A 72,089-nucleotide genomic window follows, 5' to 3' on the forward strand; every position below is an offset into this window, starting at 1 on the left:
ATCGTGATATTGATACACGGCTTGTGAGGTTGAAGAATCAGCTCCAGTAAAAGGGTGTATCGTGATATTGATACACGCCTTGCGAGGTTGAGAAATCAGCTCCAGTAAAAGGGTGTATCTTTATATTGATATACGCCTTGTGAGGTTGAAGAATCAGCTCCAGTAAAAGGGTGTATCGCGATATTGATACACGCCTTGTGAGGTTGAAGAATCAGCTCCAGTAAAAGGGTGTATCGTGATATTGATACACGCCTTGTGAGGTTGAAGGATCAGCTTCAGCAAGGCCGCAAAACTCCTTTAGAATTTTTAAGACAATGCCAGACACTGGTTAAAAATGCAGTTGCAGACTTTGAACTGAACATTTTGTACGAAATATTTGCTTAATATTTGTGAGGACACTTTAATCGTTTTTATAATAAAATACGTGCTAGTCATATCATTTTGTCATGTTATTTCTTATACATTGGGACCACACATGGAGTGTTCCACTTTTAATGTTATGGTATGGTATAGGGATTAACATGTAGGCCTACATTCAGAGTAAGCTTTTTTAGCGCACACTTGTCATGGGCTCAGGTGCCGGCTTCTTCATCCAGGGCACGAGCATTTTTAATGTGGATGTCACCTTTTTATACCGTAGACAAACCGAGTGTAGGTAAAGTGGGTTGTGAGGCAAACTGTGAGGATACCTAAAAGAGCAGGACCTATACATGTATACTTAATTTGACATTTTCCATTTCAATTTTATATTCACTTTTAACATTAAAATTACAGTCTCTGGTTTCAATATTATAACATCATGTACAAATATGAAATACAAGCTCAAATTCACTTTTAAAAAACTTGTGTGTGTTCGCTATGAACGGAGAGATCGTCAAAAGTATACGCTCGATTCGTCGCCTGTGCGGCCATTGCTCGGCAAAGCACAAACGACAGCCTGTTGTCAATTTGAGTTAACACGTGCGTTTGCGGATTTGAAATTGTAGGGTTCGTCTCAAAAAATTAAATGAGAAATCTTGCGCTGTTCGAAGAACGTTCGGTTGAGGATAGGCTACGGTACTAGTCTTTCGTTAAAACCGGTTTGATCTTGACAACGTATTATCGACAATCGTACCTTCCTATTTCAGAATTAATCTTTTACAAAGTGTTAGTAGAACTTTCAAAGTTTAGTTTGTGTACTAGTAACACATTGATCATGTATATATTTTAAAAATAAAATATACTAAATTAGACAATGAGCGTTTTCACTTCTTAATTTTACGTGTGTTAAAATCGACAAATTCAAATAAATATTCTTTCGTTTGGAAAGGGTAAAGTTAGTTTTTTTTTGTTTAACAATATCAATGTTAGAGCATATTGATTTAATAATCATCTGCTATTGGATGTCAAACATTTGGTAATTTTGACATATAATCTTAGAGAGGAATCGGGTGCATGTGCAGGGGGAGGGTATTGAAGGTCGAAACCCTTACCTGCCCAAGCTTAAAAAAACTGAAATATATTTTCTGGGGGAGCATGACCCCATATAATCTTCGCTCAACACAGTCTATAACCCCCAACCCAGCTGAAATCTCTGCACACGCGCCTTGGAAACCGCTACATTTTTTTTTAGCAAGGGGTCGTTTATATGTGCCATCCCAACAGACAGGATATCACATACCATGGCCTTTTATATACCCGCCGATGTGGATCGATCCTAGACTGACCGCGCATTTAAAAAACACACCTTTTTAGGTGTAAGTAATGAATAAAAATAACATATAGTCTTGAAAAATGTTATGTAAATCGAACACAACACCCTCTTCCTCTACCCCTAAACCCCCCTCCAGGCAACGCCCCTGCTCATCACAAATTCCTGTATCTGCCACCGAAAGCACACACAAACATAATTTTAGCATTGTAACAATATTAAGAAGTCACGATTTTATCCTACTATTCTATGATTGTGATAACGTAACATTATTCTCAATCTCCTATAGCAGACAGCACTAATTACGCGGTTATTTCGTACAGGTGACACTAACCAAACATGAACGAGTATTTCCACACATAATGCGCTCCTGCATCCGTCAGTGTCTGTTCGTCTAATTAGTCATCTCGCGACAATATTGGTTCAAATATTATTTTCCCCTAGAGGGTAAATGCGTGGGATTCGTCGATGACGGAATTTATATTTAGCCTGTTTTTATCTATCTGATGGCAGTAAACAACAGATGTGCGGAATCGTGATCAACACATTCGGATGACATCACACACAGTGTCACGTCTACGGTTTAATAATGGATGAATGTCAATGCTGGTAAAACTGAAAAGAAACACGAATGAAATAAAGTGAATAATTTTATTTATTTTATTGTTTAACGACATCACATTGATTTATTAATATAGTCTAAGAGAGGAAACCAGCTACTTTTTTCCATTAGTAGCGAAGGATCTTAAAGGGACATTCCTGAGTTTGCTGCATTGTAAGATGTTTCCGACTAAAAAAATATTTCTACGATTAAACTTACATATTAAATATATTTTCTTGTTTAGAATATCAGTGTCTGTATATTCAATGTGTTTCTGGTCGTCTTAATATTTGTACGAAGCCCAAACTGGATTTTGTCGTCAAATAATTTCGTACGTACGAAAAAATAATATTTTAGTAAATAAAATGAAATTTAAACTAGTACAAATATTAGAACGATCAGAAACACGTTTAATATACAGCCACTAATATTTTATGCAGAAAAATATGTTTGATATGTAATTACAATCGTTAAAAAGTCTCTTTTAGTTGATAACATCTTAAAAATTGCAGCAAACTCAGGAATGTCCCTTTAAATTATATGCACCATAGAATGGTACATACCATGGCATCTAATATACCAGTCGTGATGCACTGACTGGAACAAGAAATAGCCCAATGGGGCCACCGTAACGTATATGAACCATCACTGCTGCTACTGGATCAAGAAAAGTGTGTGTGTGGGGGGGGGGGGGGGGCATGACCCCTCCCCCGCTATCTACGCCAGTGACAAAGAACAGCTGCAAAAATTATGGATGTCAAAATTATATGTACCTATATTAGAAATTTATGGATTAGAAGAAATGTAGTTGTTATCATTTTACTTATTTATGTATTATTTATAATTATTAATTTTCTATATTTATTATTATCCCTTTTTTAATTTTTAAAATATTATTTTCTATTTTTATTTTGTTAAATTTAAATGACAAACGGCACGTGCCAGTTTGAGGCCGTTAATCATAAGTGTCGGGGTGGAGTTGGGGTGGTTGAAGGGTGCAACTGCTCCCCTAGTGCTGGAGCAAAACCTCAAATTCGGCAAAAATTATAGAGATATTCGGGCCAAATTAGCTAACCTGAGACTTTTCACCATGTATTTCGATCATCCTATTCTCAAAATTAGTTGCAATCCATGTAAAAATGCGTAGTGATTCGTTTGCAACCCTATAAACTATAGGCCTATAGGATTGCAAACTATCGATAGTTGAGCAATTGCAATAGTGATCGATAGTTTTTATTAACTATCGATGCATTGCTATCGAGGAACTGACTATCGCAACATATCGATAGTTCGATCAGGGTTTCTGCCAGAGGATAAAACGGGTATGGCGCCATACCCAAATATTTTTGCTGATTTTTTGTCTTTTAAGTTAACCTTTTAACAAAATTAATTACTCTTATCATTACTGTATGATTTTCTTAACCCTAGCCTAATTTTAACCTATTTTCTTTCTTGGGGAGGCCCACCATACCCCCTATTGACTGTGGTTGCATTCAATTCCATAGCTCCATACCCAACACTGTCGATGTATTGTTACACCACTACTATATAGCTGTTTGGTAGTAATGCTAATATGAATAAATGTTCTTATACAGATTCGGGCATTTTCGTTTAATTCGGGCAAAAGCCAGCCTTCCCCCTCCCCCCGCCAAAAATTAGAGCCCGTACGCATTTGCCGTTAAAGGGACATTCTTGAATTTGCTACACGTTTTAAGATGTTACCAACTAACAGAGACTTTTTAACGATTGTAATTACATATCAAATATATTTTTCTTCATAAAATATTTGTGGCTGTATATTAAACGTGTTTCTAATCATTCTAATATTTGTACTAGGCTAAATTTAATTTTATTTAAAAAAAAAATAACAAATTGGTACGTGCGAAATTATTTGAAGACAAAATCCAGTTTGGGCTTCTTACAAATATTAAGACGACCAGAAACACATTGAATATACAGACACTGATATTCTAAACCAGAAAATATATTTAGGATCTAGGATCGATTTCCGTTGGTGGGCCCATTTGGCTGTTTCTCGTTCCAGCCAGTGCTCCACTACTAGTGTAACTAAGGCCGTGTTATGTACTATTCTGTCTGTGGGATGGCGTAGGAAGGTGCCAAAATGTGTGTGTATGTGAGTGTGTGTGTGTGTGTCGGGGGACACACTTTTATATTTACACACTTTTACACTATTATAAAGCAAAATATCTGAAAAGTGTGTGTGTGTGTGTGTAGGGCACATGCCCCCCTTCCTACGCCAGTACTTGTTGCAAATCGAAAAGAGTAGCCCATGAAGTGGCGACAGCGGGTTTCCTCTCTCAATATCTGTGTAGTCCTTAACCATATTTCCGAAGCCATATAACCGTATATAAAATGTGTTGAGTACGTTGGGAGTTGGAGAAATTACAATGCAACCGTCGAGTTGGTCAACTTTGTGCTGGCAGTTGATAGTCTGAACCTAGCATTAGTCATAAAGGGCAGATCTAGCATGGTTGCAATTACAAAAGTCATTTGTCAGGCTTTAAATTTTCGTGGAGCTTGAAGCAGTGGACTCGCAGTTTTTCGCATCCCAAACAGTGCCATACAACTAGTATAGGCCATGGTATATATGGTCCTTTTCATGGAAAAGTGAATATTAAATAAAAGACCTCTTGCAGGAGTAGCTTATGCCATTTTTGTACCAATTTGCCATTTTCGGTGCAAAACGTGTTCCAATTCTTTTAGACTGGCTGCTGGTGAGTCCAGTTTCTATTAATCCAAGGCGGGCCCAATAATTGCAACTTCGATTCCGACTACGTTTTTGTATATTTCGCTGCAGATGTTTCCCATTGGTCGTGATGGCGTTCTTTTGGAAGAGCACCGTTACCTGAGAATGGCGTGGTCTCGCGTTATGTTCCTTACAGGTGGATTTTGTAGACAGAGGGTGTGTATTAAAATGTAGTATAACGATCGGAGCCAGGATTTGACGCATGTACCTGTCAACATTCAAATTCGCCTGCACAGTGACTATATGTCTAGCTTGCAATCATGGGACAGGGAACCTCAAATCATGACTGTTCCTACTTTCTTTGCCGCCAGACCCAAATACACCCGTCAGTGGTACGCATCAAGAACCCGACCAATTAATCATCCTGCGTGTCTCCAGGTTCCAGTTGGGGCCTCCACGAGTCCGAAATAATGGATTTGGGTACTCGAGGGTTAAACTCGGCCCGGGTCCTGAGTACCTGACACTTACATTAGAAGACAATGAGACTAAGGAATAAAGTAAAATAATATTATGCATCTTAATTCCAGCGCTGAACATGGATTTCAAAGCATGCCATTGTATTGCATTTAGAAACCGGTTGACACGTTCAGTAATAATAATTATTGTGACGGACGGACAGACGGCCAGATTAAAAAGGGAAACTAGCGCATAATCATATAATTATTGTGCAACTTGTATCGCTAATTAGTTACTGCTGGAATAAATATCCCACACAGTAACACTCTCACTTGTACGGGTACGAGTCCTGTGAATGACTAAGAGTCTTGCCCGTGTCAGAGTACTCGTCGAGTAGGCCTTCTCGTGGAGACCCTAGTTCTAGCCACACGGTGCCTGTGATGACAATCTCATAGCAAGGAACAAGTAATCACTGGGCCGAGACGTAGCGCGGTGGTAAAGCGCTCGCATGATGCGCGGTCGGTTTGGGATCGATCCCCGTCGATGGGCACATTGGACCATTTCTCGCTCCAGCCAGTGCACCACGACTGGTACATCAAAGGCCGTGGTATGTGCTATCCTGTCGATGGGATGGTACATATAAAAGATCCCTTGCTGCTGATCGAAAACGGCCATTTACCTTTCGACCGACCGTTCAAAATTGCGCCAAATTCCCTCAATCAAAATTGCGCACCCTTTTCTCTTTGGCATTTAACTGCTCCATTCAAATTCCATAGCACCACCACCACCCCCACCCGCCTGCTACCGATTTGATCGGGCTGCTGGTGCTCCCTTGCACCTGCCAGTGCAGGCGGTCCCCCCTCTCCTCTCCCCTCCCCCCACCTTTCCTGTCATGGACGGAGGAGCCGGCCAAGGCCGGCTCTTGTGCCCACGACAGGCGTGCGCTACAACAGCTTGTTCTGAATGTGCACGTAAAACCCTAAGACATGACATGACATAATCGAAAAGAGTAGCCCATGAAGTGACGACAGCAGGTTTCCTCCCTCAATATCTGTGGTCCTTAACCATATATCCGACACCATATAACCGTAAATGAAATGTGTTGAGTGCGTCGTTAAATAAAACATTTCCTTCCTTCCTTCCAATTAATCACCTTTCCTTAACCGCAAACCTGCTGAATCGAGTCGATTTCTCAGTTGTCTGTAGGGGCATCCTGTTCTTTAAAAAAAAAAAAAAAAAAAAAAAAAAAAAAAAATTATGGCAAAGGTTTGTCTCCTAATCGCGCGGAGTAGGTTGTGATCTTCTCGTGCTCATGTTGTTTATTCGTTCATTTCAACGCGCGGGATTTAGCTCAGTCGGTTGAGTGCTCGCTTGGGGTGTTTGCGTCGCAGAATCGAACCACCTCAGTGGATCCATTCAGCTAATTGTGGGTATTTTTTTTATCTTGTCCCAACCAGTGCACCACAACTGGTCAAAGGCTGTGGTATGTGTTTTTCTGTCTGTAGGAAAGTGCATATAAAAGATCCCTTGCTGCATTAGGAAAATGTAGCGGATTTCCTCTGATGACTACGAGTCAGAATTACAAAATGTTTAATATTCAATAGCCGATGATTAATTAATCAATGTGTTCTAATGGTGTCACTAAACAAAACAAACTTCTTCTTCATTCATTTCAACTTATATCCAATTAAGGTTCAAGTCAACCACGCTGTCCTGGGCACACACCTCAGCTATTTGTCCAGGACTTGGGGTTAGTGGTTATTTGTTAGTGATAGAGAAGAGGGTGTAGTGGTCGTTAAAACTCGCTCTGGGTTGGAGCCGGTACAAGGCTGCGAACCCTGTACCTACCAGCCTAATGTCTGAGGGGTTAACTACCGAGGCCAATCTCACGTGGTGGCGGCCATTCACCATGTAAGTTTGCCGACGTTTCTGTGCTAATCTGCTTATATGTAATTGGATGGTGATAACCGGGCAGACGACCATCAGCTTTGTAGGGCATTAATCATGCCTATTATTATTCAGTCAGATAATCGTTTACGAGCTAAATTAAACAATAATTAAATAATCTTCAGAGTAATTTCAAACTCTGATTACAAGTATTTTTGTGGTTTTAAGAAGTCGCGGCTGGCTCGTTGCACGTGCAAAGTAGGCTACACGTGTTTTGCATGTCAGAACTACATGTGATTGGATTAGAATACTGTTTTAACACCGATTATGAACATTTAGTACCCTCCTCCCACTCCCCAGCTGCTGGCATCTTCCAAAGCATATGCTATTAAAGAAGTAACGATGTATGTCCTCCATGTGCAAAAGATATAAAATCATGAAAAGCAAAATCATGTAAAAACTACAATTATATGATGTCCAAACAATGTGAAAAGGGAAATTACAATGACGTTTAAACATACTCGTTTGGGCTTAAAGGGACAAACCCGTGAAAATTAACACTAAGTTTATTTAATCTACAAATCTGTAACACATTTGGATAAAGTTTCAATTAAGTGAAACACGAGTCTGTGACTTTGAAATGGTGAAATACCCTCTAAAAATAGACTAAAACTCGACTCCATAACTTTTACTTCTCGGGCGCACGTGCGTTTTTAAAAATATGATAAATACATTTTGTGATATTAAAAACACCAGGAAGACCAAAAACACTTCGAATGTACGGAAATTAATAATCTAAACCATAAAATCTAAGTAAAGTATGATTTCAGTTATCAAAAACGGCTTAAGTCAAAAATATGCTTTAGTGTTTAAAAACTAGGGTATGTCCCTTTAAATTGTGAAGGTACTATATTGCCATTACCCTTCTGCCTTTTAATATAGCAGTCTGTATATTTGGGTTTATTAGAAACTAATACAGAATGCTTTTTCTCTCGTAATTAGAAATAAATTAACTTTTATAGTACATGTATTTAAATTACCCAGTTCTTTGAAGGTTCATTTGTGGGGAATTGTGCCTGTAGTACACACACCATCACCAATATAAGAGTAAAACTATATACTGGGCTCGGGTATAAAGGTTAAATACTCCAAATAAAATAACATAGATAATAGTAACAGTCGAAGTTAAAACGGCTACATTCGACATTTCAGTCAACATAGATATAAATAATACAATCCCTCATCAGTAAATGGCTATTTTGCTAGGTTCGGATAAAACAGGAAGTGTATGACTACCCTAGTTTTGCAGAAAAACTGCCATCCTAATTGTAGAACTATCTTGGACATGATTGTCTAAAGCACAAAATGCCTAGTTCACCGATATATTACGTGAAATCAAATTACACTATTAACAGGAATGTACCGGCCAGACGAAACATTTTATTACTTCAAGGGTAGGCTATTTATTTTATAAATTCCATAATTTTTTAATTATTTTTGTAGGAGAGCAGGCAGATTTTTACCCGAATTAAACTAAATAAGAATACCATTTAGCTTTCATTCCATATTATATCACTGAATATTATCAATAAATAAAATTCACTGCGAGACGCAAACTATTGTTTGTTAATTTTAATTCATTTTAACACACTTGAGAACATTTTAAAAATAGCAAAATATACACTAAACTCTATAAACATGTAGGCTCCAAGACTTGGCACTAATGGCTAATGCCATCGTTTTTAAAAGCATGCCTGCCATGCCAAATATGATCCTGCCATGTTCGCCATATCTGTTATTTCTCTTAAAATCTAGGTAATATAAAACGTATAAATAGAAAGTGCAAAATATGCCATCATTTGAGTCGATTTCTTATAAAACTAAAATGACACCATTTCTCCAACATTCACGGAATCAATGTTGAATATGGTCCAAGAAAGATAACTCTGTAAATTTTTATGTATTACAAAATAACCTCCCTTACTTAATATAATATAGAAATGATCAAGATGCTCAAAATTTTAAACACGTTTTACATGAAGCTTATAAAATATTATTTTTATCTACCATAACTGCTATTTCAACCATAATTTGTATATAATTATGTTTTCTTTCAAAGTTATTTATCCTAACAAGGTTGGATCCAAGGGTGGGACACACCCATCCCCAGAGCCGGTTTATTGTAGTAGCACACGCAGCACTTGCTACTAACCCAGTGCTTCAGGGGCCCCGCGGTGATGTGTACATTTATTTTTCACAGATAATTTTTCCCCTCTCCCCGGGGGGTTTGCAAAATATAAATCCTGGGAAGGGGGACCCGCAGTTATTTGTGCTACAGGTCCCACGGATCCTTAAATCGGCTCTGCCAATCCCCAGCTAAATAATTAAAATTTCCCTCTGCCTCGTTTAGTTTTCAGTTGGTCCACATGCAGAGCTAGCTCTGGGTGAGCAAAACATTTTGCCAAATTATATTTAAAAATTTAAAAACCCAGAATTATTTTCTAACAAAACACCAGTTATTACATGGAATTTTTTCGCCAAATGAAAATAAAATTCGCCAGTTGATCCTAAAATTTGCAAATGGCGAATGGCATAGCCAACCCTGACATGCCTTTCTGCCATTGATATTTCCTGGTTTTACTGTTATCCTAGTTCCCGAGATGAATACCTTTTCTGGTCGATAACATATATATTTTGAGCTATTATAAACACTGGTATGCACAACCAGAATTGAAATGATTTTGCCGAACTATATATTTTAAACAACCAGTTGTAAAAGTTAGTTAGTTTTAACAACACCGTTAGAGAACAATGATTAATTAAGCATTGGCTGTTGAAAGGAAGGAAGGAAATGTTTTATTTAACAACATACTCAACACATTTCATTGACGGTTATATGGCGTCGGACATATGGTTAAGGACCACACAGATATTGAGAGAGGAAATACACTATCGCCACTTCATGGACTATTTTTGTGATTAGCAGCAAGGGATCTTTTATATGCACCATCCCATAGACAGGATATCAATACCACAGCCTTTGATGTACCAGTCGTGATGCACTAGCTGGAGCGAAAAATAGCCCAATGGGCCCACTGACAGGGATCGATCCCCAACCGTCCACACATCAAGTGAGCGCTTTACCACTGGGCTATGTCTCGCCCCTACTGGCTGTTGGATGTCAAAGATATAGTCTTCAGAGGAAACCTGCTACATTTTTCCATTAGCAGCAAGAGATCTTTTTACATGCACTTCCCACAGATGTGGGGAACTGACTGTGATGGGGGGAAAACACAATCAGAAAATGTGTCCACTAGCAAGCTGTTGTATGTAATGTGTAAACAACTATAATGTACATGAAGCCAGAATTTTCATCACTTTTCCACAATCCCAAATTTCCAAAACCAAACTAACTCAATCACTAACAAAGACTTTTTGTGATTTTTCACACAATATATTTTAACACTTTTGAAATGACAATCCCAAGATTTTTCCAAACCCAAAGGTGAAACCCGTTTTTGATCCTGGAAATGGTGTGTTCAAATTTTCATACTTTCCAAAAACTATCTGAATCCTGTTTAAACGATAACCCAATAAAAAATTAACTTGCAAGTCATGAAGGTCATACAACACCATTAACTTTCTTTCACAGTAATTTTATTGTACAATTTCTGTTGTATCTTGTGCAGATGTGACAATAGCACCAGCAAAACTCTCCCGTTCTTTCAGGTTTAGGTCAGTGAAATCTGGTACACAAAATCACTCCACCATTGTTTTTGCAACAAGTTAGGAACCTTTAACTGAAAAGAGACGAAAAAAAAACAAAAAAATAAAATTTATTCTTAAAGGGACAGTCCTGAGTTTACAACCATTGTAAAATGTTTCGGGACCAATAGAGCCGTAAAGGGACAGTCCTGAGTTTACAACCACTGTAAAATGTTTCGGGACCAATAGAGCCTTAAAGGGACAGTCCTGAGTTTACAACCACTGTAAAATGTTTCGGGACCAATAGAGCCTTAAAGGGACAGTCCTGAGTTTACAACCACTGTAAAATGTTTCGGGACCAATAGAGCCTTAAAGAGACAGTCCTGAGTTTACAACCACTGTAAAATGTTTCGGGACCAATAGAGCCTTAAAGGGACAGTCCTGAGTTTACAACCACTGTAAAATGTTTCGGGACCAATAGAGCCTTAAAGGGACAGTCCTGAGTTTACAACCACTGTAAAATGTTTCGGGACCAATTGAGCCTTAAAGAGACAGTCCGGAGTTTACAACCACTGTAAAATGTTTCGGGACCAATAGAGCCTTAAAGGGACAGTCCTGAGTTTACAACCACTGTAAAATGTTTCGGGACCAATAGGGCCTTAAAGGGACAGTCCTGAGTTTACAACCACTGTAAAATGTTTCGGGACCAATAGAGCCTTAAAGAGACAGTCCTGAGTTTACAACCACTGTAAAATGTTTCCGGACCAATAGAGCCTTAAAGGGACAGTCCTGAGTTTACAACCACTGTAAAATGTTTCGGGACCAATAGAGCCTTAAAGGGACAGTCCTGAGTTTACAACCACTGTAAAATGTTTCGGGACCAATAGAGCCTTAAAGAGACAGTCCGGAGTTTACAACCACTGTAAAATGTTTCGGGACCAATAGAGCCTTAAAGGGACAGTCCTGAGTTTACAACCACTGTAAAATGTTTCGGGACCAAAAGAGCCTTAAAGAGACAGTCCTGAGTTTACAACCACTGTAAAATGTTTCGGGACCAAAAGAGCCTTAAAGAGACAGTCCGGAGTTTACAACCACTGTAAAATGTTTCGGGACCAATAGAGCCTTAAAGAGACAGTCCGGAGTTTACAACCACTGTAAAATGTTTCGGGACCAATAGAGCCTTAAAGGGACAGTCCGGAGTTTACAACCGCTGTAAAATGTTTCGGGACCAATAGAGCCTTAAAGGGACAGTCCTGAGTTTACAACCACTGTAAAATGTTTCGGGACCAATACAGCCTTAAAGGGACAGTCCTGAGTTTACAACCACTGTAAAATGTTTCGGGACCAATAGAGCCTTAAAGAGACAGTCCGGAGTTTACAACCACTGTAAAATGTTTCGGGACCAATAGAGCCTTAAAGGGACAGTCCTGAGTTTACAACCACTGTAAAATGTTTCGGGACCAAAAGAGCCTTAAAGAGACAGTCCGGAGTTTACAACCACTGTAAAATGTTTCGGGACCAATAGAGCCTTAAAGAGACAGTCCGGAGTTTACAACCACTGTAAAACGTTTCGGGACCAATAGAGCCTTAAAGAGACAGTCCGGAGTTTACAACCACTGTAAAATGTTTCGGGACCAATAGAGCCTTAAAGGGACAGTCCTGAGTTTACAACCACTGTAAAATGTTTCGGGACCAATAGAGCCTTAAAGAGACAGTCCGGAGTTTACAACCACTGTAAAATGTTTCGGGACCAATAGAGCCTTAAAGGGACAGTCCTGAGTTTACAACCACTGTAAAATGTTTCCGACCAATAGAGCCTTTTCGATGACGTAACATACTAATTAAATACATTTTCTTATTTAGAATATCAGTGTCTGTATTTACAAGGTATTTGTTGTTGTCCTAATGCTTGTAGTAGCCCAAACTGAATTTTACCTCCCAATAATTTTGTATGTATATAAAAAAAATATATATCACGAATTAAAGTAAAAACTGAGTGCTACAAACATTAGTATACGACCGCAAACACATTCGATATAAAGACACTGGTGTTCTAAATAAGAACATGTATTTAGTATGAAATGGTAGTCGCCAAAAAGGCTCTGTTATTATAAACAGAAATCATCTAGTACAAAACTGAATGTAGTAAAGGCAATAACTACCTGTTAATAATCATATCTTGTGACATAATATATAACATCTGTATTATTACAAATCACTTTACCATTTATAAAAACATAGATCTTGTAATTAATAGACATTTCTGTTTGTTTGTTCTACCGGCCTTGGTGGTGTTGTGGTTATGCCATCGGACATAAGGCTGGTAGGTACAGAGTTCGCAGTCCGGTACAGGCTCCCACCCAGAGTGAATTTTAACAACTCACTCACTAACCCATAACCAACTAACAACTAACCCACTTCTCTTACACCAATCATTAATAGATAACCACCAACTCACTCTCTAGGATAGACAGCCCAGATAGCTGAGGTGTGTGCCCAGGACAGTGTGCTTGAATCTTAATTGGACGAAAATAAGTTGAAATGAATGAATGAATGTTTGTACTCAGGTTTTGTTTGGGTTTTTTTTTTTTTTTTTTTTTAAATACATATTTAGGTCACAGAAATATCGGATTGTTTTCAAGGAGCACTTTTCTAATCGGAAACTATTAAGCTGCTACAAGCCAAAACAATGAGGGATGTCTTAAGGTCAGAACAATCTTGAAATTTTTTTTATTTCAAAAAAATTATATTTATGAATTTGTGTTATCTTCTTACATATACGTCCTTGTTAGAATGATGTAACCTTGGTCAATTAAAAGATACTTTATATTACTTTTGTCAGAGAATGTGGGATATTAAAAAAACAAAAACAATGTCCAAATGAGGTTTTACTTAAAAATAACAAATCTCTCAGTCTACCTCAACTGTTTCCTTAAACTGTTCGAGCGACTGTGTTGCCACTCTTGTTTTCTCGTAGGTCTGTATGAATTCCTGCTGTAACACGTTTGTCATGGCAGTCGTCAATACGCAAACAGCATCTTCAGAACTGAGTGCTGAAAAAAAAAGAAGAGGAAAATAAATGAAAACAAAATAGTTTGCAGGATAAAGGTCAAATGTAAAATTGTTTTAACCTTCCGACTACTGCAGCCGAGATATCTGGCCCGACGGCATGCCAGTCGACATATTGTACACTGTACACTGTACACAGTGCATTCCCCAATTCAAATTTCCTGCCGTTTTTCACAAGACACTCGCCGGAAATAAATTATTTTAAAACCGGAAACAATTACTTAACACTATCAACATAACAATCGGCTATGCTGGGTTGAGTTTCACCAGCACTTATAACCATGGGCAAAGAACTGGTTAAAGATAAAACATTTTCTAAATGTAACTTACTCAACAGAAAACTGACAGCCTTTTGAAGAAAAATGTCAAATATTCCTGGACCGGCTACAAGGAATCCACAGCAGCTTGACCACAAGGTAACAGCATCTTCAGCATGCACAGCATCATTCTGGCCTTCTTTTCTTGTCAACTCATTGACCAATGAGAGGCAGAGATTGGTAATAGTGTTCTCCCATTCGTTCGGCTGATCATGTGACAAAAGATGTCTGCCGGTGATCAAAATTCCATACACTGTCAAAATGGACACTATTTTATGCTGTTTCTGAAGAAAAAAAAATAACAAAAATAACAAAACATTTTTAAAGCAGTGCATATGTAATATTATTTTCATCAACTGTAAGCAAACATAAAACATGACGATGTCAATTTACAGGAAATACTGCATCTTTGCCAATTCATGATTTATGTGAGAGGCTGCCATAAAACTCGCAATGACTCTTAATCCATTTTTTCCATTTTGGGGTTATTTCTCAACTACCAGAATACATCCAGTTATACAAAATCTGTTAAATGTGTTATATTGTTTCTCGTCATGTTCTTTTTACCACTACAAAATCAGACTGCTCCTTTTTCAGTGAAGTTCAGTACATGTTTACAGAGCTGGTTTATCCTAGTAGCACATGCTACAGGCCCCGCGCTTCAGGGGACCCAGCAGTGATTTGTACATTTATTTTCCACAGGTAATTTTCCCCCTCTCCACGAGGGGATTACAAAATATATATCCTGGTAAGGGGCCCCATTATTATTTGTGATTTGGGCCCCGTGGATCCTTAAACCGGCTCTGCATGTTTGTGTCAAAGTGTTCTTCGTCAGAATGTAACACACTGTAATAGTTACTGTAATTTGGTCTAAAATACCGAGCGTTCTCGTGTTTCTCTCAGTATAACAGACAACCCACAAAAACTCTTGTGGCAAATGCTTTTCCATGTCACTAAGTTGGCCATAACTGCCAATTTATTTTCCACTTTAACTTATTTTTGTGCTTATATCTAATTCAAGCACTCTGTCCTGGGCACACACCTCAGCTATCTGGGTCGTCTGTCCAAGACAGTGGGTTAGTTGTTAGTGGTTAGTGAGAGAGAAGAGGGTGTAGTGGCCTTACACCTACCCACTGAGTCATTAAAACTTGCTCTGGGTGGGAGCCGGTGCCAGGCTATGAACCCTGTACCTACCACCCTTATGTCCGATGGCTTAACCATGACACCACCGAGGCCAGAACAGCTAATGACTGCAGTCTAACCACAGGCTCTAAAACAAAGTCATACCATTAAGCTTGTCCAGAAATATGACACCACGGCAGCCATCTCTCGCTGGTGAGAAAACTGGTTCAGAAGACTTGTTATGTGCTGTTATTATACAAAGAAAAGAAAATATTACAATAAAAATGTAAAAAACAACAACCCAACAACAACAAATAAAGTGTTTTTTTATTAATACTAAAGTTTGTTTGCTTGTTTGTTTAATGTCACCACTAGAGTACATTGATTAATTTGTTTTGTTCAACGACACCACTAGAGCATATTGATTTATTAATCATTGGCTATTGGATGTCAAACATTTGATAATTCTGACATATAGTCTTAAGAGAGGAAACCTGCCACATTTTTCCATTAGTAGCAAGGGTCTTTTGTATGCACTATCCCACAGACAGGATAGCACATACCACGGCCTTTGATATACCAGTCATGGTGCACTGGCTGGAACAAGAAATAGCCCAATGGACCCACCGACGGGAATCGATCCTAGACTGACCGCGCATCACATGAGTGCTTTACCACTGGGCTATGTTAATGTCCCCTCTAGTAATACCAGTGCTTAGTCTAGTTCTTTAAAATATTAATGAAATTTAAAATAATATTCTGTTTGTTTAAAATATACATTGAAATGGACATTCAAGTAGCTACTATCAACCAAGTTTCATTAAACTAGGATTTATAGTTTGTGAGAATTGGAGATAAATGCTAAAGTTGACGCTATCAACTGAATAATTGCTGTTTCGGATAATTCATGGAACTATCTGAAGACAAAATAATATTTAATTTGAAACACAGGCCTTGGAAACCACAAAATAATTCCAGGTGAGAAATTTCAAATATGGAGAATAGTTCCATTCATCTAAAAAGTAAAAATCCCAACAACACATTAGAAAGCAAAATGATAAATAGTGGGTGTAAAAACACCCAGCACTTTCCATCTATGGGGGAATACGAGGCAAAAGTTTTGTTTTGTTTAACAACACCACTAGAGCACGTTACTAAATCATCGGCTATTGGATGTCAAAACATTTGACAATTCACCCACTGTGTGACAAAACCTGTGACTTTTTTGGCATTAGCAGTGAAGAATCTTTATATGCACTTTCCCACACACAGGACAGCACATACCACATCCTTTGATATACCAGTAATGGGGCACTGGTTGGGATGGGAAAAACAAATATGAGAGGATTAAAAAATTTCTTTCCCAAGCTGAGAAAAATAATTATAAAATACAAATGATGTGTACAATTGTAGTTATACCTCAACCAATGACAAATGCTTGGTCCATCTTTGTCTGGACACAGACCAGCAAATCCTATACAGACTGAGTGATTCTGAGTCACCTTCACCTTCACCTTCATCACACATGGCTGCCAGCTTCTCACTGTCAAGGCCTGAATAATGAAACAAATAATGAGCAAAAAGGAAAGACGTCCGAACCACAGGAGCGAAGGAAAAAGAAGGAAGTTACAGTCATGTGACCGGAACAGGAAGGAGGATGCAGTAGAAGAATTTTAGGCCATCACATTGGCTGTTGGGATGTTTCAAGCCAGACTACTATCCTTAGGCATGCAAAATGTTTGGATTAACTTCAAATCCCTGTTTGTTTGCTACAAATCTTCTCCATAGCATTATATGTCTACAGCATACACGAGTTTTGTAATGAATGAACGAAGAAATGGAATGTTTTATTTAACAACGCACTCAACACATATTATTTACGGTTCTATGGCGTCAGACATACGATTAAGAACAACACAGATATTGAGAGGAAACCTGCTGTCGCTACTTCATGGGCTACTCTTTTCGATTAGCAGCAAGGGATCTTTTATGTGCACCATCCCAGACAGGGTAGTACATATCATGGCCTTTGATATACCAGTTGTGGTGCAGTGGCTGGAACGAGAAATAGCCCAATGGGCTCACCGAAGTGGATCAATCCCACACCAACTGTGCATCAAGCGAATGCTCTACCACTTTACCCTCCAATAGATTTTTTTTTTTTAATTTACTGATACCACTAGAGTATCTTGATTAATTAATTCTCGGCTGCTGAATGTTAAACAATTTAATTGGTAATTCTGGCACATAGTCTTCAGTAAAAGTTAAAGTTTATTATTTGTTTAATAACACTGTGAAAGCACATTGATTTATTAGTCCCCTACCGGTCCAACCGGAGGGGACTATAGGTTTCATCTCTGTCCGTCTGTCTGTCTGTCCATTTGTTTGTCCATCTGTCCAACATATGTGTTCCGGATGTTTTTTGTAGAAGATCTTGATATTAATCTGAAATTCTGTGTATTGCTTTATCATGTAGTTACAGATCAAGTTTGACTTTCATAGCGATTTACCCATTTTTGACAAGAGTTATGGCCCTTGAACTTAGGCAATGTGATTTTTTCCCCCAGACTTCTTTTTTAGAAGGCCTTGAGATATTGAACTGAATTTTTTTATATAGCTTTATCATGTACTGCTACAGATGAAGTTTAACTTTCATGGCAATTTACCCATTTTTGACAGAGTTATGGCCCTTGAACATGGGAGATATGAAAATTAGTTTTTTTGAACTTTTGTTTTGCAATACCTGAAAATATCGAGGTGAAATTTTATATATAGCTTTATCACGTACTGTTACTGATCACGTTGAACTTTCATGGTGATTCACCCACCTTCCACAAATGTTTGGCCCTTGAATTTAGGAGATACAAAAAATTGTTGAGTCAGATAGGGAATGTGTATTGCTTTATCAGTACTCTTAAAATGCTTGCTAATCATCGGGTATTGGATATCAAACATTTGGTATTTCTGACAGTCTTAGAGAAGAAACCCGCAACATTTTGCCATTAGTAGCAAGGTATTTAAAAAAAATTGTTATATAAGTATTAGGTAATAGTGATGGAGAATTATTGACCAAGTATTATTTTATCTAAAATGTATGATTTAGATTTTATATTTTGTTTCCCACTCTTAAAGGCATATAGGGGGGTTATTACATGGCAATAGAAATAACCCACCTTTTCTTCAATCTCGGTAGCAATTAAAGTTACTTTTATTTATAATCATTGGTAGACCTGGGGTTGCGAACAGATTTGTAAACTTGCCCGTAGAAATATGCCTTTAAGATTTGGGATCATGAAATTTACCACTGGTCCGTCTTGTGTAAACCTGCATTACATTTTCAAATTAAAAGGGAGAGGACTTGATATAGACATTTTGCCTGTTGGCCAATCCCCAACCAGCATTATAATTGGGAATAAATATTGTACACTAGGGACAGTCCGTTTAATTGTACACTAGGGAAAGTCTGTTTAATTGTACACTAGGGACAGTCCGTTTAATTGTACACTAGGGAAAGTCTGTTTAATTGTACACTAGGGACAGTCCGTTTAATTGTACACTAGGGAAAGTCTGTTTAATTGTACACTAGGGACAGTCCGTTTAATTGTACACTAGGGACAGTCCGTTTAATTGTACACTAGGGACAGTCCGTTTAATTGTACACTAGGGACAGTCCGTTTAATTGTACACTAGGGAAAGTCTGTTTAATTGTACACTAGGGACAGTCCGTTTAATTGTACACTAGGGAAAGTCTGTTTAATTGTACACTAGGGACAGTCCGTTTAATTGTACACTAGGGACAGTCCGTTTAATTGTACCTGGGGCAGGACGTAGCCCAGTGGTAAAGGGCTCATTAGATGCGCAGTCGGTCTGGGATCGATCCCTGTCGATGGACCCATTAGGCTATTTCTCCTTCCAGCCAGTGCACCACGACTGGTATATCAAAGGCTGTGGTATGTACTACCCTGTCTGTGGGATGGTGCATATAAAAGTTCCCTTGCTGCTAATTGAAAAGAGTAGCCCATGAAGTGGCAACAGCGGGATTCCTCTCTCAATATCTGTGTGGTCCTTAACCATATGACTGACGCCATATAACTGTAAATAAAATGTGTTGAGTGCATCGTTACATAAAACATTTCATTCTTTCTTTCTTTAATTGTACCTGTTAACATTGTCATAATAAATGACAAGTAACCGGAGGTCTCCACAGTGTCAGTCTGATCAGCAAACTTCAGGTACCTGTAACAAGAATAGAAACCATAATGGTTAAAGAAGAGCATGCTATCTTGAAACTTGAATACAGAATACATTTGTTCATTTTTTTTTTAAAGTATGTCTGTTATTAAACAGAACTATACAGAGCAAACTTTTATGCAAAAAAAATGGCTTATAACAAATTTTAGTTCCTTACCAACAACAGTGAAAATATATTTTAAATGGTTAAAATAAGTAATCTGATTTGTGAAAATAAATTAACATATTAGAAACCAACAACTACACTCTGTTTCATGTGTAAAATCGGAAAAAGGCCACAGCTAAACAATTTAATGTTAAAGTAAATCAAATTATTATTTTTCTAAATTGACCTGACAAACACTGTTCATCTTAGCATATAGAAGCTCACCTGTGGTGAATGATATCCACTACAGATAGACTGACACCAGCTTCCACGTTTTCGTCCATCAACAGTCTACACAATGGTTTGAGCAAGTCTGCAGTGAGCAGTGGAAACCAGTACAAGATTTCTAACAGTCTGGTCTGCACCTCCGACTTGCACTTCACTAGAACACCACTGTCAGGATCTGAATACGGAAATAAAAGGAGTATTTGTTTAATGATGTTTCAGTACATTTTACACTATGGCTATTTGATGATTAAAGAAAGAAAGAGAAAAAGAGAGAGAGAGAGAGAGAGAGAGAGAGAGAGAGAGAGAGAGAGAGAGAGAGAGAGAGAGAGAGAGAGAGAGAGAGAGAGAGAGAGAGAGAAATGGACACGGGGGGGGGGGGGTGTGTGTCTGAAATGTGCATATAAAAGATCCCTTGCATGATAAAGCTATATACAAAATTTCAGTACAATATCTCATGGTCTTCTAAAAAAGAAGTCCAGAGTAAAAATATGACATTGCCATGTTCAAGGGCCATAACTCTGTCAAAAATGGGTCAATCGCTATGAAAGTCAAACTTGATCTGTAACAGTACAGCAATACACAAAATTTCAAGTTAATATCAAGGCCTTCTGCAAAAAACATCTGGAAAACATATGTTGGACAGATGGACAGACAGACGGACAGAGATGAAACCTATAGACCCCTCTGGTTGGACTGGTGGTAAGGGACTAATAAATCAATGTGCTTTCACAGTGTTATTAAACACAAAAAAACTTTAACTTTTACTGAAGACTATGTGCCAGAATTACCATTTAACATTCAGCAGTCGAGAATTAATTAATCAAGATCCTCTAGGGGCATCAGTAAATTAAAAAATCCCACTCTAACTTTTGGAGGGCGGAACGTAGCCCAGTGGTAAAGCACTTGCTTGATGCGCGGTCGGTCTCACCGTCTGGGATTGATTCCCCATTGGTGGGCCCATTGGGCTATTTCTAGTTCCAACCAGTGCACCATGACTGACATATCAAAGGTTGTGGTATGTGCTATCCTGTTTGTGGGATGCATCTTCATAAATCAAGGCTAATATTCGTTCCTCGTATTCAGCCTTGATACATGTTGTCTAGATTACTGATATCCACTATTAGCGCCCTCTATTGGAAGAAAATTTGTAACACCAATTATGTCCCTTACACGATGACATCGCTGACCAATCACAGCATCGGTAACATGTGACAATCTTGAAAGCCATAATAAAAATTAACCGCCGGACGCTGACGCTGCCTTCTTTGTTTACAATAACAAGGGAATCTATAAGGAGCGTTGCAATTCGTTGCAATCAGATCTCATCGCATCCAATGAAATTTAAGCATTTTGAGGCAGGATTTCTTGACGACATGTATCAAGGCTGAATACGAGGAACGAATATTAGCCTTGATTTATGAAGATGGTGGGATGGTGCATATAAAATATCCTCTGCTACTAAAGGAAACATGTAGCGGGTTTCCTCTCTGAGACTATATGTCAAATTATCAAATGTTTGACATCCAATAGCCAGTGATTAATAAATCAATGTGCTCTAGTGGTGTCGTTAAACAAAAAAAACCTCTAACTAATAATATGTGCCAATCTTGTCCAGTTTCATGCTAAGCTTATAAAGGAAATGCCCTATTTAACGATGCACTCAACACATTTTATTTACGGTTATATGGCGTCAGCCATATGATTAAGGACCACACAGATATTGAGAGAGGAAACCCTCTGTCGCCACTTCATGAGCTACTCTTTTCGATTAGCTGCAAGGGTTCTTTTATATGCACCATTCCACAGACAGGACTGCACATACCATGACCTTTGATATACCAGTCGTGGTGCACTGGCTGGAATGAGAAATGGCCCAATGGGCCCTCCGACGGCGGAGTTTATAGAGAGCACACTTACCCAATAATGTGACTAATACTTCTTCCAGACTGACAAACAATGGTGAGCACTTCTGACAGGCAGCTCTCTTCATCACAGACGTGATAACAACAGACATTTCCACATTGTCTGCCAACACCAGCAGCAGCAACTCGGGTAAAGACTGCAAAAATCGGTCTGTAATATTCTGTCGACTGAAAAAGAAAGAAAGAAATATAGATAGAGACATACTGAATCCAATGAAACGAGGAAATATGACATTCAAGGTTTGAATTTGAAGTCAATATTGTTGGTATTCATGTCTGCTAGTTTTCAACCAGTATGTCTGAATTTGCTTTAAATGTTTAATTAAACACCTGCTGTTTTTTCAGAATATTTGTAGGGTTCTTGAAAATGTAGAACCTTCATTTTAAAAAAACTAAAATTAAGAACAGAAATTATAAAATAGAACATACTTTTAATTTTTAATTTTTTTTAGACCATTTACTCTTTTTTTTAAACGTGAACTTTGAACATAATTACCTTGCTGTTTTCTCCTGAGAATATGAGTACTGACCTCAAATATTTGTTTAATTTAATCCCTGCATTCTCTTTAACTCACACATTTTAGCAGTTACCATCAGTGGTCATTTACTGTTAAAGAAATACAATAATACAGCATTTCTCAATTTGGTTAAGGACTATAAAAATAATGATCTTACCATCTAACCTGACAGTTGGAACGTTCAAGTATTTGGTCGGCAAACAGATGAAGGAAGAGCTTTCTTTCTGCTGAGAGTGGATGAGAGCTGAGGTAGTATTGTAGAGCTGCTTCTAACAGTTCTGCATCATCACCTACAGGAATAAACAACACACAAATTTAACACATGACAAAACATTGGTAAATTAACATGAAAGTCAAACTTGATTTGTAACAGAACACGATAAAGCTATATTCAAAATTTCAGCTCAGTATATTAATGTATTGTCCAAAAACAATATTCGGAAAACTATATGTAGGACAGACAGATGGACACACAGACAGACGGACGGACAAAGATGAAACCTATTGTCACCTCTGGTTGGTCTGGTAGGGGAATAATAACACACAAATAAAATGTCATATCTGGGCCATAACTCCGTGACAAATGGGTAAATTGTAATACAGGGTTCGTACAGGGGAATAATAACACACAAATAAAATGTCATATCTGGGCCATAACTCTGTGACAAATGGGTAAATCGTAATACAGGGTTCGTACAGGGGAATAATAACACACAAATAAAATGTCATATCTGGCCATAACTCTGTGACAAATGGGTAAATCGTAATACCGGGTTCGTACAGGGGAATAATAACACACAAATAAAATGCCATATCTGGCCATAACTCTGTGACAAATGGGTAAATCGTAATACCGGGTTCGTACAGGGGAATAATAACACACAAATAAAATGTCATATTAGGGCCATAACTCCGTGACAAATGGGTAAATCGTAATACCGGGTTCGTACAGGGGAATAATAACACACAAATAAAATGTCATATCTGGGCCATAACTCCGTGACAAATGGGTAAATCGTAATACAGGGTTCGTACAGGGGAATAATAACACACAAATAAAATGTCATATCTGGGCCATAACTCCGTGACAAATGGGTAAATCGTAATACCGGGTTCGTACAGGGGAATAATAACACACAAATAAAATATCATATCTGGGCCATAACTCCGTGACAAATGGGTAAATTGTAATACAGGGTTCGTACAGGGGAATAATAACACACAAATAAAATGTCATATCTGGGCCATAACTCTGTGACAAATGGGTAAATCGTAATACAGGGTTCGTACAGGGGAATAATAACACACAAATAAAATGTCATATTAGGGCCATAACTCCGTGACAAATGGGTAAATCATAATACCGGGTTCGTACAGGGGAATAATAACACACAAATAAAATGTCATATTAGGGCCATAACTCTGTGACAAATGGGTAAATCGTAATACAGGGTTCGTACAGGGGAATAATAACACACAAATAAAATGTCATATTAGGGCCATAACTCCGTGACAAATGGGTAAATTGTAATACCGGGTTCGTACAGGGGAATAATAACACACAAATAAAATGTCATATCTGGGCCATAACTCCGTGACAAATGGGTAAATTGTAATACAGGGTTCGTACAGGGGAATAATAACACACAAATAAAATGTCATATCTGGGCCATAACTCCGTGACAAATGGGTAAATTGTAATACCGTGTTCGTACAGGGGAATAATAACACACAAATAAAATGTCATATCTGGGCCATAACTCCGTGACAAATGGGTAAATTGTAATACAGGGTTCGTACAGGGGAATAATAACACACAAATAAAATGTCATATCTGGCCATAACTCCGTGACAAATGGGTAAATCGTAATACAGGGTTCGTACAGGGGAATAATAACACACAAATAAAATGTCATATCTGGGCCATAACTCCGTGACAAATGGGTAAATTGTAATACCGGGTTCGTACAGGGGAATAATAACACACAAATAAAATGTCATATCTGGGCCATAACTCCGTGACAAATGGGTAAATCGTAATACAGGGTTCGTACAGGGGAATAATAACACACAAATAAAATGTCATATCTGGGCCATAACTCCGTGACAAATGGGTAAATTGTAATACCGGGTTCGTACAGGGGAATAATAACACACAAATAAAATGTCATATCTGGGCCATAACTCCGTGACAAATGGGTAAATCGTAATACAGGGTTCGTACAGGGGAATAATAACACACAAATAAAATGCCATATTAGGGCCATAACTCCGTGACAAATGGGTAAATTGTAATACCGGGTTCGTACAGGGGAATAATAACACACAAATAAAATGCCATATTAGGGCCATAACTCCGTGACAAATGGGTAAATTGTAATACCGGGTTCGTACAGGGGAATAATAACACACAAATAAAATGCCATATTAGGGCCATAACTCCGTGACAAATGGGTAAATCGTAATACAGGGTTCGTACAGGGGAATAATAACACACAAATAAAATGCCATATTAGGGCCATAACTCCGTGACAAATGGGTAAATTGTAATACCGGGTTCGTACAGGGGAATAATAACACACAAATAAAATGCCATATTAGGGCCATAACTCCGTGACAAATGGGTAAATTGTAATACCGGGTTCGTACAGGGGAATAATAACACACAAATAAAATGCCATATTAGGGCCATAACTCCGTGACAAATGGGTAAATTGTAATACCGGGTTCGTACAGGGGAATAATAACACACAAATAAAATGCCATATTAGGGCCATAACTCCGTGACAAATGGGTAAATTGTAATACCGGGTTCGTACAGGGGAATAATAACACACAAATAAAATGCCATATTAGGGCCATAACTCCGTGACAAATGGGTAAATTGTAATACCGGGTTCGTACAGGGGAATAATAACACACAAATAAAATGCCATATTAGGGCCATAACTCCGTGACAAATGGGTAAATTGTAATACCGGGTTCGTACAGGGGAATAATAACACACAAATAAAATGCCATATTAGGGCCATAACTCCGTGACAAATGGGTAAATTGTAATACCGGGTTCGTACAGGGGAATAATAACACACAAATAAAATGCCATATTAGGGCCATAACTCCGTGACAAATGGGTAAATTGTAATACCGGGTTCGTACAGGGGAATAATAACACACAAATAAAATGCCATATTAGGGCCATAACTCCGTGACAAATGGGTAAATTGTAATACCGGGTTCGTACAGGGGAATAATAACACACAAATAAAATGCCATATTAGGGCCATAACTCCGTGACAAATGGGTAAATTGTAATACCGGGTTCGTACAGGGGAATAATAACACACAAATAAAATGCCATATTAGGGCCATAACTCCGTGACAAATGGGTAAATTGTAATACCGGGTTCGTACACCTTTTTAAAGCTGGTTTTCCATAACTTTCTATGACCCAAATACAAGGCTAGCTCTGGCTCTCGCAAAATCCACCAACTGCGAATTTTGAAAGAAGTTGATATATATATTTTTTTAATTTGGCGAAATAATTTCATGTAATAATTGACATTTTAAAGAAGATATCTGTTTAATAGAAAGTTTAATAGACAATTTGGCGAAATGTTTTGCTCATCCAGAGCTAGCCCCCTGAATATAACACAATTCCATGACCATATGATTATCGCTTAAATTTTAGTGATGAACTTGTACATCATGTATATGCGGATATTTGTATTAAAACAGTAATATCACTGCTAAAATCAGTTTAAGGCCAAGACACCACATATTTTGATGTCTGGATCTCCAACTCTTAGGTGTTTTCAATGTATATTAACTGCACTCATATCTTTAGATATACATGTCATTTCTTCTGTAAACACCAACAATAATTATCAGCACCCTACTTTGATTGATATATATCTTTCCTGTTGTTTATTAAGAAAACTAAATTAAAATATGGCTTGCACATGCTGCAGCTGCCAGTCTGGCAATGTGAAAATATAGCGCATGTTCTATGTCATCTGTTGCCAGATCTGTAGTTCGCACCAGCACAGACGCGTTGTGCTTTGTCATTTTTGATACAGTATGTGTTTCATTTTCGATTGGTACCATACTATAGCCATCCCAGACCCAGGCACAGCTTCAGTGTGTTTTGGGCCTTAGGCATCAAAGAATAGTTAACTGTTTCTCAGTTGTATGCATTACGCATGCAATGTAATGCCGTAAAAACATTACAATACCAGTCGTACGACTAATTAACTGTATGCATTTACGCTTGCAACGTAATGCTGTAATAGTAGGGAGACAAATACTAATCTGCTGTCTAATTCTAACCGGAACCAGTTCACGACTTGTGCTTCTAGACAACGATCAGATTTACCAAATTCTAACCGGAACCAGTTCAAGACTTGTGCTTCTAGACAACAATCAGATTTACCGATTTAAGAATTATACATTTTATTAAAATTTTATCTCCAGGTGTCTTTTTTCCAGGGTGGAGTCAGGGGCGGAAGCAATATTTTGATTTTCAATGACTTTCCATGACTTTTTATTGAAAATCACAGTTTTCCAAGCTTTCCAGACCTGGATTTTTAAATCTCAAATTCCATGACTTTCCAAGTTTTCCATGATGCGTGCAAATCCTGGTCATAACTGTCAAACTTGATTGGTAACTGTACATGAAAAAGCTACACACAAAATTTCAGTTCATCTTGAAACATTGTGAAAAACCTGTCCAGAAAACTATATGTGGGATAGATGGACGGACGAACAGACAGAGACAAAACCTATAGTCCCCTCCAGTTGGATCAGTGAGGGAGTAATAAACCTACAACATAACTTTCTCTTCTTTCTTTTATCCCACTGCCCCTTTTCTTTCGGGGGTGGGAATTTGTGAACTGTAAAAAAAGAGGAAATCTAGATGAGTCCTAGAAATTCTTGAAATCCTAGGTTAACATCTGTCCCATCTGACACATTTTGGAGGAAAGGACGATTAAAATGTGAGGAAACGCAATATTCCATGAGAGGAAAACAGCTGATCCGAGGAGAATTCCCACTCCTGTTTTTTTCTCTCCTTTGACTTCCATATCTTTCAACTTCTTTTGATGTCCACCCACACATCCCAGTCCTTGTCTCAACAACCACAATAGGTGCAACAACACAACTTTCTTACCTTCAGGTCGAGAGAGCACAATCAGCTTCTTGATAACTCTGATGATCACTTTGATCTGACTAGCATCAAGTTGTCTCCCCTTCAAACAGGAAATGACATAACCGTAGACTTGTACAATCCATGGCATCTCCATGGAAACAGCAGGTGTGTCAATGAAATATGTCATAATGTCACACACGGCTAAATTCAGGGATTCCACAGAAACCTGAAACATAGAGAACAAAAACGGTTTGACATTTTAATGATATTCAAGGAAATGCCACAAAATTTCTATATATTTTTCACTTAAAATATCAGACGTCAACTAATTAAGTCCAACAGCTAAACCCCAAATATCAAGGGGATCAATCACTAGAGGGTATGGGGTTATGTTTAGGGTCCTATTTTTATATTAACCTCATTATGCCGTAGAAAACTGGTGCAAAGTTTATGCTTTCCTAAAAAAAATGCACGATTATTCAGCTTTATTACCGTAATTAATAATTGTTTTTTTTAAAAATACTTGATGTATTGTTAGTGATAAAAAAAGAGTTTATTTTTGTTTAACACTATCACTGCATCACACTCATTAATTGATCATCGGCTATTGGATGTCAAACATGTGATAATCCTGATACATAGTCATTAAAGGAAACCTGCTACCTTTTTCCTAATGCAGCAAGGGATCTTTTATATGCACTTTCCCACATGCCACAGCATTTGTCCAGTTGTGGTGCACTGGTTGGAACGAAAAAACCCAATCACTTCAATGGATGTAAGGAAGGAAGGAAATAGTATATTTAATGACGCACTCAACACATTTTATTTATGGTTATATGGCGTCGGACATATGGTTAAAGACCACACAAATATTGAGAATGAAAACCCACTGTCGTCACTTCATGGGCTACTCTTTTTAACTAGCAGCAAGGGATCTTTTACATGCACCATCCCACAGACAGGATAATACATACCACCGCCTTTGATATACCAGTCGTGATTCACTGGCTGGAGAGAGAAATAGCCCAATCGGTCCACCGATGGGGATCGAACCCAAACCAACCACACATCAAGCAAATACTACACCATTTCCACAGCTGCTTACCGGAGGAATGTTTTTGTCTTTCTTGGCTTTCTTTGGAGGATGCAGACTCTCATGAGCAGCATACGGAAAACTCGTCATGAAATGTTTTTCAAAATCTTTCAGGTACGAAGCCAGGAAATCAGTAATCTAGGAAAATACAACCAACAGACATAAAATTACACATATATACTTCACAAGTAGGTATGTACATGTAAAGGAGATCCACAGCCATTCCCTTTCCCTTCTTTCTTTCTTTACTTACTTCCTTTTTTGTAACATTAAGAAATTAATTTTTGATATCGAGAAATTTATACATGGTAATCTGAATGTATTATTTTGCTGTTCAAAGGTTGTTTTCCATGTTCATTATTTTTGGAGTGGCATGGTTTGGGCACAGATTTGCATAAAATGAATAAATTAAAAAAAAAAATTCCATATGAGCAATGCAGTTTTTTTTATAACCACGCCTATGCGGCATAAAAAAAACTGCATACATGATAAATGACTAAGAATATGTTAAAATTTCTTCATCTATGTAAATTCTTCAAAGACAACCCCCCCCCCCCCCCCCCAACACACACATTCCAGTTGGTCAATTTTGAAAAAACCCCACAAACATTTACCAACAAAAGGGAAGGTTTATTTAACAACACCTGAATATATTAAGTTTTGCCCATCCCAATCAGTGCCCCACGACTGGTACATATATCAAAGGTATGTGCTGTCCTGTCTGTGTGAAATTGCATATTAAAGCAGGGCTAGCTCTGGCACTCGCTAAATTCGCCAATTGCGAATTTCATTAAAGAATTGGCAAATTTTAGTTTAATTTGGCAAAATAATTTCATGTAATAACTGATATTTTGTTACAAAATAACTGGGTTTCTGCCATTTTTGAAGTTTAATAGATAATGTGGCAAAATGTTCTGCTGACCCACAGCTAAAGCTGAAAATTACAACACACACCATGACCTTTAAGACCCCGGTGGGGCTGCTGGTGCCCCCTTGCACTTGCGGGTGGTCTCCTCCTCCTCCCACCCACCCCAAACCCTTTTCCTGTTCTGGACGGAGGAGCCGGCCCAGGACAACAACACCTGTGCCCACGACAGGCGTGTGCTACAACAGCTTGTTCTGAATGTGCATGTTAAACCCTATGACCTGACCTGATGACCGTTGATGTACAGTCATGGGGGTCTGTGAACATAACAACAAATGAAGTCATTTTTGCCACCGCATTGCTATTTACTCACACTGTCGTCCTGAGAGACATGTTGCTGGGCAACAAGAGACTCCCACAGAAGCTGTATCACACTGGTGATGGTAGACATCATCGACAACACATTCAGTGGAACCAAGCTGCCTAGAAAGAAAATAAAAACGTTTCTTTTTTAAAACCTAGAAATGTATAAGACAGAGACAAAGCCATATTGTGTTTCAGACATTACAAACATGGAGGATGAAGCCACAGTATTTCCATTTTGGTATCGGAAAGAAAAAAAAGAAAGAAAGGAATGTTTTATTTAACGACGCACTCAACACATTTCATTTATGGTTATATGGCATCAGACATATGGTTAAGGACCACACAGATATTAAGAGAGGAAACCCGCTGTCAGGACTTCATGGGCTACTCTTTTCGATAAGCAGCAAGGGATCTTTTATATGCACCATCCCACAGACAGGGTAGTATATACCATGGCCTTTGATATACCAGTTGTGGTGCACTGACTGGAATGAGAAATAGCCCAATGGGCCTACTGACGTGAATCGATCCCAGACCGACCGTGCATTGGGCGAGTGCTTTACCACTGAGCTACGTCCCGCCCGATATTTCGCAGACTACTTGACAGGGCCGTGCTCCATGTTTGCTGTCAGTAAGACTATACACAAACATGTTTTATATCATTTAGAATACTGCTTGCTCATATATCTTCAGCAAGCAGAAAGTTGAGATATTATTTAATTAATTTTCAAAAATTATCTTTTTATGCGTGAATTATTATTAACAATTTTGGCTGGGTTTTTCCCACAGATAGTCACATTTTATTCTTAAACAGTCCTGTGACTATATTTATTTATTATACTAATTACATGTTTGTACATATTAGGAATGTCTGGGTTTTTTTTAAGGTTTATCATAGTATGAAAAAAAAAAAATCCCAATTTAAAATAAATAAAAATTTGTAAATTGAGAAAGCTTTTTTTGTTCATACCCAAATGAACATAAAATAAAAGACAATCCTTATAATTAAATTTGAAACATACTTAATATTAAAAATACAAACAAGTTCATATTTTATTTTTAATTCTTTTCTTTGTTTGTTTGGTTTTGAACAACATTCAGTTATAAAAAGTACCAGTAGTATAAAGTGATGTTACTGTGGCTAGTATAATGGAATATCTTTAAACTGTGATAAATAAAAGAGAAATTTAATTTTTCTGATATACATAATACAGTGAAACCTCTCAAAACCGGATCCTCTGTAAACCAGAATTCCCTCAAAACCGGACATTTATCACGGTCCTTTTTTAAATTCAGTACAGAACTTAACCTCTCTAAACCGGACATTTCACTTGGTCTGGAGGGTGTCTGGTTTAGAAGGGGTTTCACTGTACTTATTACCACCCCACCTGTGACATTGCTGTTGTCATCCACAGGGCGACTCTCAATCCAGCACTCAATCAACAGAGGCAGCAGTGTGTGCGCAAACTTCTTCACGTCGTATTCACCATCGGCAGACGATACAGAGCTAGAACTGCTTACTGTGACTAGGTTTCTGTCAGAACTGAAGTGAAAACAAATAAACATCATGTTTACATTACATACTTTTGTATTTGTCAATACTCACAAAAATGTCAGTGTGCTGGTTATTAAAGTTTGTTTTGTGTAACAATACCACTAGAGCACATTGATTTATTAAAAGGTATACACATAAACACACACATTTACAAACACACGTGTGGAATTACAACTATAACTATATATATATATATATATATATAGTCTTCAAAAAAAGTAGGGGAACTCTAATAAGAATTTACAATTGCCAAAATTGTAAGGTATATTAGCTGTGGGGAATGGTTATATGATAATAGTGAATTAATTGGGCAAAGATTACAACTGGTAATTCAGTATTACAGTAGGTTTTATGACCACCAAAGATCTTGAAGGACGATTAGGGTCAGAAGTGAAATTTGAAAGCTGAGGGGTTTTTTATCGGTAGTGGGTGATACCGCCATGATGTGTCAGACATTCATTCAGTCGACAAGGCACACTGACAGATACACACACACACACACACATATATGACAACACATTATGGATTATGTACATGGCAAAACAATCGCTGCAATTACCCCCAGCAATCGGCAATGTCGTGGAGATTGCTGTGGAGTTTTTAATTCTACACAGCACTTTTTTGCCTGGACTATATTCAGTGTTTTTTTCAATGGCATGTTTTTTTTTGCCGTAGATATTTTCTTAATTGCATGGGTTGCAAAATGGACCCAAGATAAACAACATTTAAAACAATATATTTTAAGAACTTTGAATTACCTCAGCATAAAACCAGGTGTCAACCAAGAACTGGTAATATATGATGGAAAAGTCTGCACGGTCTCAACAGATGGCTGCCATTTCACTACACTATTTTTCTTTTCATCTTCTTCAGTATCTTGCACTTTTGAGGTCAAAATGGCTGTCAACAGTTTATGAAGCCGGCCCAAGACGCCAGAGCGCCACCTATGTACAGACATCCTGCTATTGGGCGTAATGGCCAAGGATCGACCAAAATCCTTCCTGTTGCCAGGACTCTTAGATTGTCCTGTTCCGTGATCCCTTGAAATTTGTGCAATGAAGTTTGGCAAAATCTGTGTGGAGTTATTTGTCACCAAGTCTGGATACGTTTCCAACAGCAAGTCGAAGACATTTAACGAGTCTCGCTGAATATCTTCGTAGATGTGTGTCATTGCGCAACACAGGTGAGCACTCAGCAGAGGGAAAAATGGAGCAATTTGATTGGACGAAACGGAAGAAAAAATAACTTTCAGGACTCTAATAACTGCTTGTCGAACTACCAGATCTTTGTCTGTAAAGAGCTGTGATGTCTTTTCCAAGATGGCCGACAGATGTAAAGGAATGAGGTGTGGGTGTAGAGTTACCAGCTCCTTTAACCCCGAGACTGCTTCGTGGCGAACACTTGAGTTGTAATGCTGGCACTGAGAGAGCAGATCCTGCAAGAAAAAGTACATAACATCAAAGCAAACAGACGACCAAACATACAGCAGCTGAGGGAGACTACCTCAACAACTACAACAAGTCTCGAGAAGAAGCTGTATGGCACAAGAAGTGATCTACAGAGAACAGTACTGTTCATAGTCACTAATGGCTTCGACGTGTAGTCAACAAACGAATGAAAAGAAGAAGAAGATCAAAGCAAACAACCAAGAAATGTGCACAAAGAATGTCAATTACCCATCTTTTTACAGTCAAACACAGGTATACACTCTCGAATAAGACACAAACAAGCAATGAGTTAATTTGCTGTAACATACAAGCAACTATCTGTATATGCATGAAAAACAATAATATGACAAATTGGTACTAAAAGTTCTGTAATAATGTCTACGCCATTACGGCATTAGAGTTAAAGGCGTGGTACATACAACCCTTGCAATTTCCAACAGCAATCGGCAATGCCGTGGAGATTGCTGTGGGGGTTATAATTCTCTACGACACTTTTTTGTTGTGGACTATATTAAAAAAAAAAATTCAATGGCATGTTTTCTAGCGTGGACATTTTCTTAATTGCAGGGGTTGACCTACTGGATTTGCATAATGGTACCACCCACCACCCAGTGTTATAATGCCTCAGCAAGGAAATACATGACCAATACATCAACTTCTCTCTCACTAACTGACAACCCCCACTGTATTGGACAGCAGACCAGATTGCTGCAGAGGTGGGTGTCCAGAACCAACAACTTGAAACATAATTCAATATACATGTTAAGCTTGAAAATGAAGTTAAAATGAAATATTTTAAGCCAACAGACCAAACATTCACTGTAGCCTGAACAAAAGAGGACAGCACGAAAAGAAAAAATGGAAACCAGCGGTCTTAAAATTAAGCGAAATCAAAGTAAGTTACATATTAGCAAAATACAATTATAGTGAGGTCGTCATATCAGACACTAGGAAAACCCAGCTAAAAACCTAAATAAACTCAAGTTGTGGAATGAATTGAATTAATGTATCTTAGGGGTTTCCCCAGGGCCGTTAGGCGTAGCGGCCCGACACGCCTTGGTCCGTAAAGTAAGCGCTTTGACGGCATGGAAGCGCCTTAAATCAATTGCTGCTACGCCTTGATTTGAAGTACTTTAGAAAAACAATTTTCACAAGTACAAGCGTGGCAGTCGACTACCTCTTGCAAACAATTTGTGTACCAGTATACCAAGCACACCTAATTACTATGACAGGTAAAACACTTCCTAACTACTTAACAATGGACCAGTCGTCTGCTCACAATTGGTGTTTGGTAATTTTACCACATCTACTGGGACGGCTAATCTGTCAGGAAGGCGCTTATGCGTAACGGGATTCCCGTGCCGAGCAATCAAGCTTCAAGGCCGATCAAAGAAGATGCCCATTGACAGAATCAACGGTACTATTTAACATAATAAATAGGTGAAGCACTTTTTAATAGTACAGTTACTTCAGTAATTTCTATCCTAACACCCCCTCCCCAAAACACTACTGAAAACATCCAGGGCTCGCATTGTCGGTAACCAATTTAGCCATTGGCTACAAAAAAATGGCTAATAAAATTTGCAAGTGGCTAAAATTTTGGCTGAGCCATTTTCTATCTTCTGATGTGAACAAACGGTTACATAATCTATTCGACACCTCAAACATAATAATACCAAATATTCAATTAGCATAATAGCAATCTCGCGACCGGTAACGAGAAACGGCGTTATCCAGAATACAGAGTATGCCTTATGATGTTTGCTAATTTTAATAATCAAGGTTATTAATTTTAACGGCATGCATTCGACATGTACAACAGCAATGTGACGGTGATTCAATGTCTGGAAGATATGTAACTTGCTATTTTAATTTTGTAAAGGCTTTGAACCAAAGTAATAAAAACAAACCGACAATGCATGTCAATTTGAATACATATGCCAGTTCAGGGCCGAAAGACATGTCGGCTATCCCAAGGGCTGAGTTCAGCCAGACCGAGCAAAAACAAAACGTTCGCTACACTGGTTTGTGCGCTTCACATTAAACCAAATGGACACCAATAAAATAGTTCGCGAATGTTAGGAAGAACGTTCATTGGCTGAACTGAGGAAAGCTCTCGGCGTAATATACGTCACGCTTCAGAGTCAGCTGACGCCCATGTGTCAAGAAACATCGTTGCGGGACATTAAACAATACAATTACACAGAAGTAAATCTTGATGTAAATTTGTAGAAAAGCAATAGTTGTTTGCATCAATGAATACCTAACTGCAGTTTCGGTTATTTCCTTTGTCTTTGTTAATTTTGTACCTATGGTCGTGAGCACACATGCAGATCGCGATCGCGGAAAATGAACATGCAGTATTCATACAAATTGCAGTTACACGTACACTGAATTAGTTTACAATAATCATATTTGTTAAATAATGCTAGATATATATTTGTGAAACTGTGAGGTGACATTTAATAAGTTAGCTGGATTTTAAAAAGACCGTAAAATTTTATTTTATCAACTTTTTTTTTTTTTTAAATAAATGAATATACTGTGAAGTCAGCATTCTTAGCTTAGGTATTTTACAAGCAGAAATCACAACAAGCATTTAACACGACGCTGAAAACAACAGCAACAACATGGCGCAAATTATGAAATTATTGGGGGTGGGGAATTGATGGGTTATTTTAAAACAAGTTTTAACCTCCCCCCCCCCCCCCCCCCAAAAACCCCCACCATGATTTGATGGATTGAAGGCAAACACTTAACTGTTTTCAACCCACTATCCCACTTCTTTTGGCTTGATTTTTGTGTTATAATGATGCTAAATATGTAAGCGCCTTAAAAAAATCCTGGGGAAAGGCCTGTATCTATGTGGTATACACGTAGATAACTTGTGAACACATTAAATTTTGTGCTCAATAACATTTCCTGATTTAAAAATACACTTATTAAAACATGTTCTTCGTCCAAGCCAACCTTTAAGTTAAGCTTTCTGTGTGTGCTTGGTTCTGAGTTGACTCCCTTGATTTTTTGAACCACTTGAATGCTGCGCGTCTTGAAGCTTGTGTTGGTTACATTCTGACCACGAGGTAAAGTCTTCCCAACTTTCAGCTTCACTTTCTGGAAATCCTTCTTCCTTTTTTTGGTCTTTGACATGGTTAATCTACAAAGGTAAGATGGAAAAAAAAAGTCAATTAAAAAACCAAAAACATTTTAAATCACAGCAGGTGCAGTTCATATATAGAAGGACTCCCTTGACCAAACTTCAAAGTACCCCTCAAATCCCATGTTTATCACTGTTAACAAGTTTAAATAATGCAGGGCTAGCTCTGGCACTGGCCAAATTTGCCATTTGTGAATTTTAGAAACAATTAGCAAATTTTATTTTAATTTGGCGAAATAATTACAAGTATTAATTGATATTTTGTTACAAAATAACTGGGTTTCTGTAAACTTAATAGATAATTTGGCAAAATGTTCGGCTGACCCAGAGCTAGCCCTGTAATGGATCAATATAATATTATAATGAATTTATTTCTGTTCAGGTTAGCTTGTGCGTCCTCTAGAATTACTCTATTATATGTGAGAATAACGCTAGAGATGACTGTGTTTAATACTTCGGCAATTGTTGATTACCAAATGGTAGCCAGCTACTGTGTCTAAAATATGTATTTTTTCCTAAATTGGATGCCAATGACGTCTAGTTTGATTATTCCCGAATTGAGTGTGGATGATATGACCAATGAACATTGGCGCAACAGTCGAGTCACATCTCTACACACTTTGTCCTATGTCAGCACAACAATAATGGAGTTTCACATATGGGTGTCGAGTTTCGTTGTCTAGTGCTGATGCCAGTTACCAACATGTAAGTTTAATATTATGATTCAACTTGGAATAATCGAACTAAAGGTCTGTGGCATCAGATACAGGAAACTTGAAAGCTTATTTCAGACAGTAGCTGGTAGTTCTATAGTTCACATCAAGATTAACCTAGAGTACAAGCACTTGCACTCGAGGTTAATCTTGATGAAGTAGCAGGCTACCATGTATGTTCCAGGGTGGCATCTTGATCAACCAGTACAGCACCCAATAGAGGTGCTTGGATCATGCCATATAACCCCTCGATGCCAATGGGCCCATTCTAAGATACTTTGATTGGATGCTTTCCCAATCCATATGATATTATGATTGATATCTCAAACTTTCAAAGGCTGTGGAATAATTCCGAATATCATTCAATATGCTGTACATCATACTCATGTGATAGTGTATATAACATATCTCTTTCTACTAATAGAAAAATGTAGCATTTTCCTCTCAGACCATATGTCAAAATTATCAAATGTCTGACATCGAAGCAAACTGATGACAATGCAGTTTTAAATTATAATATTTACGTTACTTGTTAAGTTAAACTTAAGCAATTAAGCATTAAAATTATAAAACTAAAGCCCAATTATCTTGTATCCATCTTATTACAATATTTGGAAATGGTTTATTACTTGATATATATGTCACCAGTAAATAGTGTTTGCCTAAAACTGGCATGTATTCTTTCATAAACCAGATAAACACGTTTCACGTGGGCGCAGACATTTGTCTTCTTCTTTGTTTTTTTTCACTCAAATGTAAGAGCACCTCCTTAAGCTCAAACGTTTTACAGAATTTCGATCGTCAAAATTTAATTTTAAAACGAGTATTGCATGAAATAATGATAATTTAACAGTAATATACTGACAGAAATATAAATGTAATTAAAATATAAATATAACTAAAAAGAAACATACACCTGTTTACGCTGAAGTCTAATGACGGTAATCTCGCGAGATTTTGACGCGGCACAAAATGACAACATTTACGAAGGACTAGAAGGAGTTTATATTTAAGACATGTTGATATGTTAACAAAGATTCACACAGGTGGTAATCCGTAGTCGATATATTTGTTCTACAGTCGATACTGACAGTGTCACTGTTGCGTTAACGTGTCATTTTAAAGTAGCACAATCTTAATTTTTATTTTAGTGTTGACAACAGTTCTGACATTTATGATCATGTACTAGATGTAGCCTTTAAGTTTAAGGCTTATGTTATAAGTTTTACAGAACTGATTGATTAAATATTAAAATCTAAAAGATGTAAGATGTGCATTCTGTTACACTCGGACATTTCGTTTGAACAGTTGAAACTGAGTTTTTAGGTGCTCCACATGGCAGCTGGATCCAGATGTAAGGTGGTGTTTGTCACTAACATAGAACCAAAAATGTTAAGAGTCCTGACATGTTTCAGAAAATTCAGGCAAGTTTGTTTGAGACTGCCCTGAGTTTGCTGCCATTATAACATGTTTCCAACTAACCGAGCCTTTTTAAAACCTAAAATTACTCATAAAATACATTTTATTGTTTAGAATATTTACCTGTAAATTCAATGTGCAGGGAACATTTTGTTCAGTATCGTGTCACGATTCACTACGTGAATTTCAGGGATCTCTACACAATTTAAAAAGAGTTAACAGTTGTTGCTAATCAATTTTCAAATGACTAGAAATATTGCTGATCAAAGATCTTGAAAACAAAATATTCCCTGGTGTGTATCATAATAATTTAGTAGGTGCTATATCACAACCGAAAACAGAACAGTTAATCCACAGATTTATCCAGGTGTTCTGTGGGTCTGAACATGGAGCCCCTTAACAAAAGAAAGTGGCACAGAAAATTCCCAATTTTTTTAATAATAAAGTGTGAATATGTATATATTTAATTATATACATGTTTGCAGGGATTCTAGAATTTTTACAAAATCCACTAGCCATGGGATCAGTGATTTAAAAAATTTACTACCACAATTAAAATGCACTAGCCCTACTTTACTTAATACAATTCTACTAATAGTAATAATCAATATGTTACCTAAAGATGGAGATAGCGATTAAAAACACTAAGATTGGGGGGTGGGTTTGGAGGCGGGATATTCATATTTACAGAATAGAATTAAATGCAGCATTTGACAACTTTTTTTTTTCACTAGCCATTGGGCATAGCAATAGTAGTTAAATTTACTAGCTCAGCATTGAATATCACTAGCCATGGGAGTGGGGCTAATCTAGAAGCCCTGTGTCTGTTCTAATAAATATATTTAATAGTGGCCTGAAAAGATCCCAAGAATGATTTACTTGCACTAATTTTGTTGAATCCCATGGGAACATGGGACCCTAGGAAAAACATCCTGGATAAATCCCTGCAATCAGAAATACAATGTATATACAGTGAAACCCCTCTAAACTGGACACCCTAGGTACCAAGACAAATGTCCGGTTTTAACAGGGATCCGGTTTAGAGAGGTTAAGTTCAGTAAGTGTTTTAAAAAGGGACTGGGTAAAACGTCCGGTTTTGAGAGGTTTCACTGTACGTGAAAGTATATATACATGTATGTAATTTTAGCAGTTGAAAAGTTTCTGTACGTCGAAAACATCTCACCAATGGCAGCAAATTCAGGACAGTCTCGTTAAGAATTCAAGACACGGAAAGACTTCCATATTTTCCACCCTAGTTGCCGTTGTTTAAATATAGAATGAATGAATCTGTATCTCAATTCAGTCCAAGTCGCTGAGAATGAATACTTGCAAAATCCAGCCATTGATATATTGCAAAATGATAAATTCAGATAACTCATTTTTAATTAATTTTTTTTGTAACCCACTGTATGTGATGTCCTAAATTTAATACATGAATGAGAAATGGGTTACGCATAGTGAGAAGATTGCTTGAGTGAAATGTGAACAAAATGGTTGTTCTCACAACTTTCAGAGAGCTGGAATATAATACACATGTATATATGTATATACTGTTATTTATGACTCCTAACTAAGCTAGATGTATCTCTAACTGTAAGACATAAACGCAAGTATTGAGGGGGAAAATAAGGAAGTCTTGCCTCAAGGAATGTTTTGATAAAATGATGGAGACAGTATCTGAGGTGCTAGACTTTTAACAGGAATATGAAGTATATGTATAGTACATGTTAGAATCAAGGTGCTTGTGTTATAGGCCTTCCAGCCAGTGCATCACAACTGGTCAAAGGCCATAGTTTGTGCTTTCCTGTCTGTGAGAAAGTGCATATAAAAGATCCCTTGCTGCTAAATGAAATATGTAGCGGGTTTCCTCTGATGACTACGAGTCATTATTACTAAATGTTTGACATCCAATAGCCAATGATTAATTAATCAATGTGCTCTAGTGGTGTCGTTAAACAAAACAAACTACTTCCGTTCTTGTCTTGTAGGCTCAAACCACCTTGGCAGACCCATCCTATTATATGTTTTCCCTATTCCACCAAGTGCCCCATCACTGTGCTATCTGTAGAACTTGATATTAAAGTTCCCTTGCTTCTAAATTATAATGAAAAATGTAGCAGATTTCCTCTGAAGACTCCAGTTCATAATTACCAAATGTTTGACATCCAATAGTCGATTATTAATAAATCAATGTGCTCTAGGGGTGTCGTTAAACAAAATAAATTTTATCTTTATTTAATAACACCACGAGAGCAAATTGAGTACTTAATTATCGGTTATTGGATATCAAACATTTGGTAATTATGTACTGGAGTCTTCAGAGGAAATCTGCTACATTTTTCATTATAAGTCCCAGAGAAGAAACCCACTACATTTCTTTCATTAGTAGCAAAGGATCTTTTATATGCACCATCCCACAGACAGGATAGCACATACCATGACCTTTGATATATCAGTTGTGGTGCACTGGCTGGAACGAGAAATGGCCCAGTGGGCCCACCGACCTTAAACAAAACAAACTTTTAATTTATTGCTGCAGTGCAAGTAAAACACCCATGGATGTGTCAGTACCTGGATAATTTATATATTTTTATATTGAATAGACTTGGCAAATTCAAAAAAAATTATTTATACAAAACAATCCATCATTGTCACATTATAGTTTGATGTTGCAGGGCTCGATCTTGGTGGAACAAATTTAATTTGAGCCAGTATTCCGATACATGTGTATGTAGAGTATTTCCTTACAGATTATTCAAAATCAGGGCTAGCTCTGGCACTCGCCAAGTTCGCCAATTGTGAATTTTAAAAACAGTTGGCGAAATTTATTTTAATTTGGCAAATATTTTTTTTGTAGTAATTGTTATTTTGTTACAAAATAACTGGGTTTTGTGAAGAGTGACTAAATGTTAGCCAAAGACTAAATGTTTGAGCCCCTCTATGAAAATGAGCAATTTGCTAATTTGGCAGTGGACAGGTAGAGCTCTGACGTGTGTACTTGTTGTTGCAGGGAGCTGATTAACCCAGCTCACAGATGGAGGAGACGTATGTGTACGTACTGTCCTGGGTCTGTGTTGTCATCTCCATAGCCTGCCAGCTTGTCGGCATGTGAGTATGCACATCTCTACACGTATACGGTACATTTACTCTTTAATCACAGAGACAGACCGCAGACCAGGGGTGGGGAAAAATAAAATTGTCAATCGGTCCCACGTGATGTCATCACTACCGGGGGGAGAGGGAAAAGAAGAAAGGAATAAAAATTAAAATCATTTAAACGGTGATATTTGCCAAATAGTGTTTTTAAAACAAAATCATAGTGGCATTTGTATATTTGTATCTTGTATCATGAACGCAAAATGATAAACATCAAAACATGAAAGAAAAACAAAATGTTTTATCACATCAGCGAAAAAAACTAATTGTATTTATTTTATATAATGGAATAAATAATATTAAAAAAAGGAATAAAAGTTATGCATTTTAACTCCCATATTATACATGTATGTATAAAAAGTAAGAGTATTTAGAACTGTGTCCTGAAAATTAATAAACAATAACACTGTTACCGTGTTCGAGCGTTTGACAACTTAGCTAGCACATGTTTTGACAAAACAATTAATAACGTCTTCGCCGATTGGATGGCAAATTGGATGACATTTGACCTCTACTGGCTCTAGAGATAGCCAGTTTAGCTATTCCAGCTCACTCCCACTTGTAACAAAAAAGGTGGAAACCTTTTTTTTTTTAATTTTAAAGTCCTTTCTAATTATTTGATACACTACATTGAACAGTCAACAAGAAATACATTTATAGATTATTTCAGTATATTTTATGCTATTTCAAGTAGTTTGTATTTCACAAAAGCCTTTTTCTGTTCTGTTCTCGGACTCGGGACACTCGACCCGACAGATCTCCGTACACAGGCGTTGACGGGTGTTGATTGTGACCAGTTGCAAACTCTGAATCCTTTGTTTTAATTGGAGTGTAATACCTTGGTAGCTTTCTCACCAAGAATGGTGTTACTGTTAACATCTGTTTAATCTCGTGACCAGCTCAGCGGCTTTGACAAATGTCTAGCCTAGTGGCAGTGGATTGATACTATTGTAGGTCCGACTTATGGCAGACTTTAAAATCACAGACGTCTGAAACCCCAGTCAGTTTGACCACTATTTATTAGTATTTTAAATCATGCACAAGATACCGATATCTGGGCAGGCTGATCCAACTGACGGATAGGAATTTGTTCCAATAATAGAGATGGACAGGTGCTTCGGACCGACAAGAATGACAAAAGTGGGACCGGCAAACACATGTTTTTAAAAAATAATTTCGGTCTCAGAGATCGAGAATCGGTCCCAGACCAAGAAAAAAGGGCTTTTCCCCACCCCTGCCGCAGTCCTTGAGTTTGTTGCAATTTTTAAGATGTTATTGACTAACAAAGACTGTTTAATGATTGTAATTACATATTAAATATATTTTTCTGAATAAAATATTAGTGGCTGTATATTAAACATGTTTCTGATCGTTCTAATATTTGTACTAGGTTAAATTTCATTTTATGTCCAAAAATATAATATTTTCGTACGTACAAAATTTGATTTGAAGACAAAATCCAGTTTGGACTTCTTACAAATATTAAGATGACCAGAAACACATTGAATATACAGACACTGATATTCTAAACCAGAAAATATATTTAATATGTAAGTTTAATTGTAGAAATATTTTTTTAGTCAGAAACATCTGACAATGCTGCAAACTCAGGAATGTCCCTTTAAGTTGCACGAGTGTGATTGCACTCATACAATGCACATTTTAAAAATCTGGTGAGTGAAAAATTATGCACCTTACTGTTATCAAACATCGCATGTAAAATAATTTTATATATTGATTGCCACTATTTACCTTATATGTAGCTGATAGAAAAACTTGTTTAATAATACCTGAAAAATAAAAAAATGTGACGAGAATGGTAGCGTCCATGCAACCTTTTAATATATGACTGGCACTTATTTTTGCTATATAAATCAGAAAACACTGGTTTAATAGACATCTTCGAAGACGTACCAATCCGATCAAAACTCCTTTGCCTATTTAATTTATTATTAATTAGAAAGTCCACTGTTGTAAGGTAATATATCACAATGTCTGATAAGGATAACTCATTTATACTAGCTGTTCATATAGTTATACATACATATAGCGTACATAAATGAACTAGTTACAGAAATCAGCTAAGTCGGTAAAATTGTCTCGATTAGTTCATAACTGTTAGCCTATAAAGCTTACGTGAGGTCCCGAAAATTGCAAGCGTATAATTTTCTACTTTCTTTAAAATAGAAATAAAATTTAGACAAAGAAAATTCAAAAGTAGACGGAATAATAAAAAGAAGGGGAAAAAATTATAATAGGTACATGTATGTAGGAATAGGCTTAGGTCTCGTTTACAATATATATATTTTTTTTAGGTCTTATTGTTTTTCTTTTTTTTAGTCTTTAAAACCCCCCAAATAAGACCTTGTTTAAATATTTGTATTTCAGCCATAGTTTAATGAATGTACATCTGTTATTTATGTATGCATATATGTACAAAAAAATAGAAACAGTAATCATTGATCAATGCAGACTATTAAATTTTTGTCTGTTAGTAAGTCACAGACCATGTGACTGGAACATGATTTGCTACACAGTACTCTGTGGCATATTGACCAATCAGAGCTATCGGGATCAGGTTATTTTTACTTTTGGAACTCTGGCTGCACGCATACACTGGTCTACATGACAACTTGTTTCACATTTATTGATGGTATCTGAAATTATGGTGGGTTTTTTAGATTTTTTTTTTTATAGCATCTCATATTTTGAATAAAATCCTTTGTAATGACAGATTTTGTCAGAGTTTTAATATTTTTTATCAACAACATTGGGACCGTTCTAGACACTAAGTTTAGTTAATCAACAAATATGCAACAATCATCTGGATATGGTTATCACAGAGAGAAGCTAAAGTCTGATGTTTAAACAGGGAAATACTGTTTACAAATAACTAAAGCTTGTCTCGATAACCATTACTACTCCGAGTAACATGCGTTTTTAGAAGTATGCAAAAAGCTGGATGACAGAACCATTTAAGGTGTATGAAAATTAATATTTAAAAAACCCCCCAAAACCACATTGTATTTCTAATTTAAATGATCAAAAACGGCCTTAATAGTGAAAAATATATATTGTAGTGTTTAAAAACTTGGGTTGGTCACTTAAGTTCCTTTGAAAACACAGGGAACATTTTGTTTTCAAAAATTTTATTAGCAACATTTTTTTTGTCGATTGAAAATTGATTAGCAACCGGTGTTTACTGTTTTAAAATTGTATAGCAATCTCTGAAAATTGCATAGCAAATTGTGATGCGATACTAAACAAAATGTTTTTTTAATACTCTATCCTGACCTTGGCATTTTCCCCCTTTACCACCTTACGGTCTGAAGGTGGTAAAGGGGGGAAATGTCAAGGTCAGAGGTCAGGATACATATTAATAACTGAGAAAACACTTTAAAGTTTTCTTCATCTCCGAAACGGCTATCAAACTTTACTTATCAATAAAAGTTATGACAACACAGTACTAGTGCCTCATATGAGAATAGCTTGTTGCATAGCAACCAATAAAACTGTTATGTTTATCTTGTCACAGTCGATTGCTGTCATTCGAGACACTTGCAATATGTTGCATCACCTTTAGTAAGAATTGGAAAATTTACTACAGTGGAAGTTTGTCATAGACCTTCATTGCTCTCACCAAATATTTCACCTCCGAACCACTGAAATGTTAAGCTTTAATGGGATTAAAATAACTTGAAAAGAATTGTAGATAATTTGGGCTTGTTTATTTTAGGCATGCATTTTGTAGGCACAGTGTTTATCATGTTGACTTATGTGCATTATAAAACCCTGCATGATTACTTGGACAACAGGTTAAAGTATTAAACATGTTCATGTTAAAATGTTTCATATTGAAAATGCGAATTCACAGTAATTACACTGATGTAAAGTAAATTTTCAAGATGATGCCTTAAAGGGGTGCAAAAAGACTTAAAATGAAATTACTTTTAAAAACTAATGTAGTCAAGTTTTATTTTATTTTGGCACATGAAGATGTTTCTGTAAATCTTAAATTGTTATATTTATAATGTGAAAAAATATATGATAACAAACTAATTTGATTTGATTACTTTGCTGTTTAAATTTTGACTCGAGATTTGTAGTAACTGGTGCAAGGAACAATATGTTTTTAAAATTTTGATTATCAGCTGTTGGTGATCAGTTGAAAATTGAGTAGCAACTATTACTTAATGTTTTAGAATTGTGTAACGATCTGTGCAATTTACATAGTGAATTGCGATGCAATACAAAACAAAATGTCTCCTGTAGTTTAGACCTATAGAATTATAGCAATTTCAACTAGATTAGTTATTGTTATTGAAAATGTGTGTATGTGTACATAACTGCCCTTCGATAATAAACAATATACATTAATAAATAAATTTTAATTTTGTATTTTCGATCAATTTTCAGTGCTTTATGTCTTCTTTTTTTAATTTTATCTCTTTCAGAGAAATTTGCTCAAAAATAATCAAGAAGGGTGCTGGTGACATTTCACCGATTCCATTTTTTGCCTTCTTTATCAGGTAAGATAATTTACAGGTATGTGCTGCTGTGTCACAACATCATCTTTGGGTATGCTTGTATTCCGGACATGGTGTGTAGGGAGGAAACTACACATGAATGATTTACATATAGCATAATATGCCATGTATTTAAAACTGGTTCAGGGAAGGGTAGAATGTAGCCCAGTGGTAAAGCGCTCACTTGATGCACAGTTACTTCTAGGATCGATCCTCATCTGTGGGCCCATTGGGCTATTTCCCGTTCTATCCAGTGCACCACAACTGGTATATCAAAGGCTGTGGTATGTGTTATCCTGTCTGTGGGATGGTGCATATAAAAGATGTCATGCTATTGATGGAAAAATTTAGCGGGTTTCCTCTCTAAGAGTATATGTCAAAATTAACAAATAGCTGATGATTGATAAATCAGTGTTCTCTTGTCGTGTTGTTAACCTTTAGACTACTGGATTAATTTTTAACAAAAACCACGTTGAGTGGGTACACGTTTATAATTTTTACTCACATATATTCACTTAAATGTTTTATAAATACATGAAATAAAGTTCATATATGAATTGGTAAGTATTATTTTCGTGTCTTTTTTTTTTTAATTTATTATTTTAGATCGGCTAATGGTGATTAAAATTAGGCAAAAAATCGAAAAATTTGTGTTTACTTACGGGCATTTGTGGCCAGCTGTCCAGTATTTATGTTCATTATTCCCGATAACAGTGGTTTTCTGACCAGAATTTTTTTTTAAACCCGAACTACGATTCATATTGCAATATTTGGTAATTTTCGTTGTTGGTAAAACGATCAAATTTATTATCAAATTAGCTGTGACAATCAGCTATCGATCCCTGAAAATGACCGCGACGTGCCGCCATTGTTGTCAAGCGAAAATATTTGCCGAATTGTTTTTTTTGAAAGCCACCATTTTGAAAAAAATAAATTTTTCTTTAATTATATTTCCGTTTCCGGTGAGTCGTGTGCAGAACGGCGGGAAATATGAATTGGGGAATGCACTGTATACAGTGTACAGTATATCGACTGACGTGACGTCAGGCGAGATATCTCGCTTGCAGTACTCAGAAGGTTAAACAAAACAATATTTATCTTTTTTGTGCAGAGAACATGTTTCCAAATGTTTCAAAGAAGTGAGCATGAGTTCCCATTCTCAAATCCCACACTACTTCGCACAGTGGTTCTCCGCCGTTAGCGAACACAGTTTTCAAGTACACAGGTGGAGTGTGCAGGGGAGACAACCACATTTACACATATTCCTAATAGGTTCACCTGAGGTGTCCAGTAAAGGCAACTACATATTGACGTATTCCAGAAAATAACATGGAGTGTGATGCTGAGACAAAGTTAAAGTTGAGTACAGTGATTTATTAATCGTTGGCTACTGGATGTCAAACATTTGGTAATTTTGACATATAGTCTTAGAGGAAGGAAGGAAATGTTTTATTTAAAGACGCACTCAACACATTTTATTTACGGTTATATGGGGTCCGTCTTAGATAGGAAGCCTGCTACATATGTCCATTAGTAGCAAGGGATCTTTGATATACACCATCCCACAGACACCCAATAGCCGATGTACTTTTCATGCTGGGGAGTTGTTAAACATCTATTCTATTTCATCAACAGACAGGATAGCACGTACCACTGCGTTTGATACACCAGTTCAGGGGTAGAATTTCGCTGCATTCCGTACTTATGCAAAGTCTAGATTTTCATTCAGAAAATCATGAGATGGAATCCTAAAATATCTAGATTCCATAATTTTTACAATTCCTTTAGCATCCTAATTTTTTTTTTTTAAATCACCAAATTCAGTACCTGATTTATTGATCAGTTGGGTGAGCTATATATATATATACATGTATTTCAGAAAGGATTACATAACAAATTCTTTGTTAGTGCATATGACATGATGTTTTACAAGTTCTGGACTCCGAGTTTTGGTGTGGGTGGGACGTAGTTCAGTGGTACAGCGCTCGCCTGATGCGTAGTCAATCTTGCATTGATTTCTGTCGGTGGGCCCTTTGGGCTATTTCTCGTTCCAGCCAGTGCTCTACAGCTGGTTTGACAAAGGCCATGGTATGTACAAGATGGTGCATATAAAAGATCCCTTGCTTCAAATTGGAAAGAGTAGCCCATGAAGTGGTGACAGCAGGTTTCCTCTCTCATATCTGTGTGGTCCTTAACCATATGTCCGACACCATATAACCATAAATAAAATGTGTTGAGTACATCGTTAAATAAAACATTTCCTTCCTTCCTTCCTTCCCAGTTTTGGCAAAAAATTGTGCATTGAGGCCATTTTGTTACTGGATCTGTCTAGTTTCTTGTAGTGGGGCAGAATTTAACTCAGTCGGTTGAGTGCTGGCTTGAGGTGCTTGCATTGCAGGATCAAACCACCTCGGTGGATCCATTTAACTGATTGGTTTTTTTCTCGTTCCAACCAGTGCATCACAACTGTCTGTGGGAAAGTGCATATAAAAGAAAAAACTAGCTAGTCGACTATGTGTCAGAATTGCAAAATGTTTGACATCCAATAGCCGATGATTAATAAATCAATGTGATCTAGTGGTGTTGTTAAACAAAACAAACTTATAAATGTCTTGCTTCTTGTAGTGCCTGCTGGTGGTTGCGGTATGGTTTCATGCAGAAAATATCCACAGTTATTATGACCAATGTATTTGGAGCAGTTTTACAGTTTATTTATATCACCATATACTACATTTATTCAATGAGAAAGGTGAGTGTTTTGGTTCTCATTCATATGTACTATATCTGTTTTTGTTAGTCCTCTAAAGATGAATGCAAACATCAGTGAAAAACATGTTTAATTTTAGTTTATTGAATCAGACCAATTGCGAAACTTTTTTCCTGTTACCCAGCAATGCAGACAGCAAATTTTCAAAAGACGTTTGTGTTTTGGAGAATTTTTTTTTTTATTACCATGTGCATTTGGCAAAAACAAATTATCAAAGGAAAGTTATTTTATACAAAGTGACATCATTTATTAAATTGGCCATGAATAATTTAAACAATATTTTAGATCAGTTAATTTGGTTGGTTTAAAACTGTTTAAAAAATTGATTGTGTTGTGTTTACTTACACGCAATTGGGGTTAGCTGTCTGGTATTTATGGCAATTATTCCCAGTTACTGTGTTTTGCAGACCACAAGTAGTTTTTGGAAATGAACTTCAATAATTTCCAATCCCAATATTTCGTGAAATTCTTTGTTTGTAAAATGATCAAATTTAGAATAATTAAGTGTATTCTTTATATTTAAGTTCCACAAGCGTTTTCCGCTGGGAACCTATTGTTTTTGCTTGGATTATTATTAAGTTCCCAAGCCAAGGCTGAGGAACCTATTGTTTTTGGTGGGATTATTATTAGGTTCCCCAAGCCAAGGCTGAGGAACCTATTGTTTTTGGTGGGATTATTATTAGGTTCCCCAAGCGTTTTCTGCTGGGGAACCTATTGTTTTTGGTGGGATTATTATTAGGTTCCCCAAGCGTTTTCTGCTGGGGAACCTATTGTTTTTGGTGGGATTATTATTAGGTTCCCCAAGCGTTTTCTGCTGGGGAACCTATTGTTTTTGGTGGGATTATTATTAGGTTCCCCAAGCGTTTTCTACCTATTGTTTTTGGTGGGATTATTATTAGGTTCCCCAAGCGTTTTCTGCTGGGGAACCTATTGTTTTTGGTGGGGATTAGGTTCCCCAAAGTTTTCTGCTGGGAACCTATTGCAGGCGGGTGGGACGTAGCCCAGTGGTAAAGCGCTCGCTTGATGCGCGGTCGGTTTGGGATCGATCCCCATCGGTGGGCCCATTGGGCTATTTCTCATTCCAGCCAGTGCACCATGACTGGTATATCAAAGGCTGTGGTATGTGCTATCCTGCCTGTGGGATGGTGCATATAAAAGATCCCTTGCTACCAATGGAAAAATGTAGTGAGTTTCCTCTCCAAGACTATATGTCAGAATTATCAAATGTTTGACATCCAATAGCCAATGATTAATAAATCAATATGCTCTAGTGGTGTCGTTAAACAAAACAAACTTCTTCTTCTATTGTTTTTGCTTAAATTATTATTATTATTATTATTATTATTATTTTTGTTGGGTCATCTTGTAAGAACACTTCTGGGCTGATTTAGCTGAAATTTGGTAGGTAGTTGGGTACTTCGGGGTGGATTGAGATTGATTGTATTAAAAATGATGTGTATTGCTTATGTGTATTGGCCTCTATCGCAGATTTCGTATTGTATGTCAGTTTCTATGAAATTTACTGGTAAAAACTTTTGTTTTCACTGTTGTAACCTACTCCTTAGAGTGTAATAAACTGTCAATTTACATTTTTTTATTTTTGAAATTTTTCAGATTGATTTTGTAAATAGAAACTGTTTGTATCTTTAAATCTATAAAAGTGACAGAAATAAAATTTATATGTTAGGATTACTCATTTACTGCTTTATTAACGTGTAAAATATGAAACAAGTGCCCATATAGGGTTTTTGTGTGGTGTTTTTGAAAGATATTATTGTTGTTTGTTTGTTTGTTAAGTCCAGGGACGACTTGGCTGAAATTTGGTAGTTGATTAAGTGACAGTATGTGAATTTGGGGTGAGGGTGGGCGGGTAATTATTAATATAATTAGATAACATAAGTAAGTCTGAGTACTAAGTGACAGTGTGTGCACGTTGGTTGTGGAGGTGGGTCATTATTGTAATTAAATAACATAAATATGTCTCAGCAATGTACATCTATTATAGCTTGGGAATCCGTCCTTACTGCTTGCAGTTATATTTATTAAATATTATTATTATTATTATTATTATTATTATTATTACTATTATGTTTTTTGTTTCTTCCAGTCTCAGTAATGTACAGCTATTATAGCTTGGGAATCCGTCATTACCGCTTGCAGTTATATTTATTATTATTATTATTATTATTATTATTACTATTATGTTTTTTGTTTCTTCCAGTCTCATGTTCGTCGCCTTGTCTCGATATCTCTTGTGTTGTTGTTCAGTCCACTTATCTACACTCGGTTTTACCAGCTCGACAACAAAGTTGCCACTCAGCAAATGGGAACCTTATGCATTTTTGTAACAATTGTATGCTACGCATCACCACTAGCAACACTGGTAAGAATTTTTTTTTTTTTAAATAATCCAATCCATGTTTAATTGATAGGCTTTTGATTTTAAAGAATAACTATAAATGTAAAAATCAACAATTTGCAAAAGATGTGTTCACAAGTTTGTCAGTTTACAGAAAACCTTAATTTGTTTCACATTAAATTTTAATTCATACAAGAATTTTTAATCACAACAGCCTCAATATTGTTGTTTTTGTCCAATTTCCTCCTTTGCTAAAAAAAAAAGGAGGTCTATTGAACATATTAAAAAAAATATACAAAGATTTTTAAATGTTGCCTTTTATTCAGTCTGTATTTCAAAAAGTGGTAATTTTATATCGTGTTTTGTTTCAGGCCACTGTTGTAAGAACAAAAAGCTGTGATTTTATATCGTGTTTTGTTTCAAGCGACTGTTGTGAGAACAAAAAGCTGTGATTTTATATCGTGTTTTGTTTCAAGCTACTGTTGTGAGAACAAAAAGCTGTGATTTTATATCGTGTTTTGTTTCAGGCCACTGTTGTAAGAACAAAAAGCTGTGATTTTATATCGTGTTTTGTTTCAGGCGACTGTTGTGAGAACAAAAAGCTGTGATTTTATATCGTGTTTTGTTTCAAGCTACTGTTGTGAGAACAAAAAGCTGTGATTTTATATCGTGTTTTGTTTCAAGCTACTGTTGTGAGAACAAAAAGCTGTGATTTTATATCTTATTTTGTTTCAGGCGACTGTTGTGAGAACAAAAAGCTGTGATTTTATATCGTGTTTTGTTTCAAGCTACTGTTGTAAGAACAAAAAGCTATGTTTTTATATCTTATTTTGTTTCAGGCCACTGTTGTGAGAACAAGAAGCTGTGATTTTATATCTTGTTTTGTTTCAGGTGACTTGTGAGAACAAAAAGCTGTGATTTTATATCTTGGTTTGTTTCAAGCTACTGTTGTAAGAACAAAAATCTGTGTTTTTATATCCTATTTTGTTTCAGGCCACTGTTGTAAGAACAAAAAGCTGTGATTTTATATCGTGTTTTCTTTCAAGCTACTGTTGTAAGAACAAAAATCTGTGTTTTTATATCTTATTTTGTTTCAGGCCACTGTTGTAAGAACAAAAAGCTGTCATTTTATATCTTGTTTTGTTTCAGGCGACTGTTGTGCGAACAAAAAGCTTTGATTTTATACCTTGTTTTGTTTCAGGCGACTGTTGTAAGAACAAAAAGCTGTGCTTTTATATCTTGTTTTGTTTCAGGCGACTGTTGTAAGAACAAAAAGCTGTCATTTTATATCGTGTTTTGTTTCAGGCGACTGTTGTGAGAACAAAAAGCTGTGATTTTATACCTTGTTTTGTTTCAGGCGACTGTTGTGAGAACAAAAAGCTGTGATTTTATACCTTGTTTTGTTTCAAGCTACTGTTGAAAGAACAAAAAGCTGTGATTTTATATCTTGTTTTGTTTCAGACGACTGTTGTGAGAACAAAAAGCTGTGATACAATTTCGTTTCCACTGTGTTTTATGAACTTTTTGTGTGCAGTCTCCTGGGTCGTGTATGGTTCAGTGATTGACAATTCATACCTTGCTGTAAGTATTGATATGCTTTAGTCTGACATGCCAACATTTGTTTGAGTGTTTCCAGATCCCCCACCCACCACCCCTACCCCCGATTCTGCTTCACCTAAAGTTTTTTCAAGGCTCAAAACCGTATTTAGTGCTAGTACTTCCTCCTGCTGACATTTACCATAGTTTGACACCCAATAGCTGATGTATTTTTTGTGCTGGGGTGTCGTTAAACATTCATTCATTCATTCCTCCTGCCGACCATTTCCAGTTCATCAAGCCATTTATTTTTCTAATATTGGACACCATGCTTAAAACACTTATGAGTAAATTTATGAAACCTGTTTGTATTAAAGTGGCTAGATTTTAGTGAAAGCCTAAGTCCATTTTATTTCACACTCCAATATATGATAGGTTTTTATTTTTCAGCTTATCACAGGGGTTTGGTATGTAATCAGAAAGTCAGCTTTCTAGATTTTAGGTGACAAAAATCATGATAGTAGTAAATCAGCTCTCGAAATAAGTCCCGTTATTTCCCGTAACCCATACTTCATTGAGGATCAATCCGACTGTGATTACTGTAACAAACTGGGACAAAATAGCATGTATCTAATGACTGTTATTGTATTTTATATGGTGCTAAAACATTTTACTGACATCAAGTAATGGCATCTAGTGCAGGCCTCTGAGAATTGAAAATCGGCGTGACCCATTTATCGGTTACACAGAAATAAAACCAGATAACCCATTTCCTTTTTTCGTAACCCGTTACATCCAAGTAAATGGTTCTCTGGTGCTCCAGATTTTGCGAGAACAAAAAAATAGGTTATGCAAAATTAGATTTGCGCGAGCAACATGCGAACGAAACAATCGTTCTTGCAGTTTTCAGAGGCACGTATTGGGATTTTATCAAATGGGAATTAAATAGGTTCTGCTAAATATTCAAATACCTTATAATGTACTGACTGAAAATTTTGATGTTAAGTACGATCCTTTAGTATAATATATTAATCTGATCAGCAAACTACGAGCAGACATTTTCTAGGGTTTTTCTTTTTTTAGCTGTATATATAAAACCAAAGACTGATCAGTTGTTTTGCTAATAGCATCATGGCTTCTAGAATTGTTCTAAAAATCCACTAGCCATGGGATAGTGATTTAAAAAATGTACTAGCCATGATTCAAATATCATCAGCCCTACTTTAAGTAAATACAATTTTACAAATGGGAATAATTGGATATGTCACCTCAAGAAGGAGATAGAGCTTAAAAACCCTTAGATTTGAGGGGAGGGGGGGGAAGGATATTCACATTTACAAAATACAATGTAGACTTAAATGCAGCATTTTACCAAAAAAATTATCTAGCCATCAGGCATGGCAATAGTTATTTAGTAGCCCAACATTGAATATCACTAGCCATGGGAGTGGGACTACAATAATCTAGAAGTCATGAGCATACCGTATTACTCTTGAAATTGCAATTAAGTGCTCCAGTGTTTAACTTTAATTTAGCCAAGGTGATATCATGCAAATGGAAGCTTATGTATGGAATAGAATATTCAATATGCTAAAGCACGAAAATAAAACATTCAATTTAGAATTGCCAAACCTTTAAAGAAAACCCAACTCTTGAAATGTTTTTAGTCCTCAAACCACGGACATTTTAGACCACAAGTATTTCCGGTTAAACTGTGTATTACCATCTAGTTGAAACTTTCAAAACAACTGAGAAATACCATGTAACCTACTAATCGGTCATGCTGACAATAGCTTATTTCAAGGGCTGGTAAATCAGTTTCAAAAACCAGAATGAACAACCAAATGAAGAGTAGATGTGTGTAGTCCCAATGCAAGATGCTGTAGACTGATGTAGGAAATGCTTCTGGTGTTTAAACACCACACCACCATTCTCAAGGTCATTAGCACTGTTGAAAGTCAGTTGGAATTTCATCGATAATCAGAGCCGCTTTATCCTAGTAGCATATGTAGCACATGCTACAGACCCCGCACTTCAGGGGGCCACGCGGTGATGTGTACATTTATTTTCCCACGGTAATTTTTCCCTCTCCCCCTGAGGGGGTTGCAAAATATATATCCTGGAAAGGAGGACTGCTGTTATTTGTGCTACAGGCCCGTGGCTCCTTAAACCAGCTCTGTCGATAATCGGTTATAATTAGTTAGCACCTAACATTCAACTTTAGAATTACACAATTGGTTAAAATTATATGAACATAAAAATTATTTGAATTATAAGCACCATGCACCTGTTGGGTTCACCATGTAAGACCTTTTTTATATCTATTTTATATGTTTTTTCTTTATTTACACACGACAACTAACACCAGCTCCATCATTTAAACTGGAGAAACAATTACAGTTGACATTTTCTCACATAATCGATTATTGATTTTTTATGATCGATCATCACATTGGTGGAGCCAAACTGATCCATATTCAATTATGATCGATCCTTAGAACATGACTAGTTATTAGTGCTTGTAGCAGCTTCACATAGTCCAGTTTAAGAAGTAGGTCTAGGGGTGGTTATTAACAGTCATATATAATCGGACAGTTTTTATCTACTACAAATAACACTGTTTAACTTGCATCCATTTTGTTGGGGTTTGGACGTAGCCAGTGGTAAAGCACTCACTTGATGCGTGGTCAGTTTGGGACTGTGTTCATTAAATCTGTCTTCCTTTTTTTGTTTTACACTGTGTTCATTAAATCTGTCTTCCTTTTTCTGTTTTACACTGTGTTAATTAAATCTGTCTTCCTTTTTTTGTTTTACACTGTTCATTAAATCTGTCCTTCTTTTTCAGCTGCCGAACTGTACTGGTGTTATTTTGGGTGTTGTGCAGTTTGGACTATTTTGTTTGTACCCATCAAGTGCCTCAAGGACTACCACAAGTACCAGTCAAATATGAGTGGATGTTAATTGTTATCCATGACAGCATTAGGGGCTGTTCAAGAATTATGTGGGGGTGGGGATGGGATGGGGAGTAGGGCAGGTGTCATGGGATGAAGATGATACAAAATGTTATGAAAAAGGGGAGGTACTGTTTATCAAGAATTACATGAAGTTTTCAAAAGTAATTTCTAATGATAAATTATTATAAGCAATAAGGACAAATATTTATCATGTATTTTTTAATAGGTAAGAAATAAATAAAAAATACAAGCTGAAAACCTAATATGGTAATTTTGGTCAAATTATGTCACAGTAACATTCCACAAGAGCATTGTGTAATAATTGGGGGGATTGGTCATACCATTGTGAATATATGTGGGAGAGGTGAACAAAAGTAACAATATTTTGCAGTACATAATTGTGGAATTGGCCCCTGTTACATGAATGACACATTATTTTTTGGATAAATGATTATGATTATTCAGGACTTTATGAATGCTTTTAAAGATTGTGTTTTTGACACTGGGGCCATTATTTTCATAATTCATTTGCCCTGCTTGAAATCCACTTGACAATAGAGTTAAAAAAACAAATTGAAAAATTCCAACAACTTGCAGAGGGTGGGGTTGGGAAAGCTACATAATTAATATAAAATTAATAAATGTTCAGATAAAAGTACATTAGAATCTCATTGGTTCAATTTCCACATACGGTATAGTCTTTCCCACAGGGAACGCTTTTTTCATATTATTGAATTTACTACATGTTGTTTAATTTGTTAGCCGATTGTTTTAAATTGTAAAACTTGACACAAAAACAGTTTTTTTTTTTTTTTTTCAAAATACTTTTACTTTTCTTCTTACTTCAAATCAAATTGAAATAATTTAGAAAAAAAACATTTTTGTAGGAGGATGGGACGGACTATAGGTATCTGGATTTAAGGTTAATTTTGTCTGTAGATGAAACAGATTTGTTTTTTGGGGGTGGGGGTGGGGGTGGGGGGTCTTTGTCCTGTTTAGTCCTATTTCATCAAACATCTATTTGGCAGCTTGTACAGTTTAGACAAGTCCATATAGAGTACATCTTTCTCTAGTCACTTCATGACATCCAGTGGCATTGATTAATAAATCAGTATGCTCTAGTGGAGCCAAAATAAATGCAGCAAACTTACAATTTTTAACTTTTTAACTTTCCTGGTATTTTCAGTTGTTTAAAGCAGTGATAAGATCACATGGTACCTAGGTTTGAGGTGCCCACGTTCTGCTTTTATTATGCATCTGCTGAACAGTTTAAAAAGTGTAAATAAAGCCAGATTATTTAATTTTTGTTTTGTAGATGGTGGGATGTACCATCTCGCATTGTGATAGTTTTCGCAAGAGTTTGTAATGTTGATTTTGTAAAACAAAAAAACAAAACAAAAATTATTTTTATTTTGTAATTATGTACCCAATAGTACTAAAAATAGCAATATTGATGCATTTATCTGGATATACATGTATGTTGCGAATATTAGTTTAAAATAGCTATATAGATGGTAGAGGTGACCATTTTACTGCAGTTGCAAAAAAGTACCATTTCAGCCCTCTTCGATGTAATAATCTTAAAAATTATTTATACTGCTTACAGCAAGCCTAGAGCTCTGAATCAAATCACATTGATTTGATGAATGTAATTTACATTCATTAAACTGTTAATTTCAGATTATTTCTAATAAAATTACCTCTTGATGGTAATAAGAAGAAAGGAAAAAAAAATTGTAACATGGTAAAATAAAAAGAAATTTGCCAAAATTGAACACTGAATTTGCTAAAATCTGAAAAAGAAAATTATTACTCTAATGTATTATAATAATGAAAGTATGATACTCAAAACTGCAATATTTATTTAATTTACATTTCAAGCTCGTCTAGTGCAATATTTCTTTCTTAAACCAGGTGTGTGTGTGCACCAATTTACGCAGGTGGGTGTTCATGACTGGTAAGCGAAGTGTTTGCTGAAGGGGTTGGGGGAGGTGGGGAGGGAAATAGTCATGCTCCCATGCAAAATGTATTTTTTTTTTTAAAGTGCTTTGAGCAGTGTGTGCATGTGTGTGGAATCTAAGACCAAAGTAAGAACACAAATTCTCATTCTTCAACATGATTGTGACCAAGACAGTTTAAATATAACATGGACTAATACAAGGCAATATTGGAATTTATTACATACCTATTCAATCTTACTATAGTGATAACGGCATTTGGAAACCGTGTGATAAATTTATTTTGTATCGCACTTACCTGCGATATGGACCAATTTTTAAATGGGGAATTCCCTTTTTCTTTTTACTGCTGTTGGCACCTTTTATTTACTGACGTCATATCGTATTTGAAGGCTGCCGCAGAGTATGATTCTTAACGTTAAATGAATCCATGAAAGGAGTTTTGATCACAGATTTAATAAAGTATTGTTATGACGTTAAATTAAAAACCGTTTTTGTAAAACAACAGAAGGTATGTAATAAATACAGAACTTCACATACGTTGCTTTTTACTTCCTATTTATTGCACTCGTTTATTTTGCAAAAGAACATATATTCTTGCGCAAAATAAACTTGTGCAATAAAAAGGAAGCGAAAACAATGTATGTGAAGTTCTGCATATATCTTCATTAAACATATATGTAATAAAATGCATGGATGGTAGCCATATTGAAACTCTATGCATCCCATTCTTTCAATTGAATACTAAATTAATATTACAAAAGTTGTTTTCTTTGGAGTATTGAAAGGTGTTTGTTTTTATTTGATATTTCTCCTACAACCTTCTTGTGGTTTGACCAATAATATGTACAGCAATTCATGTCAAATAAAAAATTTGTAATTCTTCAAAATGTTTTATATTTTATTAAACATTTTTTTTAACTTTGTAATATTTTTTTGCACAGTGATTTAAACATTGTTAAAATTATAAATAAATTCTGCTATTCTACAGATGTCTTCCTTTCTTTTTAAAAACCTTTTGTACAGTTGTTTCTTTTCTGGTTTACCTGATTTAATAAAAAAAAAATTGTACACTACATTTTAATGGACTTTGGTTGCAACCCCATTTACATGTTTAAGTGTGTATCATTTTCACATTGTTCTCACCACTTGCACACATTTGTGTATGTATATTAATATAATAACACAATCATTGGAAATGGGAGAATTTTTATTCCTACTTAGAATTACACTTTAAAAGCAAAATCATTGGGGATGGGAGAACATACAGGTACTATCTGTAATCTAATCATGTTGCCCATAATGTTTGTTAAAAGTATGCATGTTTTTCGTGTAGGTATTGCTTGAAACCGTGAATCTGTGTTTATCGTTTTCATATCTGAGCTCATATAACCATTTGTGAAGGTATCATAACATAAACATGGTAAAACAGTCATGTTTTGTTTAATGACAGCACTAGAGCACATTGATTAATTTATCATCAGCTATTGGATGTCAAACATTTGGTAATTCAGACTCGTAGGCAGCAAGGGATCTTTTATATGCACTTTCACACAGACAGGAAAGCACATACCACGGCCTTTGACCAGTTTTAGTGCACTGCTTGGAACGAGAACAAATCCAGTCAGTTGAATGGATCCAGAGAGGTGATTCGATCCTGCAATGCAAACACCTCAGGTGAGCACTCGACCAACTGAGGTAAATCCCGCCCGAAACATGGTAAGAACATTGGTCAGTTTAGACTTCTCTCCCATATTGATGATGATGCTTTCTTCCATATGACATCATGAGTGGGATGTAGCTCAGTGGTACAGTGTTCGCCTGATTTCGTGATCAATCTAGGATCGATTCCCGTCGGTGGGCCCATTGGGCTATTTCTCGTTCCAGCCAGTGCTTCACAACTGGTGTAACAAAGGCTGTGGTATGTACTATCCTGTCTGTGGGATGGTGCATATAAAAAAAAACTTGCTGCTAATCGAAAAGAGTAGCCCTTGAAGTGGCAACAGCAGGTTTCCTCTGCAGTGTTTCTGCCAGAAAGATTTTTTTGGGTATGGTGCTATGGAACTGAATGCAACCACGGTCAATAGGGGGTATGGGGGGCCTCCCCCACAAAGAAAATGGGTTACATTTAGGGTTAGGGTTAAGAAAATCATACAATAATGATGTCATTAATTTTGTCAAAATGTTAACTTAAAAAAATAGTAATTTGGGTATGGCGCCATACCCGTTTTACCCTCTGGCAGAAACCCTGCTCTCTCAAAATCTGTGTGGTCCTTAACCATATGTCTGACACCATATAACCGTAAATACAATATGTTAAGTGCGTCGTTAAATAAGACATTTCCTTCCTTCCTTCCATGATCCGTTAATCCATGAAAAATCGCTCGCAAAGCAATTCCAAATTCTAGACCTATTATTTTGATAATTCATGTATTTACACGCATGAAAAATATACATGTAAATCGTGCAAATGGAAACTTAGCTACATGTATATTCACCTTAAGGGGCATTCTCATGATGCGATTAGTCGTATCGATTTGTCGCATGCGATGGAATTGTACAGTGATAAACCTAAATCGGAACGACTGTAGTCTTATACGACAAATCGTGTCTGAATCGTACCGATTAGAACATGTTCTATTTCTCACGACAAATCGTAAGCTCTCAGCCAATCAAATCACATTAAAGTACAACCGTTTAGTTTTTTTTACTTCTGTGTTTTTTCACTTGCTTATAAACAATGTCAAAATGTTCGGATTTAATGGGTTAATAACTCAATAATTGTTTTGTTACATAATGTTATCAGTAAATTGTCTATGTTCATGTTTTCTTTATTTCAGTGGAAATTTGTAAGCAATTACATTTCCCGCAAACTATTTTTGTTTGACGTCATCAAATCTTATGACGTAATGTCTTCCCACATACAGGATTTGAGTCGCTACGACAAATCGCATGCGACAAGTCCATGTGACTAGTCGCATCATAAGAATGCCGCTTTAAAGATCTCCACAGAAACTGTGCACATTAGGAATAAAATAGATTAATAACATGGTGAACTCAGGAGTTCATTTTATTGACACAATAATTGTTGTCACTTTTAAATTAACAAAACAATTATGCTTTTTTTTTTGTTTTGAAAAAGACAATAATGGATATTTGACAATTAATGCATAGACCCATTTGGTTTTTCCTATTCCCACCAATGCTCCACAACTGGTATATCAAAGACTGGTATATACTGACAAAACAGAAGGCAGGTTGAATGGGTTCGACTTTACTTAAAAGAAGATTACATGTGCATTTTTAATAACCTGTTATAAACTTGGCCGGACCTTTCCAGGGAACCTGGAGTTTGTGTCCACGACAGGCCTGCTTGAACCTGCGATGGATGCAAGTATGAGTCGAATGGTTGGTTGACCGAGTGTTGATACAGTCATGTATGGATTGTTATGGGGCCTAATTCACAAAGGTTTCTTAGGCTCTGCTAGACAACAAAGCATCCTCTTAGTAAGCCTTTTATAGCATTGCACTGCGAGATCGCAAAGTTGCGAGACTTTAGTGAATTAGTCCCATGGTCATATATTGTCAGTTTGTTTTTCTGAAAACAGTATTTGCTGGGTAAGCATGAATATTTACAGTATTGATATTACTCTTCATGTCTATTTTCATTTGTGTTTTGTTGCTCGTTTTAAGAATAGTTGTAAAAATCTGTATTGTATTTATGCCATAAAAAGACATAACAGTGGCTGACTGTCTTAAGCAGATATATTTCTTATCAATAAAATATTATTTATTTAATTACACTCTAGTTTGTTTTTACTGAAATGACAGAAAACCATTTGTTTCACCAATGTGGTAGAAAATTATGGGGGTTTTCTTCACTAGAATGGTATTTAAAACAAAAGTTTTTACTGAAATGACAAAAAACCATTTGTTTCACTGATGCGATAGAAAACCATGTTTTTTTCCTCCACTAAAATGGTATTAAAAAAAAGAGAAAGATTTATTCGACAAATAGCAGTGTTTCTTTACAAGTTGCTATTAAATTAAACGGATTAAATGTCATTTATAATAGAGGGATGAAGACAAAATGCTAGAATAGCCAAGGTATGCAACCGACAACAATCTATTAACTGACCATTGGAATAAGCCCTGTAGTAATGAAGAATGTCATTATTATTTTTATATGTGTGCATGTGCTCACGTTAGCTTAAGTTAAAACTACAAGATGGATTTTTATTTTGTCCCAGAATAATGTAAGTTAATAAAATACGATTCCTTTTTACCATAACATTGAATAACAATTGTCAAATAGTAGGTTTACTAGATAATTATGGCATATCCAGTCCATTCCAATAAGCCTACGACTTCCAGATTTTAAAAATACAGGCAGTGTCTTCAATACGTTTTGAGCTGTATTTTTAGATATACCTGGCCCAAAGCCACAGAAGCAGAGTCTGGTGCTGTCTAAATATAGAGCACGTTTTACATGTAGTCTTCTGTTGCCAGATCTATAGTTCGCGCCAGCACAGACGCGGTCTGTTTTGTCACAATCAATTCAGTTTCAGTGTATTTCTTTTTCAACTGGTACCATACTCACTGGATCCTAAAATCGATGGTCTTTCAAGGGAGTACCTTTCTAAAAATTCTTAGTCGCCCTTCGCCAATAAAGGTTGTCACAGGTGACCAGGTGATGGCTAATTGTCAACCCTACGATACGTAATAAATAGTAGTATACTGACCAATTTGCAGTCACCAACTTGATGTTCTCAATATATAGCAGCTATAATATTGACACTGGCCCCATGTAACTGACACAACCAATATTTTCCTCATCTTGTGTGAGTCGAGACCATTTTTCATTGTCTCAGTTTTTGACATGGTGCAGGCACAGTTACAAAAAACCCCCACATTGATCACATAAAATCCACCACTACCGATAACGATGAGTTGATATTTTGATGCATCCATTTTCTACATTCTGCGGCTGTACTGTACCAAAAAACCTCTATGAAAAATGGCCATCAACCTTTAAGACAAGTTATTTGTAGCAGCTCATCAAAAAAAAAAAATCACACAAATTGATTTTTTTCAGCAGTAAAGTATTTTTATTTTCATGTTTTTAACACAATACTTTAAAAAATAAAAATAAGCCACCAAGTTGTATGCTAATTATTTCTGTTACACAATTTTTTTCAAGATGGCCATGTTCTTCAATAAATGCCCTAATGATCTTCACCCCATCCTCTATGGCAAGGCAGAACCTACCTGTACATCCAGTTATAGCCTTGATGTATTTTTTTCTAAATAGCAGTTCCGTCATTGCATTATAAATGTTCAATATAATGGTTTTTGAACTACATTCTAAATACACTGTCTACGGTAAAGTAAGTTATATTAAATTTTATAGTTTTAAACTAGCTTACTAATCTTATATTAATGTCACTGATCAATAAGTATACATTATGATACATATGGGGCCATTCAAATATTACGTAATGCTTGAAGGGGGTGGGTGGGTGTACATCCAAATGTTATATAGCGTTACAGGGGGGGGGTGGGTGTATTCAACAGCATTACATAATGTACTTTATTTTCTATTACTAAAATCTTCTGTTTTTTTAATTAATAAGGACTATAAATTGAGTTGAAATGTATATCAGTGCCTTCCCAAAACTACGTTAAAATTATATTACACCCATCACATGGAGGGGAGTGTCTCCAAGCGTTACTTAATCTTGCTTATTACATACCTATTCAATCTTACTATAGTGATAAAAACATTTTGAATCCGTGTGATAAATTTATTTTGTATTGCACAAGTGCGATCTGGACAGGAACTTTTAAATGGGGAATTCCCGTTTTATTTTTACTGCAGTTAGCGCCTTTTCTTTACTGACGTCACATATGATTTACAAATAACGTCATATCATATTTGAAACATTACATAAGGCTGCCACAGAGTATGATTCTTAACGTTAAGTAAATCCATGAAAGGAGTTTTGATCGTAGATTTAACAAAGTTTTGTTATAATGTTAAATTAAAAACCATTTTTGTAAAAGATAAAAGAAGGTTTGTAATAAATACAGAACTTCACATACATTGTTTTTGCTTCCTATTTATTACACTCGTTTATTTTGCGAAAGAACATACCACTCGACTGCTACGCATTCTCGTGGTATATATTCTTGCGCAAAATAAACTCACGCAAATAATAGGAAGCAAAAACAACGTATGTGAAGTTCTGTGTATGTATGGTCTGGCGTTACGGAGTGTTACAGGGGGTAGGGAGGGTGTCTAAGTTTGACCAAAATGGCATTACATAATATTTGAGCGCTCCTTGTCAGTATTATGTTTTAAGATAAATATATCACAGATATTCATAGAAAGTGCTAAGTAACATAGTTACAAAACTAAAACAATGAAATAATACATTACACTTATCTATTACTGCATCTAATACAGTGTTTTAGCACAAGTATTCACAAAGGGAATTCGAATTAAAACATCAGTCTTTATAAACACATAATATATGTCTAGCCTGTCTCCAACAACCAAGGGGGTCAAAGACGTGTCCTGTGTTATCAGGTGACTGTTATATACTATAAATATATGAAACTTGCATTGCTAAAGTGCATTTCTATGTCCATATGTTTACAAAATATTTACCAAAATTAAACTAAATTGTCACAAATGAATGCATGATTCCAACATATTTAAAAACCATGGTTACTATAACTTATAAGCATAATTATACTACATGGGTTAAATTTACAAAGCCCGTTTTTCTTAAACGCAGGTGTTTAAGCCTTGTAAATGTAGGTAGTTACAAACGCAGGTGTTTAAGCCTTGTAAATGTATGTAGTTACAAACGCAGGTGTTTAAGCCTTGTAAATGTAGGTAGTTACAAACGCAGGTGTTTAAGCCTTGTAAATGTATGTAGTTACAAACGCAGGTGTTTAAGCCTTGTAAATGTATGTAGTTACAAACGCAGGTGTTTAAGCCTTGTAACTGTATGTAGTTACAAACGCAGGTGTTTAAGCCTTGTAACTGTATGTAGTTACAAACGCGGGTGTTTAAGCATCGTAAATGTATGTAGTTACAAACGCAGGTGTTTAAGCCTTGTAAATGTATGTAGTTACAAACGCAGCTGTTTAAGCCTTGTAAATGTATGTAGTTACAAACGCAGGTGTTTAAGCCTTGTAAATGTATGTAGTTACAAACGCAGGTGTTTAAGCATTGTAACTGTATGTAGTTACAAACGAAGGTGTTTAAGCATTGTAAACATATGTAGTTACTCGTGTCCAAGTCATAAACAGGCTTTGTAAACTCATCCCAGTATGGTTTTTTTGTCAACCCAAGCATGTTATTTCAGATTTACATACCTTTGTAGTTCCATCTTAAGATGATTGCAACACCACCTTAAACTGATATCCTTAATAAATAATCGGCAAGGCCATCAATGATCTATTACGGTTTAAAAAGAAGAGCAATTGCTCCCAGTGTTAAATTCAAAGTAATTTTGAGTAAAATAAATTGGTGATATTAGGATGCGAACAGGCGAGAAGTTTTTTTACCCACGTGAAAATTGTTTTGTGTGAACACGTGTGTGAGTGCAACTGCTTGTATAATTCCATAAGGACTGCTAATGTAATATGTCCAGGACCCCGTTCCATGAAAGAATTGTAGCTACGGTTAATTGTAGTGACTTACGGTGACTTTTACAGTGGCACTGTGAATTTTACAACTGGCACCGTAAACTTTACAGCCGTTCTGCAAAGCAACCTTACGGTAGTCGTAAGTGCCCCTTTAATGATTAAAATATTCTTTATGAAGAAGTACGAATTAGTTAAATAATGAATTGGTTACCGACTTTTCGGAACATCTTAGATGTATTCATTGTATCGGACATCCATGAAGTAACTTTGTCAGTTTATTTGCTAAGCGATAATTGCCAAATGCATAAGACATGAGAGTTATCTCCCGTATTTTCGTGTGAAAGTCTGGCCTAGAATGTTTTTTCATCAAACGCCAAGTTTTATAAAAGGTATTTGCTATATATTAGATCCATTTCTATACAAAAAGTTAGTATCCTTCTTAGAAAATGACCAAATCATCATTTAAAGTGCTGTGCCAGACCATACACTAAAATTTCAAATTCCACAATTAAATGCTTTCTTAATTCATTGCAATAATATTTTACACCGATATGTAAATCAATAATTACGAAAATGCCCCATAAAAGTATTAAAACATCACTCCAGTAGAACACTGCCGGAAACGACCGAGTAAAATTCTCGGTAAAAACATTTGCCTGTAAATAGCCGTGACGTCACGAAGGGAACGCGCTTCACAAAAACCTACCATGAGATGACTTCCAGCGCAAGCGAAAGTGGGGCCGACAGCGACTGCCAAGCTCATTGATCATGCGATTCTTCTTTCGATGATGAATAGTGTAGTAATGACGACTGGACTAATATTTGTGCAACACAACAAATAATGCCTTATCAGTTTGAACCTGGAACATCTTCCGACGAACCACCGGCCTGACAGATGACGATGAAAATGGTCGTGGAGACAGCTTACCACTAATTTACAACTTTCATTCTTGTTATGTTCTTTAGCTTTTTGTGCGAATTATTTTGCTACACTGTATGTTCTAATACTTGTGATGTAGTAGAAAAGACGATAAATAACTCTTGAATTCTACGAGTCAAGTGGACCCGATATCGGTAATTTTAAGAAATAAACAAAAACGACTTTTAGTCCGTCCCATCCCTCTATGAAGATGTTTTTTTTGTGTGTGAATAATTTCAGTTTAGTTTGACGTAAAAAAAAAAGAAAGAAGTAAAAGTGTTTTGGAAATAACAAAACAATACTGTTTTTTGTTGTGTGCAATTGTGACAACAGTCTGCTCAGTAATAAATAACTTATTTTAATTTTAATTTTTTTACAAAAACGACTTTTAGACCGTCCCATCCATCTATGAAGATGGTTTTTTGTGTGAATAATTTCAGTTTAGTTTGACGTAAAAAAAAAAGAGAAGTAAAAGTGTTTTGGAAATAACAAAACAATACTATTTTTTTTGTGTGCAGTTGTGAAAACAGTCTGCTCAGAAATAAATAACTTATAGCACATTCCATAGTATGAAAAAAGGTTTTCTCTGTGGGAGGTATAGTAAAATTAATTTAATGTATTTATAGTCTGTTTTACAGGGAACGCCTTTTTTCATACTATGGAATTTACAAGTCATTTATTTCTGAGCCGATTGTTTTCTGAGATGCATACAAAATTAGCTTCTTTTTTTTTTTTTTTCTTTTTACAAAAAAACACTACATTTTTGTAGGATGGGACGGACTAGGCTATAGATACAAGTTTACTTGCCTGTACTTTATTGTTTTAATGTTCTCGAACTGTAAAGAAAAATCTCACAAATGAACGAGATGCAAACGACAACAAATCGGATCTCGGTGATTGCACGAACCGTGCATGAGAAAACAAACTGACCGGAGTTGAAAGCATAACGCAATTTGAGACATTATGATATGCACCCCAAGGTCGTTTCGGTGTGGATGGCGTCGGCTTGTTGTCATTTGTTTTGTGTCGCACAAAAAGTGTTGGTACGGCATCTTTTTTTAAAAGCCATAACACCTGGTATTCCCATATCTCGCTTAAGCCGACAAGCCAGTTCGGACGAATCGAAACTAAAGTGTCTGCTGTCGCAACGGTCTCCGGCATTTTCTTCCTGTCCAGTATTTCCACGTTGTTTTAATCAAATTCACACACAGCTTTTTCACAGCAACATTACTAGGAAATGCGTGAAGACTAAATTTATCGGCTTTTGTATTGCTACAGCCGCCAACAACACGCCGTTTAACCATAATAAACACAAAAGAAGCAATGAACAATGGCGCTGACTATCGAAAGGAGTTCCCTTCGTGACGTCACGGATCAAATCTTACGGAAATTCCCGAAACGAATTCAACTGGTTCTGTTTTTCAGGGGAATATTTTTAAATGGAAAATATACCGGTATATAATTTTTTTACATTTTTTTTCTTTTTTTCTAATCATATTAAATAATATCTTGATTGATATAGCTCAATACATCATACATCTGGCACAGCACTTTAACTGACATTTGACAGCTACGTTAATGGTTGACAACTGCCTCGTACCTATTGTAAATTTTCACAGTAATTTACGATGATAGTAAACTATGCCGCATCGTGGAATGGGCTGGCGATCGTAGACAAAAATTAAGGTCGCAATGGTAGGTATTTACGGCGATAGTAGTGCTAAGATCGTTTCGTGGAACGGGGCCCAGGGCTTCTAGATTATGGTAGCCCCACTCCCATAGCTAGCGATACTCAATGTTGGACTAGTAAATAACTACTATCACCATCCCTGATGGCTAGTGGAAAAAAAAGAAGAAGAGTTGTCAAATGCTGCATTCAAGTCTATTTTGCAGATATGAATATCCTGCCCGACCACCCCACCCCCACCCCCTCCCAATCTCCCAATCTAAGGTTTTTTCCAGCTCTATCTTCTTTAGGTGACATATCCGATTATTCCTATTAGTAAAATTATATTTACATAAAGTAGGGCTAGTGAATTTTTCAATCATGGCTAGTAAAATGTTTAAAATCACTGATCTAGAAGCCCTGATGTCTTCATCTCTTTAATTCAGAAGACAAGCTGGCTAACTTTATAAACTTTATGAACTGGACGGAAATGTTTTATTTAACAACGCACGCAACACATTTTATTTACGGTTATATGGCGTCGTATGTTGGGGTGAATCTGGATGTTTATTGGTAGGCTTACTGCGTTTAGTACATATGTGTACCAGATATAGATTTGATAGGATTAGAGACCCTGTCTACATTCGTTTAAAAAACCAGTCTACGAAGTATTTCGTAATGCCATGGAGTACTCACATTAATTGGACGCACAAATATACACACACACAAACAATTTACTTTGTGAAAGTTCATCAACACAGGTAAATCAGGTGTTGTAAAATAATTAAAATATAAATGCACTACACTGGGTTTGTAACAGGATGTTTCGCAGGTACACTATGCAACCAATAAACAGTTGAAAGCATCAAACTCCAGTCGTTAGTATTGGTATGACTGGACCAGCAGTGCGCTACACAGCAGCGTAAATGTTGTATTCTTTGTTTCATTCAGCAGATGGGTACACGTTTTCTTCTTTATCTTGCTTCATCTTGACTAGAGAATTGGTTCATATCCATTCCAATCTATTTCTGCATCTTTCCATCTGCAATGGAAAAGAAAAGAAAAGAAAGAAAAAAACCTTATAACAAAAGCCACAGTGATTAATGGACTTTCCTGGAAATTGTCAAAATCGAGAATGACACCCCACGGATATATAAGGGGCAACTGTGTGATGCATGTGCAAACTATGGAATGTGTTTCGGTGTGTTGATAAACAGACCTGAACGTTCTTTACCAGGATATCTGTGGTCTAATAGCTGATATTATTTCAGGTTCCCCTACTTTTTTTTGGAAGAGTATATATAAATCACTTCTGTTATTTAAAGTTTGTCATCTGTTTTCCACTGAATATAACATTAAACAGAAATAAAACAAGCATTCTCAGAGTACTGCTAAAGCAATACGTGTTCCCTACTAGGCCCAACAAATTTTCGTATCTCCTATGTTCAAGGGCCACAAATCTTGAGAAAAATTAGTAAATCGCCATGAAAGTTAAACTTGATCTGTAACAGTACATGATAAAGCTATATACAAAATTTCATCTGAATATCTTCAGGAATTGTAAAAAAAATGAAAAAAAAGTATGGTAAACAAATGTTCATATTTTCTAAGTTCAAGGGCCATAACTCCGTGAAAAATGTTTACATTGCCTTGAAAGTCAAACTTGATCTGTAACAGAACATGATAAAATTATACACAAAATTTCAGTATCAATCGGCATTGCAAAAAGTTCAATATCTTGAGGCATTGCAAAAATAAAAGTCATAAAAACTAATTTCCGTACTTCCTAAGTTCAAAGGACATAACTCTGTCGAAAATTGGTAAATTGCCATGAAAGTCAAACCTGATCTGTAACAGTACATGATAAAGGTATACACAAAATTTCAGCTCCATATCTCAAGGCATTATGATAAAAACATTCGGAAAACTATATGTAGGACAGACAGATGGACGGACAGATGAAACCTATAGTCTCCTCTGGTTGGACAGGTAGGGAAATAATAAAGTGGGCTAATAAAGCTGGTGTTATGTATTAAATACTGCACACTTACTTTGTTCTGATGCAGTGTTCTAGAGGAGGCACAAGCTCACCATCTGAAGGTGGAACGAACGACCGGTTTGTTGTAGCTGAAACGTAAGGAAAAATAAATTAGTGAGAAAACAACACGGAAAGTGTTTTTTTTTTTTTTTTTTTTTTTAAATCAGATCTTGAAATAAGTAAAGACAGTTAAAAGTCATTCTCTCAACCTCTGTTACTTCATTAGCCCAGGAAATATCAAAGCACTTTCAATTGGCATACATTTTTACAAATAATTTGTACAGAGAGGTTTTGTTCTATAAAGGGACCATAAAACCCCCAAAGAGTGCATTTTTGATATAATTCCAGTTTATTGAGGGTTACCAGTTTTAAGAAGTTTCACCTTATGTCAACCTCGACCAACTGTTATCTCAAGCTGTTTGTTTTTGTCCCTTTAGAATTGAGATATCGACATCTGCTTGTTAGCCAACAATTTAGTGTCTGATAAATTGTTCTCGATGACTTTTACTGACAGTTAAAATAAAAATACATACCTAATTTTTTTTAGTCTTTCTTTGTTTATGGACAGGAAGAATGAATTAATGACACCCCAACACATTATAAATTAAGGCTATTTGGTGTCTAACATATATGGTTATTTCCAGATTTGATCAACAGATCAAAAAGGAAACCTGCTTCCACTACGAAGGTTCCTACAAAAAACCAGCAATGGATCTTTTATGTGATCTTTTCCACAGACCATTGTTTGCTTACTTTGATAACAGTAAATCACTCACACACTGTCAGTTTGATGGGTTACTGACTAACAGTATATCACTCACACACTGTCAGTTTGATAGGTTCCTGACTAACAGTAAATCACTCACACACTATCAGTCTGATGGGTTCCTGACTAACAGTAAGTCACTCACATACTGTCAGTTTGATGGGTTCCTGACTAACAGTAAATCACTCACACACTGTCAGTTTGATGGGTTCCTGACTAACAGTAAATCACACACACACTGTCAGTTTGATAGGTTCTTGACTAACAGTATATCACTCACACACTGTCAGTTTGATAGGTTCCTGACTAACAGTAAATCACTCACACACTATCAGTCTGATGGGTTCCTGACTAACAGTAAGTCACTCACATACTGTCAGTTTGATGGGTTCCTGACTAACAGTATATCACTCACACACTGTCAGTTTGATGGGTACCCGACTAACAGTAAATCACTCACACACTGTCAGTTTGATGGGTTCCTGACCAACAGTAAATCACACACACACTGTCAGTTTGATAGGTTCTTGACTAACAGTATATCACTCACACACTGTCAGTTTGATAGGTTCCTGACTAACAGTAAATCACTCACACACTATCAGTCTGATGGGTTCCTGACTAACAGTAAGTCACTCACATACTGTCAGTTTGATGGGTTCCTGCCGTCTACACATGACTAACATTATATCACTCACACACTGTCAGTTTGATGGGTTCCTGACTAACAGTAACTCACTCACACACTGTCAGTTTGATGGGTACCTGACTAACAGTAAATCACTCACACACTGTCAGTTTGATGGGTTCCTGACTAACAGTAACTCACTCACATACTGTCAGTTTGATGGGTACCTGACTAACAGTAAATCACTCACACACTGTCAGTTTGATGGGTACCTGACTAACAGTAACTCACTCACATACTGTCAGTTTGATGGGTACCTGACTAACAGTAAATCACTCACACACTGTCAGTTTGATGGGTTCCTGACTAACAGTAACTCACTCACATACTGTCAGTTTGATGGGTACCTGACTAACAGTAAATCACTCACACACTGTCAGTTTGATGGGTTCCTGACTATCAGTAAATCACTCACACACTGTCAGTTTGATGGGTACCTGACTAACAGTAACTCACTCACACACTGTCAGTTTGATGGGTACCCGACTAACAGTAAGTCACTCACACACTGTCAGTTTGATGGGTTCCTGACTAACAGTAAATCACACACACACTGTCAGTTTGATGGGTTCCTGCCGTCTACACATGACTAACAGTATATCACTCACACACTGTCAGTTTGATGGGTTCCTGACTAACAGTAAATCACACACACACTGTCAGTTTGATGGGTTCCTGACTAACAGTAAATCACTCACACACTGTCAGCTTGATGGG

At 36.4% G+C, this 72,089-nt stretch overlaps 3 protein-coding genes across 7 annotated transcripts in view; 1 reads left to right on the forward strand and 2 right to left on the reverse strand.

Moving 5' to 3' along the window:
- Positions 1-10,981: 10,981 nt before the first annotated feature.
- Positions 10,982-37,725, reverse strand: LOC121381013 (testis-expressed protein 10 homolog). The gene is made up of 16 exons (XM_041510089.1): positions 37,591-37,725; positions 36,062-36,248; positions 32,402-33,078; positions 31,477-31,631; positions 30,096-30,205; positions 28,870-28,995; positions 27,786-27,990; positions 22,776-22,908; positions 22,096-22,268; positions 20,176-20,353; positions 19,714-19,790; positions 16,974-17,107; positions 15,720-15,800; positions 14,446-14,716; positions 13,966-14,099; positions 10,982-11,141 (listed from the first exon to the last, which is right to left on the reverse strand). Exons 2-16 carry the CDS (start codon positions 36,239-36,241, stop codon positions 11,073-11,075), a joined length of 2,703 nt encoding a protein of 900 aa, XP_041366023.1. The 5' UTR covers positions 36,242-36,248; positions 37,591-37,725; the 3' UTR covers positions 10,982-11,072.
- Positions 37,726-37,915: 190 nt separating this feature from the next.
- LOC121381244 (sugar transporter SWEET1-like) lies at positions 37,916-58,075 on the forward strand. 4 transcript variants are annotated; one of them, XM_041510472.1, is made up of 7 exons: positions 37,916-38,007; positions 41,391-41,488; positions 45,991-46,065; positions 48,688-48,811; positions 51,051-51,212; positions 52,650-52,769; positions 55,570-58,075. In XM_041510472.1, the coding sequence occupies exons 2-7, from the start codon at positions 41,415-41,417 to the stop codon at positions 55,672-55,674; spliced, it is 660 nt and encodes a 219-aa protein (XP_041366406.1). In that variant the 5' UTR covers positions 37,916-38,007; positions 41,391-41,414; the 3' UTR covers positions 55,675-58,075. The 4 variants fall into 4 exon arrangements, with proteins under 4 accessions (XP_041366406.1, XP_041366409.1, XP_041366407.1 ...); XM_041510473.1 differs by having other exon boundaries at positions 37,929-38,385; XM_041510475.1 differs by lacking the exons at positions 52,650-52,769; positions 55,570-58,075 and adding an exon at positions 51,768-52,013.
- Positions 58,076-68,076: 10,001 nt separating this feature from the next.
- LOC121381442 (probable ubiquitin carboxyl-terminal hydrolase MINDY-4) overlaps positions 68,077-72,089 on the reverse strand; it is a 26,061-nt gene continuing 22,048 nt past the window's right edge. For both annotated transcript variants that reach the window (XM_041510758.1, XM_041510759.1), the window contains exons 16-17: positions 69,932-70,007; positions 68,077-68,922 (exon numbers count right to left, since the gene is read on the reverse strand). In XM_041510758.1, coding sequence (XP_041366692.1) covers positions 68,874-68,922; positions 69,932-70,007 — 125 coding nt within the window. In that variant the 3' untranslated portion in view covers positions 68,077-68,873. The remainder of the gene's footprint in view (positions 68,923-69,931; positions 70,008-72,089) is intronic.

The sequence above is a fragment of the Gigantopelta aegis genome, chromosome 9 (assembly GCF_016097555.1).
Source record: "Gigantopelta aegis isolate Gae_Host chromosome 9, Gae_host_genome, whole genome shotgun sequence".
In the NCBI taxonomy this organism is placed as follows: Eukaryota; Metazoa; Mollusca; class Gastropoda; order Neomphalida; family Peltospiridae; genus Gigantopelta; species Gigantopelta aegis.

What these genes read in the sequence shown, in the direction of transcription:
- LOC121381013 (XM_041510089.1), bottom strand. Translation starts at nt 36,241, where the DNA reads ATGTCAAAGACCAAAAAAAGGAAGAAGGATTTCCAGAAAGTGAAGCTG. An exon ending in ACACCTGGTTTTATGCTGAG is followed by an intron (nt 31,632 to 32,401) that starts GTAATTCAAAGT and finishes TTTTCACTTCAG; the next exon opens with TTCTGACAGAAACCTAGTCA. An exon ending in TGTGCTCTCTCGACCTGAAG is followed by an intron (nt 22,909 to 27,785) that starts GTAAGAAAGTTG and finishes TTATTCCTGTAG; the next exon opens with GTGATGATGCAGAACTGTTA.
- LOC121381244 (XM_041510472.1), top strand. Translation starts at nt 41,415, where the DNA reads ATGGAGGAGACGTATGTGTACGTACTGTCCTGGGTCTGTGTTGTCATC. An exon ending in TTTTTTGCCTTCTTTATCAG is followed by an intron (nt 46,066 to 48,687) that starts GTAAGATAATTT and finishes TGCTTCTTGTAG; the next exon opens with TGCCTGCTGGTGGTTGCGGT. An exon ending in ACATTTATTCAATGAGAAAG is followed by an intron (nt 48,812 to 51,050) that starts GTGAGTGTTTTG and finishes TGTTTCTTCCAG; the next exon opens with TCTCATGTTCGTCGCCTTGT.